At 41.1% G+C, this 72,089-nt stretch overlaps 2 protein-coding genes across 2 annotated transcripts; one reads left to right on the plus strand and one right to left on the minus strand.

The window, feature by feature from the left end:
* Nucleotides 1-23,499: 23,499 nt before the first annotated feature.
* LOC142660243 (solute carrier family 22 member 20-like) lies at nucleotides 23,500-32,278 on the plus strand. The gene is made up of 8 exons (XM_075836822.1): nucleotides 23,500-23,883; nucleotides 24,300-24,403; nucleotides 24,689-24,843; nucleotides 25,684-25,852; nucleotides 27,742-27,865; nucleotides 29,360-29,475; nucleotides 31,280-31,494; nucleotides 32,166-32,278. The coding sequence occupies exons 1-8, from the start codon at nucleotides 23,500-23,502 to the stop codon at nucleotides 32,276-32,278; spliced, it is 1,380 nt and encodes a 459-aa protein (XP_075692937.1).
* Nucleotides 32,279-36,278: 4,000 nt separating this feature from the next.
* Nucleotides 36,279-58,787, minus strand: LOC142660244 (solute carrier family 22 member 20-like). The gene is made up of 10 exons (XM_075836823.1): nucleotides 58,413-58,787; nucleotides 52,354-52,457; nucleotides 46,399-46,553; nucleotides 46,119-46,287; nucleotides 45,877-46,000; nucleotides 45,203-45,318; nucleotides 44,695-44,909; nucleotides 43,733-43,841; nucleotides 43,084-43,287; nucleotides 36,279-36,360 (listed from the first exon to the last, which is right to left on the minus strand). Exons 1-10 carry the CDS (start codon nucleotides 58,785-58,787, stop codon nucleotides 36,279-36,281), a joined length of 1,653 nt encoding a protein of 550 aa, XP_075692938.1.
* Between the last annotated feature and the right edge of the window lie 13,302 nt (nucleotides 58,788-72,089).

Consider the following 72,089-nt stretch of genomic DNA (forward strand, 5'->3'; position numbering starts at 1 on the left):
AAAAGCCATTGCTTGTTGCTTTTACATCCATGTATGGAAGAACCCCGGCAGGCATCTGCCAATCAAAAGGGTCAATTTTTGGAGGGCTTGTCAAAAGCCATTGCTTGTTGCTTTTACATCCATGTATGAAAGAACCCCGGCAGGCATCTGCCAATAAAAAGGGTAATTTTTTTGAGGGCTTATCAAAAGCCATTGCTTGTTGCTTTTACATCCATGTATGGAAGAACCCCGGCAGGCATCTGCCAATAAAAAGGGTCAATTTTTGGAGGGCTTGTGAAAAGCCATTGCTTGTTGGTTTTACATCCATGTATGGAAAAACCCCGGCAGGCATCTGCCAATAAAAAGGGTACATTTTTTGAGGGCTTGTCAAAAGGCTTTGCTTTTACATCGATGTATGGAAGAACCCCGGCAGGCATCTGCCAATAAAAAGGGTCAATTTTTGGAGGGCTTGTCAAAAGCCATTGCTTGTTGCTTTTACATCCATGTATGGATGAACCCCGGCAGGCATCTGCCAATAAAAAGGGTCAATTTTTGGAGGGCTTGTCAAAAGCCATTGCTTGTTGCTTTTACATCCATGTATGGATGAACCCCGGCAGGCATCTGCCAATAAAAAGGGTAAATTTTTTGAGGGCTTGTCAAAAGCCATTGCTTGTTGCTTTTACATCCATGTATGGAAGAACCCCGGCAGGCATCTGCCAATAAAAAGGGTAAATTTTTGGAGGGCTTGTCAAAAGCCATTGCTTGTTCCTTTTACATTACATCCATGTATGGATGAACCCCGGCAGGCATCTGCCAATAACAAGGGTCAATTTTTGGAGGGCTTGCACTCAAAAGCCATTGCTTGTTGCTTTTACATCCATGTATGGAAGAACCCCGGCAGGCATCTGCCACCATAAAGGGTACATTTTTTGAGGGTTTGTCAAAAGCCATTGCTTCTTCTTTTACCACCTTATATGTATGAACCCTGGCAGGCATCAGCCGCCTAAAATGGTTAATTTTTGTACCTTTTTTAACAATGCATTAAGCATACAACATGCACAAGTGCAGTGGTTTCTGTTAGTTATCACCGTGTCCCATCCGTTTTCCTATAGCCATACATGTTGGCGTAACTTTGACACTAAATTTGCCTTAAAGAGGCTCTGTCACCACATTATAAATGCCCTATCTCCTACATAAGGAGATGGGCGCTGTAATGTAGGTGACAGTAATGCTTTTTATTTAAAAAAACGATCTTTTTTCACAACGTTAGGAGCGATTTTGGTTTATGCTAATGAGCTTTCTTAATGCCCAAGTGGGCGTACTTTTTCTTTCGACCAAGTGGGCGTTGTACAGAGGAGTGCATGACGCTGACCAATCGGCATCATGCACTCCTCTCCATTCATTTACACTGCACTAGCGATATAGATATATCACTATGTGCAGCTACATACACAAGCCCTAACATTACTACCATGTCCTGATAATGAATACACATGAAATCCAGCCTGGACGTCATGTGTACTCAGAATCCTGACACTTCTGACTCTTTTCTGTGAGATTCCGGCAAGTGAAACCAAATCTCGTTTAGCTCCGTGATCTCGCGAGATTTGGCTTCACTTGCCGGAATCTCACAGAAAAGAGTCAGAAGTGTCAGGATTCTGAGTACACATGACGTCCAGGCTGGATTTCATGTGTATTCATTATCAGGGCACTGTAGTAATGTTAGGGTTTGTGTATAAGGCTGCACATAGCGATATATCTATATCGCTAGTGCAGTGTAAATGAATGGAGAGGAGTGCATGATGCCGATTGGTCAGTGTCATGCACTCCTCTGTACAACGCCCACTTGGTCGAAAGTAAAAGTACGCCCACTTGGGCATTAAGAAAGCTCATTAGTATAAACCAAAATCGCTCCTAACGTTGTGAAAAAAGATTGTTTTTTTAAATAAAAAGCATTACTGTCACCTACATTACAGCGCCAATCTCCTTATGTAGGAGACAGGGCACTTATAATGTGGTGACAGAGTCTCTTTAAAGACAGCTCAAAAGTACTTGGATACACTCATGGGTGACCTAAGAGTGTTATACAGGGCTTCTAGGGCTTTTAAACAGTGTTATACACGATTTAGGGGCTTTCTTGTATTACAGGTTCGGTCAGAACTAGTTCGGTCCGAATTGAACTTTTTCACGAAATTCGGCGAACCTGCCGAACCGAGCTTTTCATAAGTTCGCTCATCTCTAGTTCCAAAAAACATAAACTATTAAAAGTAAAAAAAAAACAGTTTTCAAATTTTTTCCCTAAATCAATGTTAAAAAAAATAAACGTTAACATAACTGGTATCGCCGCATCCGTAAAAGTCCAAACGATCACAATATAGCATTTTTTAACCCGCTCGGAGAATGCCGTAAAAAAAGATATATAGAAACACGCAAATTCCTGGTTTTTGGTCACCTTAGCACTCCAAAAAAATGAAATATAAAGTGTTCAAAAAGTCACATATACCTTAAAATGGTATCAGTGAAAACTACAGCTCGCCCCGCAAAATGTAAGCCCTTACTTTGCTAAATTGATGGAAAAATGAAAAAGTTATGGCTCTCAGAACATGGCGACACAAAAGATTTTTTTAATTTAGCAAATAGTTTTATCTTTTTAAAAGGGGTAAAACATAAGACAAAACATATAAATTTGGTATCGCCGTAATCGTATCACCCTGTAGAATAAGGTGAATATGTCGTTTTTACTGCCTGATGGATGCCGCAAAAACAAACCCCCCCCCCCCCACCCCAAATGGCGTAATCGCTTTTTTTTTGCCCATTTCACCCCACATATCTTTTTTTTCAGCTTCCCAGAACATTATGCGGTACAATAAATGGTTCCATGAAAAACTACAACTTGTCCCACAAAAAAAATCAAGCCCTCATGTGGCTATATAGACTGAAAAATAAAAATTATAGCTTTTGGAAGGTAGGGAGGAAAAAACAAAAGTAAAAATCCGAAAAATGGCGGGAAAGAGTTAAAGCGCCTATTTGATTAGGTAGGAGATATGGCAGTTATAAACTGGTGACAGAGCCTCTTTAAGGCAGGCACTTCTCTATAGATCACCTGAAAAGTGATGAACACCCTTCTTCCACTTTCCATGACAATTGTCTTCTACTGTATATACGTACCATTAGAGACTGAGTAGAATGACATATTCAACATTTATATGAGTTTAGTGATCACAGGCAATCATGATTTCTGCATGTGCCAGGGTTTTATAGTGTCAGGGATCATTACTATGTATATTGTCTGAAAAATATTATCCTCACATATATGTATATACATTTCAGTTCTTTGTGTAATATACTGATATATATAACAAGTTCTTTGTTCATGTCGGACACACCTATGGAAGACACCGCCCCCTGGAATGCAAAGAGGAGTGTGCAGAAGAATGTATAGGAAAAGTTACAACTGGGGAGCGAATAGAATTTAAGCAAGTCACACATCTATAGGGAGGGGCATGTGTCTTCTCTGTGTGTGTTTCTTTGTTCTGAATAAAGTTCAGTTCCTCCTAGCTGACATTGAAGCTGTACCTCAGACATTTGTGTGGTGTACTTCTTTCCAGGCATGCCCTCAGCTTTCAATTTACAGAGGTGGTTATTCGGTGTGGAATGCGGACCTGACATTTGGTGCCGAAGCCGGGACCTCACTCGAGGAAAAATCAAAATCCGGACAGTCGACAATCACAGGGTGAAACAGAGGACTCAAAGTTGCCCACTGAAGGAATTTGATCACCTCCGCAATAACACGGTAAGCGAATTGATTTTATAAATCTTCGTCTTATCTGTGTTAGTGGGCAGTCTTGTAGCGATCTGTAGAACCCTTTTGTTGATTTCCTGGATTATCTCAGGCGACAGAGGTGATATTTTCCGCTGTGAGGTCGAAAACCAGTGAGACCCTAGTCGCGCCCGACTAACCATCCTCTGGGTAATTAGGGACTAGATAAAGTTATATAACACGACCAGAGAGCTGCAGACTGTGGAATTTTTAATATTTCCAGCGAGGCCAGAGAGTCTAAATAGATAAAGTTATATAACACGACCAGAGAGCTGCAGACTGTGGAATTTTTAATATTTCCAGCGAGGCCAGAGAGTCTAAATAAATAAAGTTATATAACACGACCAGAGAGCTGCAGACTGTGGAATTTTTAATATTTCCAGCGAGGCCAGAGAGTCTAAATAAATAAAGTTATATAACACGACCAGAGAGCTGCAGACTGTGGAATTTTTAATATTTCCAGCGAGGCCAGAGAGTCTAAATAAATAAAGTTATATAACACGACCAGAGAGCTGCAGACTGTGGAATTTTTAATATTTCCAGCGAGGCCAGAGAGTCTAATTGAATATTTTTGAGAGTCTAATTAAAGATTTTTTATAATTCTAGCGAGATGTAATGATAAATACATTGCAGACTAGAGTTTATACTATTTCGGCGAGACTTAGCGTTGGAGACTGTGAAATTATATTATTTCCTGCCAGACCAAGAGTTGCAGATCGAAAATTGTTATATAAATTACGTGTATAATATAGACTGTTAGAATGGATGGTTTACGGTCCATATTCAAATCATCAGGATCACCCGATCCTATTCATGATTTGGTGAAGTGAATGGAAGTTAGGAATAAGAAAGGTATTGTATGTTGTAGGTATTAGAAAACAGGACCAGCCAACGCCCGGTAATGGCGTCCGTACCTCATGTTGAGTGTGTCCTCATTGTGGGTGGGAAACCACCCCCCCCTTCACAGCTGCGCACTGTGTTTCCAATGGGAGAGGCTGCCCCCCCCCCCCCCCCTGCCCCTGATGTGGCCACGCCCGGCCCAACCAAATCAGTATGAAATAATCACCTTGTTAATTTTGTCATTTGTAGTGTTTTTTTTCTATTTACAGAAGTTCCAGTCTAGTTCACTGATGAAGCAACACGTCATCATAATATAGAGATGGTGGCCGACAGATTGTATGGTTAAACATTAACGTAGATAATTCCTATACAATGGTGTGATGAATGATTGCAGATACGTATGTTGTTTTGCCGGCATTGAAAGTGTTAAGATTGTGAGAAGCTGTGAGTTTGTGACCCCCCCTCCCTCCCCTCTAAAGTGTGCTGTGTTTGGGAGGAGGAGGAGGAGGAGGAGGAGGAGGGGGGGCTGACTGGGTGCAGTCTGCAGTGCTGATGGGACAAAGGGATTTCAATATGCACTGCTGAGATATATATATCAGTAATGTGTACAAACCTAAATAAATTTCTTCTCTTTTGCGCATGCGCTGTTGTTGATAAAAGTTACGATATTTATGTGTTCTGATATGATCAGATTTCATGTGTTTTGATGTTAATTCAGATGTATTAAACTACAGATACTGTGAGACGGGGTTTTGAAAATGTATGTGCCCCCACCGTTCCCAATTTTTATATACAGTTTATTGGTTTGCAGTAATTAATGTTATCAGAGATAATATTTTCTGTTTTATTGAATAACAAACTACAATTGTTTTATTTTTGATTTCACACATAAATTATGTCATTGTAAAGATCAAATGTATTTTTGTCAGGAAAAAGTCATTTTTGTTTCAGGCTGTTGCACATTACAGGGGGTTAAACTAGTGCCGCACAGATAGAGTGCCAGACTTTGTTATGTTGAGATGTAGTTTTGAACTCTGCTACATTACTTTCGCAGAGTCCACAAAGGGGGGAAGGGTGAAGGAACTGATCAGGTACAATTTTGGTTTGTTTTGAGTTAATTAATTTGGTTTCAGAAGATCTAAAAATGTGTAAGAGACCCCAATGAGTAATCCAGATTAAATGTGTATGAGAGTAACCTACATTTTGAGGTTTGTGTAGATGGTTGTGTAAGAGACCATCCCCCTCCAGCAAATTTACACAGGAGGCAGAGGTGACGTCACTCACACGAGTCTTTATGGATTTAGATGAGGGAGAAGGCAAAACAAAAATTGTCTGGACATTGTTAATTTGATGTAAAGTTTTTAGGAATGTTTTCTTTTTATTTGTTTTTGTATTAATCAAGTATTTGCAGAACCTGATAAAAGTGAGATTCTCAAAGTGCTCGTGATTATCAGATAAGTGTGGAGAAGTGTATAACATTTGGTTTTATTTTAGAGAATGAAGACGCCACCCCTTTGAGATGTTCTATCTATATGTGACATGGGTTTTTAATGTAAATTTGTAATAAAGAGATATTTTATTATACAATATGTACAAGACAGTATACGAGGCACCAGGTAAATCATCCAGAAACCACTCTCACCTTCTTGTTCATCTCAAGGAGCGGAGCTGGAGGTGCTCGCTGAGGCTGTAACCTGGCAGAAGGTAAGACGGCCGACATTTACACTGACTCTAGGTACGCTTTTGGCATCGCCCACAATTATGGGCCCATTGGTAGTAGGAACTTTATTGGATCATCGGGTAAGCCAATTGAGAGAGCGAGAGACGACAGACCTGACAACAAGGATATGTGCAGCCAGGTGTCAGTAAATTGGCTTGTCCCTGGATACAATAATGCCACCACTAGGTTTGTAGCAGCCGGCATGATGTGCGCACGGCATGACATAGGTGAAACTGCAAAGGTACCTGTGAAAAGTGAAGCCCGGCCAGATTACCCGTCCCAGCGACTGCAGAACATACAACTACCCGAGGTAGAAGTGTATGACAAAGTGCTCATGTGTGTAGACCTGTTCTCAGGGGGGGCCTGAAGCCCGGCCTGTATTTTCCCCACTACAGACGTTGTGTGTAAGTGACAGGGAACAATGTTATCCCAAGTATTGAACTGGTGTTTGTACAATGATAAGATGTCAGCAGTTCTCTAGACATTGTCCCAAAGTTAGTTTGTTTAATAACTGTATTTAAGAAGGGTTGTGGGAATATTAAATACTGAGGTTGTTTTATGTAAAGTTCTGGACCAGCCTTAGCATTGGACTATTAGAGTCATGCGTCAGATAAAAGGTACAGAAGTGGAATATTCCCATTAGAAAACATTTTTATTTGTTTATTTTTATTTTTGTTGTGAAAGGGAAATTTTAGAGCAGAGAATTCTGTGCAGTGTATATGTGTAAGTATAGATTAGTTACTGACCAGTGTGAACGTTTGATGTAAAGATGCTATTTGTTAATGTTTTTCTTCAATTGAATTATCTGATTAAGATCAATTAATGTTTATGCAATGAAAAAGCTTGTTCTCCACAGGAAGTGTCCAACTGGGAGCGGAAGGCGGGAGAAGCAGATTCTAACAGAATGTGGACGGATAAAGGAAGGTGAACGGTGGCACCCAATTCACTCTTGATGGCACTTGTTTTGATGGTGTATGACCTCACATATGCCCCAAGACTGCAAGGATCGATTTGGTAAGATCTAATTGGTATGTCCCAGGTTTTACAGCTGTCGCTGCTAAATTCTGTTAGAGCTGTTTGATTTGCCTACAGAACAGTCCTGGCAGACCGGTGCCACCCTTATCATACCCGCCTCCCACGAAGAGAACCGACCTTGAGAGGCCTTCCCAGGTAGAACGAACCAGGTTAGAGTAAGAAAAATAGGTTTAAGACGCTTGTCAGATAAACATGTGGAATCTGTGTATCTTTCTGTGAGGTGGAGATGTTCCAGGCAATCAGCTGAGATCAAGGTACAAATCCTGCTGAAAGGGTATCACCAAGTGCAAATGAAATGTACCCAGTAAGTTACACATCTTCTAGGTGCCCTGTCCATTGTAACAGAGAAGTTTTTCCTTATATAAAGGTGTTTGATGTCATTTAGGGGCCTGACATTATTGTATGTACTTAGAACAACGTTTATAATGTATGCGGATGATGTTATCACCAGATTAGTATTTATTTTAACAATTGACAAGAGTTGGGGGTCCCCAGCAAGTGCCAGTAAACATGAACTAGAAGACTTTTAATATGATGAACTCCATCACTGAGATGCGGCAGGCACAGCCTGAGCCAGTACAACGCGTTTATCATGAACTGACGGCAGTGTCACAATTCTAAGCGGCCGCCCAGACGAGTAACTTGCCAGAGGAAGAGTACAGATGCGGAGGGTTTGATAGTCACAATACAACTCCACTAATCCGCCTACGTGGGATCTCACCCCAGGCTCACAACATGCGGTGCTATGTACAGCCTGATGACGTAAACTAAAGGAGACGGTGTCGGACAGATGAGAAGGACCAAACCAAGTCCTGATGACATCAGCAAAGTAAAGACCAAAGACCTGAGTGAATCCGTCAGCAGGATCAAGTGTTTTGATAAGTAAGTGACCAGGAGGGGGTAATAATAACTCCCCCACTGGACACCAACGTAGTCTGACTCCACAATTGTGTGGGTTACCCTGAGGGTGACAGTCAGTGAAGAGCAGAAGACAGGAGAAGAAGAAGACGATGGTGTACAGGACTGGCAATGAACTGATGGGACCCGAGACCTGAGGGTGATAGCATTATGATTATTAGTTGAGGCCCTATTGTTTATAATGTCTGAGGTTTATAATTATAATGTGTGTAAATATGCCACGGTGCTGCAAATTACAATCTGAGGAGTTTTATGTGAAGGTGTGAGGTGAAGGTCACTGTGCTGCCCATGACCTGTCATATCTGCAGGGGTAAAGTCCCATCAGGACAGTAAGTGACAGTGCGACAATTATTACTGTTAATAAAAATGTAGACCGGATTAATATATATATATATTACAACCAGCAGTGGTTTGTAGATTATAGCAAGACAACCATCCTGTATCCAGAGGAGAATAGGGAAAGTTAGGACCACTCCGACACCTTGGAAGTCCAGGTACAAAGGGGGGTTACTCATCAGGAGTAGCTCGTCTCAAGCTGGTGAAGAAATCCAAAACCCCTACCCGCCTGGTTCGAGTGGTCAGTGGTAGGTTGCTAGGCAAGACTCAGGGATAGAATAATAATATTTTTAGGGGGGACTGTCAGGGATCATTACTATGTATATTGTCTGAAAAATATTATCCTCACATATATGTATATACATTTCAGTTCTTTGTGTAATATACTGATATATATAACAAGTTCTTTGTTCATGTCGGACACACCTATGGAAGACACCGCCCCCTGGAATGCAAAGAGGAGTGTGCAGAAGAATGTATAGGAAAAGTTACAACTGGGGAGCGAATAGAATTTAAGCAAGTCACACATCTATAGGGAGGGGCATGTGTCTTCTCTGTGTGTGTTTCTTTGTTCTGAATAAAGTTCAGTTCCTCCTAGCTGACATTGAAGCTGTACCTCAGACATTTGTGTGGTGTACTTCTTTCCAGGCATGCCCTCAGCTTTCAATTTACAGAGGTGGTTATTCGGTGTGGAATGCGGACCTGACAATAGTATGACAGTGATAATGTGAAATAGCTTAGCTCACTCTGTTTCTTTGACATTTTGACATTTTATCACCGCCTCACAATATTATGAAAAAAATACTTAAAAAGGGGGGCTATTGTATTTTTAGTCGTTGTTTAGGGTATTCCAGCTTATTTCACATAAAGAGCAATTTTTCTTACTATTAGAGTACAGGTGATGGCATTGAGTTTGAGTGCTCCTTCCTATCCCTATGGATAAAGTGCATGTCATGTTTGCCCCATAATAAAAACAAATGACATTAGCCCCAAAATACAATATGGAGGAATAAAATGTATGTCACTAAGACTACGGTTTTATGGACCCTTGATGCACCAAACTTGGGTAAATAAAGTTCTTCTTACTTTTCACTGGAGCCTTGTAATTCTGCAGTTTCTTTTTGGAGATATCTTTAGTGGTTCTGGAATCATAGACTGCTGGCCCCATTAGAGAAGGATTTTTTTACACTGTGCTTTTAGAAGAAAAAAAAAAAATTGTGGTGAAATGAATCCCATTAAATTGAACTCAGCCAAGTTCTGCTCTTCATCCTCCTAACTGTCATCATTGCCACTGTCAGCGCTGGTGTCAGGGTCATCCCCACTCCCCCCATAAGTTCATCCTTGCAGTAATTCATTGAGGATGTGATATGTGAAGTCTGTTGGTCATAAAATGAAGTGTAAGGCTAAGTTCACACTAGCATTACTATAAGTTTACCTCTCTTCCATCAATACATTAAACGGAAAGCAACGGTTCCGTTAGAATTACCGTTGATTTCAATGGTAATCCTTTTGCATCAGTTGCTTTCCGTTTGTCTCCATTCGCTAGGTTTCTGGTTTTTTGAACGGAAACAAAAGTGCAGTCTGCAGAACTTTTGTTTCCGTTAAAAAAAAACGGAAACCTAGTGAACGGAGACAAACGGAAAGCAACTGATACAAATACAATTCTAACGGAACTGTTGATTTCCATTTAATGTATCGATCCTCTCTACCTCTGACGAAAGAGAGGTAAATGTATAGTAACACTAGTGTGAAAGAAGCCTAACACATTACAATAAATAAAGAAAATGCACAAAATGGATACCCACTTCCCTAAAAGTCTAAATGATTGTACCATCCTTATGTATATTTATTTATTAATGGTGCTGTTGTGGAGGTTTTTTGTTTTTTCTTGTAGGTTGCACATTTTTTTGTGTCCCCTGTAACGGAGGGTTTTTCTAATGTTTGTGTATATATACACCGCGTTCCAAATTTTATGCAAATGTTATTTTTCGCTGATTTTCCTAAATAGTCTATGCAAATGACAGTCAGTATAATCTTCAAGCCATCAACCGTTGGAGTATAATGCAAATTTTATTGAACAAATCTCCTAGAAGTAGAAGTAAAAAACTCAAAATGCACTGTTTCAAATTATTATGCACAACAGAGATCAAAACATTTTAAAGGTTGTAAAGAGAACTAAAATGGTAATTTGTTGAATTTGCAGCATCAGGAGGTCATAATTACAGAAATCAAAAGCTCTTTCAATCCAAAAAAACTTAGGCCAAGTTACATGTTTACATAGGACCCCTTCTTTGATATCACATTCACAATTCTTGCATCCATTGAATTTGTGAGTATTTGGACAGTTTCTGCTTGAATATCTTTGCAGGATGTAAGAATAACCTCCCAGAGCTTCTGTTTTGATGTGAACTGCCTCCCACCCTCATAGATATTTTACTTGAGGATGCTCCAAAGGTTCTCAATAGCGTTGAGGTGAGGGGAACATGGGGGCCACACCATGAGTTTCTCTCCTTTTATGCCCATAGCAGCCAATGACACAGAGGTATTCTTTGCAGCATGAGATGGTGCATTGTCATGCATGAAGATAATTTTGCTACGGACGGCACGGTTCTTCTTTTTGTACCATGGAAGAAAGTGGACAGTCATAAACTCTACGTACTTTGCAGACATCATTTTCACACCGTCAGGGACCCTAAAGGGGCCTACCAGCTCTCTCCCCATGATTCCAGCCCAAAACATGACTCCGCCACCTCCTTGCTGACGTCGTAGCCTTGTTGGGACATGGTGGCCATTCACCAACCATCCACTACTCCATCCATCTGGACCATCCAGGGTTGCACGGCACTCATCTGTAAACAACACGGTTTGAAAATTAGTCTTCATGTATTTCTGAGCCCACTGCAACCATTTCTGCTTGTGAGCATTGTTTAGGGGTGGCCGAATAATAGCTTTATGCACACTTGCAAACCTCTGGAGAATCCTACACCTTCAGGTTCGCGGGACTCCAGAGGCACCAGCGGCTTCAAATACCTGTTTGCTGCTTTGCAATGGCATTTTAGCAGCTGCTCTCCTAATCCTATTAATTTGTCTGGCAGAAACCTTCCTCATTATGCCTTTATCTGAATGAACCCGTCTGTGCTCTGAATCAGCCACAAATCTTTTCACAGTACGATGATCACGCTTAAGTTTTCTTGAAATATCCAATGTTTTCATACCTTGTCCAAGGTATTGCACTATTTCACGCTTTTCGGCAGCAGAGAGATCCTTTTTCTTTCCCATATTGCTTGAAACCTGTGGCCTGCTTAATAATGTGGAACGTCCTTCTTAAGTAGTTTTCCTTTGATTGGGCACACCTGGAAAACTAATTATCGCAGGTGTCTGAGATTGATTACAATGATCCAAAGAGCCCTAAGACACAATACCATCCATGAGTTTGATTGAGAAACGAATAATTAAATGTTTATGACACTTAAATCCAATGTGCATAATAATTTGGAACACGGTATGTATATATATATATATATATATATATATACATATATATATATACATATATATATATATATATATATATATATATATATATATATATATATATACGCATATATATATGTATGTATATATATATATATATATGTATATATATATATATATATATATATATATGTATATATATACCTTCTGACTTCTGACATTTGAATATATTTTGTTTAAGTATATCATTAAGTGTTACTTTTGCCATGTTATGTTACCTGCTAGTAGTGATAAGGTTACCATTGTTAACTAGTCACATGTGATATTCCCTCATGTGGTTTGAATCTGAACGCAGGGTATAGGGAAGTTAGCTATGACTACGAACCTCAAATTTGAAAAAACCTAAGCGTCTTTCCCAGGAAAATCTTTTTTACTTGTTTAAACCAGATGAAATAAACTTTTTTATTTTTCTATTGGATCGAGTGCTGGATGTTATCTTCTCTATTTTCTTCATTTGATTTGCCTGCTACCGACGCAGAGTATTTGTCCAAAGCACCATATTTGATCTCAAGCGTCGTGTCTAAAGAGTACCTGGTGCATGGTGAGCGGACCAATATTTTTCTAGTTTGGACATTTTAATGAATACCTACTTCTCAAAATGTTTGGACAGCAAGCTCTTGTGATGGTCACTTACTACATTTCCTGCGGCACTAAACACTCCTTCTGAACAAATGCTTGACAACACCAGCCAACATCTGGGGCCTTTTGCTGTGAAGACAACCGGACATCAATAGCGCTAACAACCCAAACAATTTATTTTCTTTCTTGAACCAGGTTGACAAAGACTTTGGTGTAGTTGTGATACAGAAGAAGCTGCTGCATCTGGAGGAGCCATGCTTTTTTCTGGTACTGCCAACTTTCTGACAAGAATCTACTTGCATTTTGTCACATCTCTGCCTACTGGCAAAAAAGAGAACAGATATGACTTAAAACTAGGGTTCAACATGTTAACTGCTAACCACTGCAATTGAATATGCTGAAAACCTAAGGATCATGCTCTAGTGACAAAGCAAGAAATCTATAAGCCCTAGATATCTGGCAGAGTCAGTCGTACTTAATAGCAGTAACTGAATATAAGGGATGACCTGACTTAGACTGGCATTGGCAGAGCTGAAATGGCCACTGAAGGTGGTCATTTTAAAGGGCTAGATGTACTTACAGAGAAGTGAAATAAGTCTCCAGTATGTCCCTGCGCTAATTTTGTGGCTTCCCATATCAGATTAACCTGAATCCAAATTGCTCTTCTCAATAAAAGACTGTTAATTTATTTAAGATTTACAGTATTGCATCATTTTCAATTGACGTACTGAGAAATTATCCATTTCTCTATATCGAAGGTCAAATAATTAAATTCTTACCTGTTTAAATATTCTACTTGAGTAATTAGTCACAGTTGAGGTAACAAGTATGGTACATTGCACTGAACATCATTATGGGTCACCGCAGACTGCTGGCACTTCATGTTGGCACAGATTTTTACATGCTGGACACTGACCGTTCGACATGGGTGCACATTCTATCCTATTGGTAGTGAACAAATCATTTATATTTCTTGTATCATAAATAACCAGATTGAACTATAAAACTACAAGCTTTGTTTTCAAAGCATATTTTCTATATTTTCTATATTTCTTTAGACAGAGTCTGGATTTTAACATGTATGAAGCACCGTAGTCGCCGTATGTTGCTCCCTCAGACACTGTATAAGGGCGTTAGTCTCTCCTAGCAGCAATGCTTCTATGGGAAGAATAGCTCTGTAATATGGCTTCCGATGGAACATACTGCATTATGCCACATTTGACCACTTGGTACTCTTGTTGGTCCTGTTAATGTGGGTAATAGACTTCACACTATAAATAGTGGCACTCTGGCTGGTGCTTTTGATGTGGACATTCTCGTACTGTTGATGTAGGCATTCTGCCACTGTTAACAGGGACACTCTGGCACTTTTAATGGGGATATTCTGGCTTGCCCTGTCCCAATGAGTGACCAGTACAGCTCTATGGCTATGTTCACACTTTTTATATATTTTTTCCATCGGGTTTCCTTATCTTTTTGAGAATAGTATAGCATGCTGCCCATTCTATCTGTAAAAATAAAAAAAACAACCGATAAAACTAATGGGGTTAAAAAATTAAAAATAAATTCAGCCTCAATGCTTCCCTGTCTGCTCTTCCAGCCTGTTGCTTCAGAATGGAGTTGGCAGGCAAGTGCTGGTCAGTGACAAGCTGTGCCTCCCCGCCCTTCATCACTTAGGGCACATTCAGACGTGGCGGAATTTCTGTTGAATTCCGCTACGGACAGTCCGCAGTGAAATTCTGCAGCAGCCATTTTTTCCATTTGTTTCTATACACTTTTAGGAAACTTAGTTCAGACGTTGCAGAAAATAACTGTACGGAATTTAGGCTGCGGTGCAGAATTTTCCCTCCGCAGCATGCTCATGACGTTGCGGAGAAGAAGCGGAATTTCACTGCGGATTTCAGCCTTTGCAATGCAAAAACTGAAATCTGTGGCAAGTCCGCTGTGATATCTGCAACGTCTGAATTACCTGTCAAATATGCAAATGTTGGTACGGATTCGTAGCGCAATTGCCCCATATCTGCACCTACATTTGCAGCGGAAAAATTCTGCCACGTATGAACATGGTCTTAGACTGCACTGACTTGTATAACAGCCATCAGCCTGTCCTAGACTACCGCTTCCCCATGTGTGTGTGTGTGTGTGTGTGTGTGTGTGTGTGTGTGTGTGTGTGTGTGTATATATATATATACATATACAGTATATACATGTATGTGTTTTTAGACAGACGGACAGACAGACAGACAGACAGACAGACAGACAGACAGACAGATAGATAGATAGATAGATAGATAGATAGATAGATAGATAGATAGATATGAGATAGATAGATAGATAGATAGATAGATAGATAGATAGATAGATAGATAGATAGATAGATAGATAGATAGATAGATAGATAGATAGATAGATAGATAGATAGATAGATAGATAGCTGTTCAGTCCTGGCATCATATCTAACATGACCGTCACTGGCACACCGGAGTGTGGTTTTAATTATATCCCTAGTCCCTGGGTAGTTATTCTAAATAGGACACGCTATACCATAATAAAATCAGACCACTCAGATCTAAAATATGAATTCTGTACTAAGGTTGTGTGGATTAAAAAAAACTAGCTATAAGTAGAAGATTTTCTGGGATTATGTCATATGAACATTATCTGCCCCAAACACGGCAGCCACAGTAGCTAATCTTCCCAGGGCAGTCTTCTTCATTACTTAATTGTATATATAACAATTTTTTATATACTGTGATTGTCAAAATTACTTACAAAAGCTTCAGAAGTGTTACTATAATATCTTTCATGATTCACTTTGTTTCCTGTTCAGCCCTGTCAACAGTATATAGGTGCAAATAAAAGAGCAGACAAAAGGACTGTAGACAAATGGACTGTAAACAAAAGGACTGTATACAAATGGACTGTAGACAAATGGACTGTAGACAAATGGACTGTAGACAAATGGACTGTATACAAATGGACTGTAGACAAATGGACTGTAGACAAATGGACTGTAGACAAAAGGACTGTAAATGGACTGTAGACAAATGGACTGTAGACAAATGGACTGTAGACAAATGGACTGTAGACAAAAGGACTGTAGACAAATGGACTGTAGACAAAAGGACTGTATACAAATGGACTGTAGACAAATGGACTGTAGACAAATGGACTGTAGACAAAAGGACTGTAGACAAATGGACTGTAGACAAATGCTGTCTAAAATGCACCAGCAGACATAGGCCGTTTTACAATAGTCCAATTACAGGATATAAATCAAGCTCCGTGTTTTTGGTCTATATCAGATTACCAACTAAATTATACAAAGTAATCTGGAACATCTATTGTGCAGTATTCCATAAGATTTTCCTTATGTCATACGTTTCATGGGTTTATATCTAAATAACTGTTTTTCATTGTAATGCATATTTCTCACGTGCCCTATATTCAGTGGGACTACCTAGTTGCCAAGATCAGTCCAGCTGTTCTGAATGTTCCCTGCCCGCTACTACTGAATGTGTACAGGTCCTGTAAAATGGAGTACCCTCAGGACGCTGTATACTGCAATAATGTCTCCATTGTTTTACATGAGCTTTAAACAGTGCTGCCAGCAGGTTGGCAGCTTCACTTGACTCTGAGAAGGTGAATATGGGGGGAGGGGGGCTTATGGGGAGCATGTGGTATTTGCTTTGTATGGGGGGCACGTGGGTAGCATGAGGTAGGCACTTATAGGAGAATGTGACACGGACTGTATATAGAGGGCTACAGCAAGCGCTTTGGAAGGTGGAGCACTTTGTATAGGAGGTCATGCAGCTGCCCCGTACATGGGGCATGTGGCTAGTACTTATTTGGGGAATGTGATAGACACCCTGTAAGGTATGGTATGTGGCTGGCACTGTATTTGGAAGTTTTTTGGCTATCTGTGTATATGAAAGAATGTGGCTATTACTGTATGACATCTTATTTGTCACCTCATGTTCACCCTGTGGCTGGCATTGCTAACCTGTTGGTGCACAGCTCTGTTACAGTATGTTGCCAGATGGAGTTCATTTCCACACAACAATATACTATTAGGTCAGTTAGGCTTCATTCACATCTGTGTCAGGGCTCCGTTCCGACTGAGCTTTCCGTCGGAACGGAGCCCTGACTGACACAAACTGAAACCAAAGGTCTCCGTTTCCATCACCATTGATTTCAATGGTGAAGGATCCGGTGCCAATGGTTTCAGTTTGTCTCCGTTTTGCAAGGGTTCCGTCGTTTTGACAGAATGAATGCCGTAGACAAACTGACACTGATAAACTGAAACCATTGGCACCGGATACGTCACCATTGAAATCAACAAAAAAGAAAAAAAAGGGAGGTAAATTTGCTTTTGTTTTTCTGCATTCTTCCATTATGCGTATTAGCAGAAATTGTTTGGTAATGTATACGTACCCAAAAATTGGGCCTGAAGAAAGTACAAGTTTTCTTGCAAAAGCAAGGCCTCCTACACCTATTATTATTGCTATGACTGTCAGAATGTAGGGAGGCAAAAACAAAAGAAAAGCTTTGGGTTCTGGAGGACAAAACTGTCTAGGTCTGTAAGGGATTGAGGTGTCCATACACATTAGACTGATGTCATTTGAACCCGCCAATTCCGCCAGGATTGGCGGACCATCTATTGTGCATTAGATGTTTAGCTGACCTTCAATTGGCAGATGTCATGGAAAACAATATAGGTCATATTGAATTTCAACATGCTCGATCCTTTGTTCTCAAAAGAGATAAGCAGCCGCCAGAGGTTACTGGCAGCTGCTTATTTCTCTCTCCCCATTCAGAATACATGCACGCTTGGCAGCACAGGGTGTGCATGGGGGTCGGGAGGAGTATCTGTCGGCTGACAGCTATTGAAAATATATGGCCACATTAAAGGACATGTGTTGCCAGCAAAACATGTTTGTTTTTTTTTAATGAAACAGTTAGTGTATAGGTGATTAAACATTGTTCTAATTTTATTTTTTTTTTTCACGAGTCAGGAAATATTATAAATTGGATTCAATTTATAATATTTCCCAGCACTGGTCACTAGATGGAGCCATTCCCAAAATTGCAGCATTGCATGTGGTAAAGCAACCACATTGCTTTATGCTGCAAAATTGGGTAAAAATCCCTCGCTCTCAGTGAGCTCTCAGAATCCCCCCCCCCCTCCTTTATCCTGGCTAGTGCCGGGAGAAACGAGGGGTTTGAACGGTCTAACCTCCTACACTGTGTGTCGCCATTTTTTGAGCTAACACACAGTGTAGAAGGTTAACATACAGTAGTAAACACACTGAAACACGAACATACATAGAAATAACTTACCTGCTCCAGTCGCCGCCGCTCCCTCCTGTCCATCCCTCCGTCTGCTGCCGCTGCTCCATGTGCACAAGTCCGGAAGTCGCGACCGGAAGTAGTAATCTTACTGTCCGGCCGCGACTTCCGGTCCACAGGAAAATGGCGCCGGACGGCGCGCATTTCAAATTGAACTGTGTGGGAGCGGCGCCGTTCCCACACAGCGGCGTACACGATAGTGGATGGAACGGGCCCCGTTCGCAGTCCCTATGGGACTGGAGCTGCCGTATTCCATGTCTGTATGTGTCGTTAATCGACACATACAGAAATGGAAAAAAAAATGGCAGCCCCCATAGGGAAGAAAAAGTGTAAAAATAAAAAAAAGTAACACACAAACACACAAATTAATCCAAACGTTTTTAATAAAGCACTAACATCTTTAACATATTAAAAAAAAAAATTGCGTGTTCCTTTAAGGGAGCTCTGAAAGTATCTAGAAATGTAGAACACAAAGGATTGCAGCAGCATGACTTCAGCCTAAAGCATGGAATAAGCGTCCATCTATCTATCTATCTATCTATCTATCTATCTATCTACAATCTATCTATCTATCTATCTATCTATCTATCTATCTATCTATCTCATCTATCTATCTATCTATCTATCTATCCATCTATCTATCTCATATCTATCTATCTATCTATCTATCTATCTATCTATCTATCTATCTATCTATCTATCTAAGTATCTATCTATCTATCTATCTATCTATCTATCTATCTATCTATCTAATCTATCTATCTCATATCTATCTATCTATCTATCCATCTATCTATCTCATATCTATCTATCTATCTATCTATCTCATATCTATCTATCTATCGATCTATCTATCATCTATCCAATAGTAATTAGAAAAAGTTGAAACAATATTGGGGAGGCACATCCCGCTGCACAATAATCGCAACAGAGATCCACCAAATAGACTGTTTTCTTTCTTTCTTTCTTTCTTTCTTTCTTTCTTTCTTTCTTTCTTTCTTTCTTTCTTTCTTTCTTTCTTTCTTTCTATCTATCTATCAATCTCATATCTATCTATCTATCTATCTATCTATCTATCTCATATCTATCTATCTATCTATCTATCTATCTATCTATCTATCTATCTATCTATCTGCTATCGTCTGTCTATCCTGATAATTGTAAATTCAATATTTATAGAGATGATGCTTTACTAAAGTGATAATGATGAACTTTCTATCTTGAATTTCATCTCCTAGTTTCTTAGAATTTGGTTGACTCATTAACCTGACTAACAGTGATTGTCCTTCAAGGTGTGAATTGTATAAAAGGGAACTAGCTACCATCAAGCTTTTTAGGATGCACAACACCCACCTGGGAACATAAGTGAAATTGAAGCCAAAGCCTTATAACATCTCCTTATTTACCAATCATTTGACAGAACAGCCAACAACCTGCCAGGTGAGCATAAAGGAATATATTTACATTGAATCCGAATCAGTGGTGGCCATCAATATCACTTGGTACAGTACACTCTCCACAAATGCTTTGTTTATTATTTTATTAACATAAATACATAAATGTACCATACAAAAAAATATTTATTTATTTATGTCTATTCCCTTAACCCCTCCCCCATCCCAAGCAGGGAGAAAAGTGGGGGGATGCATCCCTTCAAGTAAATATAGATGAGTTTAAAGAGGCTCTGTCACCACATTATAAGTGTCCTGTCTCCTACATAAGGAGATGGGCGCTGTAATGTAGGTGACAGTAATGCTTTTTATTTAAAAAAAACTATCTTTTTTCACAAAGTTAGGAGCGATTTTGGTTTATGCTAATGAGCTTTCTTAATGCCCAAGTGGGCGTACTTTTACTTTCGACCAAGTGGGCGTTGTACAGAGGAGTGCATGACGCTGACCAATCGGCATCATGCACTCCTCTCCGTTCATTTGCACTGACACGGATACGAAATCTCGCGAGATTACGAGGTAAACGAGATTTGGTTTCACTTGCCGGAATCTCACAGAAAAGAGTCAGAAGTGTCAGGATTCTGAGTACACATGACGTCCAGGCTGGATGGTCATGTGTATTCATTATCAGGACACTGTAGTAATGTTAGGGTTTGTGTATGTGGCTGCACATAGTGATATATCTATATCGCTAGTGCAGTGCAAATGAATGGAGAGGAGTGCATGATGCCGATTGGTCAGCGTCATGCACTCCTCTGTACAATGCCCACTTGGTCGAAAGTAAAAGTACGCCCACTTGGGCATTAAGAAAGCTCATTAGCATAAACTAAAATCGCTCCTAACGTTGTGAAAAAAGATCGTTTTTTTAAATAAAAAGCATTACTGTCACCTACATTACAGCGCCAATCTCCTTATGTAGGAGACAGGACACTTATAATGTGGTGACAGAGTCTCTTTAACATCTATGTGTTATTGTTCTTTTAAAATGTACCTGTAACCTTCTGAATTACATGTAAGGCAGAGATAATAAGGCACCATGTCACCTTTTATTTTATGTCTTCTATAGATGTCATTAGAGCCCCCAAAGCGTTAAAATATGTGGGTAAGGCGTTTTAAAAGCTGAGCAGTTAATGTAGTTACTGTACATATGTATATATATATGTGTGTGTGTGTGTGTGTGTGTGTGTGTGTGTGTGTGTCAGTTCTTGAAGTTCATGTGTTGGAAGTAGGCAAGTGTAAGGATCTGAGTGACTTTGACAAGGGCCAAATTGTGATGGCTAGAAGACTAGGTCTCGAAAACGTCAGGTCTTGCGGGGTGTTCCTGCTATACAGTGGTGAGCACCTAGTAAAAGTGGTCAAAGAAAGGACAACCGATGAAACGGCAATAGGGTCATGGGTGCCCAAGACTCATTGATGCATGTGGGAAGCAACGGCTAGCCCATCTGTTCAAATCCCACAGAAAATCTACTGTAGCAAATGTTGAAAAAACTAATACTGGCTATGATAGAAAGGTATCAGAACATACAGTGCATTGCAGGTTGCTGCATTAACCCCTTAGTGACCAGCCCATTTTAGGCCCTAATGACCAAGCTATTTTATTCGTTTTTCTATAGTCGCATTCAAAAAGCTATAACTTTTTATTTTTTCGTCTACATTGCTGTATGAGGACTTGTTTTTTGCGGGATTAGTTGTACTTTTTAATAGCATCATTTTTGGGTATATATAATTTTTTTATTAACTTTTATTAACTTTTTTGGGGGGGATTATAAAAAAAACCCTGAAATTCCACCATTGTTCTATGCGTTTTTAAATTGACGCCGTTCACTATGCGACGTAAATAACATGTTACCTTTATTCTATGGGTCGGTACGATTACGGCGATACCACATATGTAGAGGTTTTTTATGTTTTACGACTTTTGCACAATAAAAACACTTTTGAACTAAAATTATTTGTTTTTTCATCGTCGCTTTCCAAGAGCCGTAACTTTTTTATTTCTCCATCAATGTAGTGATTTTTTGGGCTTGTTTTCTGCGGGACGAGACGTAGTTTTGATTGGTACTGTTTTCGGGTGCATGGGACCTATTGATTCATTTTTATTATGACTTTTTTGGGGGCCAATGGAAAAAAATTGCAATTTCGCCATTGTTTTTTGCGTTTTTTTTTACGGTGTTCACCTTGCGGTTTAAATTACATAATAAGTTTATTATTGGAGTCATTACGGTCGAGGCGATACAATATATGTGTACTTTTATTTATTTTTTACACTTTTACTAAATAAAACCACTTTTTATGGAAAAAAATGGTTTTATTTATTTTTTTACTGTAATTTTTATTATTAATCTTCATTTCACATTTATTATTTATTTCACTAGTCCCACTAGGGGACTTTACTATGCGATCTTCAGATCACTACTTCGTATACCAGAGCATTATTGCCTGTCAGTGTAAATCTGACAGGCAACCTGTTAAGACTCGTCCTAACAGGCATATGTCCAGGGCAGACCTGGTGGCTTTTATCAAGCCCCCGGCTGCCATGACACCCCATCGGAGACCCGCGATTGCATTTGCGGGCCGCCGATGGGTGACAGAGGGAGCTCACTCCCTCTGTAAACAAAGTAAAATGGCGCGGTCGCTATTGACAGCGGCATTTAACGGGTTAAACGGCCGCGATCGAAGTAAACTTCGATCGCGGGCGTTGGAGCAGGAGCTCAGCTGTCATCAGACAGCTGAGCCCCGGCTCCAGCCTGCACGGGAGACCCGTGCAGGACTTAGACTAGGCTCACGTGAAAAGGTGTCAGCCTAGCCTAAGGCCCCTTAGTGACTCACGTGAAAAGGCGTATTGGTGGTCACTAAGGGGTTAATGCAGGCCGGTCAGAGTATCTGTGTTGACACAGTCCACCGCCGAAAGCGCCTTTAATGGCAAGTGAGTATCAGAACTGGACCATGGAGTAATGGAAGAAGGTGGCCTGGTCTGATGAATCACGTTTTCTTCTACATCATGTGGATGGCCAAGTGCGTGTCTACTTCACTTACCTGGGGAAGAGTTGGCATCAAGATGCACTAGGAAGAAAGTAAGCCGATGGAGGCACTGTGATGCTCTGGGCATCATGTTCGGGGAGGCCCTACCTCACAACATACAGGACTTAAAGGATCTGCTGCCAAAGTCTTAGTGCTAGGTACACAAGACACATTCAAAGGTCTTGTGGCGTCAATGCCTCGCAGGTCAGAGATGTTTTATTTGCACGAGGGGAGACGACCTACACAATATTAGGTAGGTCGTCTTAATGTCATGGCTGATCGTTGTGTATATATATATATATGTCACGTGTGACAAGTAAGTCTCTGACTGCTCTGTTTCTGGGGCTTGGTATGACAGATTATGCCAGGGGCGTAACTAAGACTTATTTGGACCCAATATCAAAATCAGGAATGTGCCCTTTACCTTGCTGGCAGTAAATTGAACTGTAGTGATACATTAACAGCACCAGAGGTGTAACTTGAAGCTCCTGGACCCCTATGCGAACTCTGTAACAGAGCCCCCCAACCATTACATGACCTGTATAGCATGACTGTCTCATGTTGTGGTAGAGGGCTATTTGGGCACCCTCGACACAGGGCCATGGTGCAACTGCACCCTTTACTTGTCATATGTAAGTCCTCATGCACAAAGGAGAACCCACAATCTAGATAACAGAAATCCACCACAATATTTTTCCCACTAAAACTAACACTTCTGTATAGGCCCCCGAGCCCCATAGTGGCTTCTAATGATGCTACAGCCACAGCCATGGATTTTGCATAGATAACACACAAGTTTTCATTATATTTCTTGTCTGCTTTAATATTTCATTTAGAATTTGAATCAATTTATTTAATATTCTCCTATCTCTTGATGATTTAGTACTTGCGTTCCTGTTTTGCAAGACTGGACTGGAAACATGGCATTTGCAGATCTGCTTGATCGAGTCGGAGGTGTTGGCACTTTTCAGATACTCCACAGTATACTATTAGCATTTCCCGTTTGTATGGTGGCCTGTCATAACTTCCTACAGAATTTCACTGCTGCTTTCCCAGGCCACCACTGTGAGCCAAACTCTGGTCTAAATGGAACTGAAAGGTTAGCCTACCAGGATCTTCTGAGGGTAACTGTGCCCACTGATGAGAGAGGTCAGTCAGCAAAATGCCAGAGATTTACAGAACCCCAGTGGAGCTTACTCGAATTCAATGGCACTCTGGCAAATATCACAGGGATGGAAACAGAACCATGTGTTGATGGATGGGTCTATGACAAAAGTATTATAAGATCCTCTATTATCACAGAGGTAAGTTTCCATGTTGTCAGTCAATGTGTATGTTTCATCTGTTTCAAATCCAGATGTAAAAATCTGTGGGTTTTATTATCATGTTTATTAGAAAATCTAAATGTATTTTACTTTATAAACACGATGGGGGAGCTTTAGTAATACTGCTGCACTGTGAGAGTGTTGTGCCAGTTTTTACTCCAATACACCCTGTTGATGAATATGGTGTGGGCCAAAAACAAAACCAAGGGTTTCAGAAAAATAGCATTCGGCCCTAAAAGCATGTTGTTCAATGTATTTACCCTAGAAAATTGGTACAAAGTTCAATCTGCCTCTTTGTGTCTCCTTTGGCTAATTACAATTGCCAAACCCAACAAAACCATGCGTAGGCAACTGTTCCAAAGAGCATCCCTGTTATTTTACCTTTTATTTTACAGTGGGATCTGGTATGTGACCTGCGCCCCATGAGGCAGATGGCACAGTCTGTGTATATGGTAGGGGTTCTGCTTGGAGGAGCCATTTTTGGGGGCCTTTCAGACAGGTACATTTAATTTTCCAAAATGTAAAAAATGTGTCCCTTCTACAAATTGAACTTAACATGCACAGTGAGTTTTCTATGGCTAATGATATTACAAATATAATTTATTGGCATTGATGAGTAAATAGCTACGCTGTACTTGATGTGAATTTAGATCTAATAGCCATATAATGAAAGATAACAGCCAAAATGTATATTGCCAACCCACCCAGCTTGCATATAATTCCCTTATTATAGTTTGTCCCTTTTTGTGGTACAGTTTTGATTCTGGCTTTTACCACCTTTTAGGTTCGGACGTAGAACAATCCTCATCTGGTCATATATGCAAATGTCAGTAGCAGGATCTCTTGTTGCCTTTCTACCCAATTTCCCTTGCTACGTGTTCTTCAGACTCATCAGTGGCATGACGTTCTCCAGTGTCTTACTCAACACTCTGTGCCTAAGTGAGTAATATCGTGTATGCATATTTATTGCTTTAATCCATGGTACCATCACATAGATCATATACCATTACTAAACCATCACTTTAGAGCAAATACCATCAAATAGACCATATACATACAGGGATCATATATTGTCACATGGATCATATAATATCACTATAACATTACTTAAGATCAGGACTTCTCAAAGTTTATTTTCCTGGGCCTCACCACTCAAACCACGGTGGTGCGTGACCTCACCAGCAGTCTGAATCTGTGCCAAAAGAGGGACATGTAAAATGCCGTTAGTGGCAGCCATAGTGACAGCAGTGACAGCCACTGTGTCCGTAGTCAGCACAACACTTACCTTATCCCCACTTCTGCGTCTTCTGCAGAAAGAAGGAAACGAACTTGTAACTTCCTGTTCCTGTGCCAATCTGCCCAGGAAAATGTCTTCTTGGGTAAAACAATCTGTGAAAGATGACTTCTGCCAGGACAAAATGGTCATATGTCATATCCCAAAAGAGTGGGCCTGTCACATTGGACATTTGGGAGGCATGCAGTGCCATATCTAGATCTGGGTGGTGGCTCCCCTCAAAGTTTAGAAAGCACTGCCACAGATCATTACGTAAAGAAGAAACAATGTAATTCATTCAAAAGGCGCAAACAAATGTTGTAGTGAATTGTCCAGTCATACATATTATATATCGTGATATAAATCATTAAATATCTGTATAAGCAGCAGCAATAAAAAAAATAAATAGAAAATGTCAGTAGGAAAGGGTAAAGACCATACAGAACAATCCAAACATGAATACATTCAGATAATATTCTCATTCCTGGTTCATTTTATTTTAACAGTGTTAGAATGGATGCCAGTTAAAGGGCGCACGCTGGCAGGCACTTTCATTGGTTATGTATTCACCTCTGGTCAGATGGTGCTCTCAGGACTGGCATATGCAATTCGTGACTGGCGCTGGCTGCAGTTCTCTGTCACTGCGCCTTTCTACCTTTTCTTTATATATTCATGGTGAGTACTACTTGCTTTCAACAGCATCCTTCCTTTTCACTACTGAAATATTTTGCTTACATTTTCTGTTATTGGTACCCTCCAGTTCTCATATATTGATTGATTAAGGATACACACAGTGATAGAACATATGATATAATCATTTATATGTAATAATCTAAGGCAAATCTTATGAGTTTTAATATAGATCGGATTAAACTAACATATCCTGGCAAACTTGATAATTTTTTTATTTTTATTTTTTTTACGAAAGCTACTTCATTTTTTTTTTTTCTATCTATTTATTGTTTATGTCTGTCTGTCTGTCTGTCTCTATCTATCTATCTATCTATCTATCTAATATCTATCTATCTATCTATCTATCTAGTTATATCTATCCATCTATCTCATATCTATCTAATATCAATCTATCTCATATCTAACTATCTATCTATCCATCTATCTAATATCTATCTATCTATCTATCTATCTAGTTATATCTATCCATCCATCTCATATCTATCTAATATCAATCTATCTCATATCTAACTATCTATCTATCTATCTATTATCTATCTATCTATCTATCTATCTATCTATCTATCTATCTATCTATCTCATATCAATCTATCTCATATCTATCTATCTCATATCTATCTATCTATCTATCTATCTATCTATCTATCTATCTATCTATCTATCTATCTATCTATCTATCTATCTATCATCATGTTATATCTATCCATCTATCTCATATCTATCTTTTATCAATCTATCTCATATCTATCTATCTATCTATCTATCTATCTAGTTATATCTATCCATCTATCTCATATCTATCTAATATCAATCTATCTCATATCTATCTATCTATCTATCTATCTATCTATCTATCTGGTTATATCTATCCATCCATCTCATATCTATCTAATATCAATCTATCTCATATCTAACTATCTATCTATCTATCTCATATCTATCTATCTCATATCTATCTATCTATCTATCTATTTATATCTATCCATTTATCTCATATCTATCTAATATCAATCTATCTCATATCTAACTATCTATCTATCTATCTATCTATCCATCCATCTCATATCTATCTAATATCAATCTATCTCATATCTAACTATCTATCTATCTATCTAATATCTATCTATCTATCTATCTATCTCATATCTATCTAATATCAATCTATCTCATATCTATCTATCTATCTATCTCATATCTATCTATCTATCTATCATCATGTTATATCTATCCATCTATCTCATATCTATCTTTTATCAATCTATCTCATATCTATCTATCTATCTATCTATCTAGTTATATCTATCCATCTATCTCATATCTATCTAATATCAATCTATCTCATATCTAACTATCTATCTATCTATCTAATATCTATCTATCTATCTATCTATCTATCTCATATCTATCTAATATCAATCTATCTCATATCTATCTATCTATCTATCTATCTCATATCTATCTATCTATCTATCTATCTATCATCATGTTATATCTATCCATCTATCTCATATCTATCTAATATCAATCTATCTCATATCTATCTATCTATCTATCTATCTATCTATCTATCTCATATCTATCTATCTATCTCATATCTATCTATCTATCTATCTATCTATCTCATATTTATCTATCTATCTATCTATCTATCTATCTATCTATCTATCTCATATCTATCTATCTATCTATCTATCTATCTATCTATCTATCTATCTATCTATCTATCTATCTATGTCATATCTATCTATCTATCTATCTATCTATCTATCTATCATTCATTAGAAAGAGTTTAAACAATATTGGGGAGGCACATCCCGCTGCACAATAATCGCAACAGAGATCCACCTAATAGACTGTTTTTGTGGACACAGGTTCTTGCAGGAGTCTGGCCGCTGGCTTATTTTAAATGGAAAGACAGACCAAGCCCTAACTAACCTGCGTCGTGTGGCAAGAATGAACGGAAAAATTGAAGAAGGACTTAAAATGACAAAAGAGGTGAGGAAAAAAAAATGCAAGGAGATAGTGAATGTTTCTTGGGTATAAGAAACAGACAGCCAGTAAAAAGATCCTATTATTGCTCCTTTTAGCAGTGAGAGCCTGGCAGCAAAATAGGGAAAAGGGTTGAAATTAAAACATGGCACCTTAAGGGTATGTGCACACGATAACGTCAATTACGTCTGAAATTACGGAGCTATTTTCAGGAGAAAACAGCTCCTGCATTTCAGACGTAATTGCTCGTACTTGCGTTTTGCGAGGCGTCCATTACGGACGTAATTTGGAGCCATTCTTCATTGGATTCAATGAAAAACGTCTCAAATTACGTCCCAAGAAGTGTCCTGCACTTCTTTGACGAGGCTGTTATTTTACGCACCGTCTTTTGACAGCGAAGAGTAAAATTACAGGTCGTCGGCACAGTACATCAGCAAACCCATTGAAATGAATGGGCAGATGTTTGCCGACGTATTGGAGCCTCGTTAACGCCTGAAAATAGGTAGTGTGAACCCAGCCTCACACGGGTTCGTGGAAAGTGTATAGTAATGTTATTGGGATAGTCTATAGTGTTATACTGTGGGTACTCTATGATGGTAGTATTCCACACTGTAGAGGACTGTTATTTTGACACTGTATGACTGCATTATTTAGGTATATGGCACTTTTTGGGCATGTCGGTTTTACAAAGATTCTTGCTGACACTATTATATGGACTTTCTATTGCAGAGTTATTTGGATAAAGCATAATACTATTATTTGTGCACTATTCAGTAGTTATTGAAGTGCCATTGATGAGATTGCGCCACTGTTTGCAAACTTTTAGGCCTCATGCACACGACCGTAGCCATGTGCACGGCCGTGATTTTTGGGTCGGCCGGCCGGCCACGGAGTGTCAGCCGCGAGCCACCCTCAAATCGCGGGCTGTGCACATGGCCGCGGCCATTATTTTCAATGAGCCTGGACCTAAGGCCCCATGCACACGGATGTGCTTGCACGGGAGAATTGTGGCCCCATTAATTCCTATGGGGCCATGCACACGACCGTGGTTTCCAGGCTCATTGAAAATAATGGCCGCGGCCTTGTGCACAGCCCGCGATTTGCGGGCGGCTTGCGGCTGACACTCCGTGGCTGGCCGACCCGAAAAACACAGCCGTGCACGGTCGTGTGCATGAGGCCTTATGAGATCATATGCTGAACTATATTTTATCTTTACAAGAATGGATAGGATAGGTGGGCTACACAATGTTTTGCCCAGCGGCCTCCACCAACTTTTATCTTACCACAATAGAAGCATTCCAGTAAAACAGCAAGGTAGCTGGGGAGTTCAAATTCCTCACAACTTTCATCCCATCTGCAGACTACAGTGCCTGCAGGCCGCCATAAACTTAAAAATTACCAAAAACGTTATTACCATAAAATGACCAAACAGTTCAAGTAAAAGCTATTTTTTTTTTGTAGCCCTAGGGTAATTTTCTTATTTTATGTTCATACTCACAGGAGGTGATTGCAGAGATGCAAAAAGAAATTTCTAACAGAAAATCCTCTCACACCATTCTGGATCTTATCCGGACACCAGGAATGAGACGTATAACAGGATGTTTGATGATGGTCTGGTGAGTTTGTTGTCTTCCTCTTTAATTGATTCCATTTCAGTCCTGGTCATGAATCCTAAGGGAATCACTGACTGGTCCAACATCCTGGCACAGACTTTCCATTTATTTAGCAGGGTATTTTCCCTTCATGATGCTTTCTTGACAGGGGCGTAGCTGGGGGGCAGGTGGGGCATGCGCCCTGAGCACAACTAGGAAGGAAGGTAGCGGCACAGGTGGCATGGATGTTAGAGGCTCCTCCGGGAGCGGAATGCCCGGCCAGAGCGTTGCTGACGCTCTGGCCGGGTATTCCACTCATTAAAAGTGCCCCTGACCGCTCTGTCCATATATGGACAGTGATATCAAAGGCTCCTCCTGGAGCGGAATCCCTGGTCAGAGCGTTGCCGATGCTCTGGCAAGGGAATCCGGTCCTCTAGAAGCCCCTGACCTCACTATCCATATGTGGACAGTGATGTCAGGGGCTCCTTCAGGGAGCCCCAATGGCTCTATGTACAGGAAGGGAGGGAGTGTAGCCCTATCTACAGGGGGGGTTGTGTTTCTTTATCTACAAGGGGGGTTGTGTGGCACTATCTCCTAGGGGGGAGTGTGTCAGTATCCACTAGGGGGTATGTGTGGCACTATCTACTAGGAGGGGTGTGGCAATATCTACAGGGGGTGCTGTGTGGCAATATCTACAAGGAGGTGTGTTTGGCACTATCTACAATGGTGGGTATGTGTCACTATCTCCAGGGGTGGTGTGACAGTATCTACAGGGGAGTACTGTGTGGCAGTATCTGTAAAGGGGTGCTGTGTGGCAGTATTTACAGGGGGCTGTGTGGCAGTATATACTGTTTGGCACTATCTACAATGGGGGGGGTATGTGTCACTATCTCCTAGGGGGGAGTGTGGCAGTATCTACAAGGGGTGTGTTTGGTACTATCTACAATGGGGGGAGTGTGGCACAATCTACAAGGAGGGGCTGTGTGGCACTATCTGCAAGAGGAAGCCGTTCATTATATCACCATATATTCACATAAGCCTCAGTAATACAATCTGTTTTAGTCAGGCACACTGACCTCATTTATTTATTTTCTTTTAACATATTGTTATGTTAACTACCGTATATAACTATATTGCTTGTAAAATGTACAAATGGTTTTATACTCGAGTTACATTAAAAAAAAGTGAAAAAAATAACACCTCATTGATTGGTAGAGAAAGCAAACATGACCAAGGAGATGTCGTGAAAGAAGTTGGGGGGGGGGGGGGCACCAAACTGAATCTTTGCCCTGGGTGCTGGAGAACCTATCTACACCTCTGTTCTTGAACACAGTCGTCTTCCTTTTCAGTACGCTGTAAATATGCTGATCCCTGCCGTTGATGCCACAACACTATACAGTACAATTATCTTCCAAAACACAATGACTGATCTTAGCATCTCTTCTAATGCTGCACAAACACACAGCAGAGCTGTTGTGGTCATATATGCTGATCTGGTAAAGTTATGCTAGGAGCACAACATCCAATAGTGCGTGATCCAATGATCCACAGAAATGGAAGGATTAAGAAGGTTGCAGCCCAGGTTCCAATCCGAGACCAAATACGGTCCCGATATGTAATAGAGGTAAAGAAAGAAAAAACTGAATATTCGAGGGCGCAGCAATGAAATATTCTGTTTTTTCTTTCCTTACCTCTTTATACTCCTTGGTCCAGCGCCAATTTACAAAGCTAGACATTTTTTATTCTAAACTAATATGACAGGCACAGTGATACAGACAATAAAGTAAATGAGAATGAGAAGTCATCTAACAATCTAAGTCTTTTTCAGGTTTTCAACAAGTTTTGCTTACTATGGGCTAGCTATGGACCTGCAGAAATTTGGAATCAGTATCTACCTCGTACAGTTCTGTTTTGGTGCCATTGATGTCCCAGCCAAGTTTGCGGCAGCTTTGACAATGAGTTATATAGGAAGACGGGTGACACAAGGCACATTTCTCATCCTTGCTGGTGCCATGATCATTGCAAACATTTTTGTACCTGTAGGTAAGTTAAACATGAGAATCATAGTTCCCAACCTCAATTCTGCTTAGGCCTCATCCGTATGCACGGCTGTGATTTTCGGGTCGGCCGGCCACGGAATGTCAGCCGCGAGCTGAAAATCCACGGGATAATTGCGGCCCCATTAATTCCTATGGGGCTATGCACACGACCGTGGTTTTCACGGTCCGTGCATGCCCCGGGAGCCCGGACTGCAGAAAGAACGGGCAAGTCCGGGCTCATTGAATATAATGGCCGCGGCGATTTGCAGGCGGTTCGCGGCTGACAGTCCGCTGCCGGCCTACCCGAAAATCACGGCCGTGCCTATGGCTACGGTCATGTGCATGAGGCCTTACAGTGTGCCAGTTAATACATTAGTCTATACACAGGACAGTCTTTTTGGAAGTGCTGTGTACATGTATGTAATGCGACCACATGGCTGCTGTATGGATGTGAGTAAAGAAGCAAACCCCACCCCCGAGGTAGCGAGAAATGCGCTTATAGACTGACATATGAACTTTTAGTGCTTTGTTATATGAACACAACTGCATAGAAAAACTCCACTAATTTCTGAGGTTTTTGGAATGAAAATGTAACATTTTACTTTATTTCCTACATTTATGTGGTATTAGACATCTGTACATTGGTCTGATGATTCCTCTGTGTTCTCTTTGCAGATATGCGTGTTCTGAGAACAGCACTGGCTGCTTTGGGGAAGGGATTTTGTGCCTCAGCATTTATGTGTGCATATCTGTATTCTGGAGAACTCTTCCCTACTGAGATAAGGTAAACTATGGCAATAATTTTATTAGAGAATATGGAGAGAGAAGCCTTTCAACATTTTGATCATGAAAACAGATGTTCCTACACAAGGGTATATGCAGCATAGACAGTCCCCTTACCCAGTTGCTATTATGGGACCCCTGTTTAGTATGGACCAGTTCCTTTGCCGATTGGATGGTGGGAAGCTGTGCAGGGCTGACTATCTCCACTGGAAGGGGAAACTGACCCGAGAGTCATTCTTCCATTAGTCTTGTGGGATTTATGGTGAGGTGAAGCGGCACAAGGTAAGAATAGCATGGTGCCCAGGTTTTCATGGCCTTTGGCTTGTTAATTTTTGGCTACCAGCTAAGACTAATAATAAATTGCCGGCCATATTTATTGATGGTGACTGTTCGATGCCATAGTTTTTGCAGCCATATCTCTGCATTCAACAGATGTTCTATCATGTTTCCTATTTGTTACAGGCAAACAGGTATGGGATTCTCAGATATGAACGCTAGAGTGGGCTCTGTAGTGGCACCAGTAATTCATTTAATTGGAGATCACATCCCAATTCTGCCAGCCGTCATCTTTGGCACAGCTCCTGTTTTATCTGGAATTGCTGCTATTTGTCTGCTGTCTGAGACCCGCAATCAACCTCTAAATGACACCATTCAAGAGGTTGAGGAAAGGTAAGTGGTCTATGGGGAGACCATTTTTTTGGGGATAACAGCTGCCTAAAAGTTGAGAAATCCTTTTCCGTTGATCACCACGGTCTCCTAATGCTCAATGTGATCAGCCTTATATCACTGAGGAAAGTTACAGCCGGCCACACACTTATTATGTAGTATTACATGACACCCATTAATAAAATATCTCACTGAAGGGTTAAAAAATATCTCACTGAAGGGTTAAGTGCAGAGCCCATCAGCAGCCACTTTATCTGAGTTTATTCCTTTTAAGGGGAAGAACATAAGCCAGTAAATGTTTTTTTATCTATAGAAAACTTTTCTGTATATTATAAAAAAAATCCTTGAAATAAGAGGCACACAGCCATATGGTTTAGTTTAGACATTCATAGCAGATCATTCATTACCTGGGCCCAACATATTTTAGATGTGTCTTTTGTTCTATCCTCAGGAGGCTAAAAAAGAATTGGATTAAAGAAGAAGCCCTGAATTTGGAGGTTGCACTACTAACCCTGAAACCAAACACCTACAAAGAGGCAATATGAGAGCCTTCAATAATCCATAGACACCAGGGCGTTCTAGATCTTATTTTATGAAGTCTCGGGATAACCTTATGCACAAATTCTTACATTAAGATAGTATCACGTGCCGTTATGATGAGCCTCAGCAACTGCCTCGTCTCTAATATGAGGCTATATATGTTAAAGACTATGATATACACACATAAATATTGTATATATAAGAACAATGAAACCAATGTAGAATTTTATATACTACTAGGTTATTCTAGAGAGATACAGCATCGCACAATAAACATAAATCTTGAGAAATTCCTATACAATTATTACTGACCTCATGTGGAACAAGCCATTAGATAATACATGTTTTATTGAATGAGTTTTGGTCCCAGTACAAATAATGTCTGTATACGTAGGACGTACTGAACTATACAGATCATATCAAGGTATTTTAGACCCAAGAAACATGACTTCATACAGAATGAAATGTTGTTAAAAATCACAAAAAAAAGTTCATACGTCTGATGGGATTAACCCTTGAGTTATGGTCTTCTGTGAAGTTTTGTCATATTCTATTCAGCCATGTCTACTTGACCTCGGTCCAACAAAGATGATAACTTCTAATGACAGCTATAGTTTTTCAGAGTTCATAGGGATTGACACTCAGCTTTTCACGGACCCAGTATGGAACATTCCCGCTAAATCTCCACCTGTGTCACAATAGTCCTAGCAGTTCTGTAGTTCTGGCATTCTATTCATGAACATGTTGGTGCAGGATGAGCGGTTTTATACGACCCTCCTAGAAAAGGGGAGCGCTGTAGTGCAGGGAATTGTGGTAGGACACAAAGAAAGTGAATTTAAATGGTAAGATGAATAGATCATAAAAAAACATGTCTACCATCCACGGGAAGGATCGCTGCATCTGTACAGCAAACGAATAAAGCCTCATTAATTTAATAAAAATAAAAAAAAGACGAGTAATATTTTTAAATGAGCAGTGATTGTACAATATGTGAGGGAGGTGTAGGGTGTAATATTTCCAACGTACAGTGTTTTAAATAAAGAGCTTATTTTTACATTTGAAGTCGTTGGTTTGTTTTCTTTGTGCAGTAAACCATCCGAAACATTAGGACTCACAGGTTATTTTTTTTGTGACTGTGATACATTCTTTACTTTATGTCTGGTTCTATACTGTAAGGGTATGTTCACACTCTGCAGATTTGTTGCAGAAATGTCTGCAACTGTTCCATACATTTGAATGGGGTTTGTAAAAATGTGTGCAACTGCTGCAGAAACAACTCCATTCAAATGTATGGAACGGATTTTAAGAAATTTATTCAACAAATCTGCCATTTCACAGATTCAAGTACATCAGGGTCCATGATGTACCAATAGGTTTATGTTGGCTAATTCTTACTGTGTTCCTCGCAGATTCAAGTACATCAGGGTCCATGATGTACCAATAGGTTTATACATGTGTGAATATAACCTAACTTAGTTGGTAAAAGTATGCGTGTGCTGGATAACCAATGACCACCCAAATTACTGAGCATTTGAAGAGGACCTGTCACTGGGTCACAGAAGTTGAACTGGTTTACAGATCTGAATAGGACTGTCTCCCTGATTCCAGGCTGTTTTTCTTTTTTTTTTTCCTGGACCTTCTCGTTCCAGAGATATGGACCACTGTTGTGTTGGCTGCCTATATGTTAATTTGCTATAGTTAGCCAACAGGGCGTGAACTACCCTCAAGCTGCCTCACACTGATTGGTCCGCATCAGAGGCAGGGAAGCTAGCTCCACCCTGTTGGATAACTACAGTGAATTAGCATATAAGAAGCCAACACTACAGTGGGCCACATCTCTGGAACGGGGGGGGGGTTGGTCCAGGAAAACTAGAAAAATAGCGCTGGAATCAGGGAGACAGCGCTATTCAGGTCAGTCAACCAGTTCAACTTATATGACCTAGTGACAGGTCTCCTTTAAGCCTCTCGCACATGGCCGTATTATGGCTTCATACGGCTTCCGAGTTATATAAAGCTCATAGATTTTGATAAGTGCCTCCAATTTTACATCTCAGACGGTACTAATCCTCCTCCCAAATTCAGCTGGTAATAAATCTTTAGGGCAAGGTTTCCACGGAAAGAGTATGCAACGTAGCTCTCCTCCAGAAGGAAAAGAACTGTCCCTTTAGTGCCACCCCCTATCGAGGCCTTGCAGGTTTTTTCTCCTTTTCCGTAAAAATTGGACAGAAAAAAAAAATTGTGAGATGCTATATAGTACTGCTTCTACGGAAGAATATTGCCAACATATGGCGATGCATGAATCATTCATGAACACTTTACTATTCAGAGGATGTATTTATAGTCCAAATACAATATTATTGGTGAAATACCAAACAAGAAAGGGGAACATATAGACTCCATGAAGATGTTGCCTTGGTCAGATTTGAACCAATGGCTACAAGGTAACCATGCTGATGGATGAACCATTCTGACACGCTTTCCAGCTGACTTCTTACCATTTTTGTAAAAAATAAATATTTAATTTCAATTCAACAAATCTTCTCAGACCATTGAATACATACAGTGTAAATCATGTAACCATGTAGAAACAGCTATAAGGTAATGATAATAATACTGGATAAATCTAGGTACTTTCTCCAAGCTCAGTTCAAAGTCTTCCATATTCAACAGTGGATAGCCCATTCACTTGGCGAGGCAATTGTATACTCAACATGACAACATCACAACTTCACAACTTTTTTTGTCAGTGTAGAATATAATATCCTCCGTGGATACTTTCTTCACCACATTATTTAGCTATTAGGAGACTTCCTTTAAATAGAGCTTGTGAATCCACTGTTCATTCTCTGTATCTTCAGTCTGCAATGAAATATCTTTATACCTGAGGATTGAACAGATCTAGTTAGCACATGTGGTTCAGAACAAAATATCCTGTGTCATTTGCTATAATCATGGGCCCATTCTTGTCATCATCTACTGATCAGTGGAGGTCTGACCAGTGGGACCCACAATCCCCATGACAAATGAGCTCCTGCTGAAGAGGTGCTCTACAGACCACTAGAACACAGCCTCATTTAAAGGGTTTGTCCGGCTTTAGCAAATTAATGTATTTTTTTTTTCATAATTAAAAATTATACAATTTCCCAAGATGCTTTCTGTATTAATTTATCGTGATTTTTAAGATCTCTGCTTTGACTTCCGGTTCCGGCGCGCACATGAGTAGACGTGAGTGAGGAGAGCTCCGTTAACCCGACTCAAAAATCGGGGTCCCGAGGCTTGGTTACCTAACCTGAGGCTGCTGGCCGATAACCCTACGTACAGGCTTCTCTCCGGCGTATGGAGAGATATCTGGTGAAAACCGGGACCCCAGGATTAAAATCACAGGCCCTGCAGACTGACGACATGATGCCGCTGGGGAAAATGGCGCCTGAGCCGGCCAGGAACACGAGGAGTACGAGTTCGCGCTCGGCATCACAACCTCCTATGGTGCAGCCAGAAGGGGAAGAAGGTGAGCCTGAGACTATGTTTCACAACATGGACATTTCATGTCGAGTTTTGGCCAGGGAAGTAGCGAAACTGATAGCCCCAGATATTACAGCTTCTCTGGAGGCGACGGTGTCGAAATTATTGCACCAAATTCAGACGGATGTTTCAGCTCAGGCGGAAAGGCTTAACGATTTGGAACAACGGTTCAGTTTATTGGAAGATGAGCTAGCGGGAACACAGGAGGAGGTGAAGAAGGTGATAGCTTGCAATCTACAACTGGTTGATAAAGTGGATGACCTGGAGAATCGCTCGAGGAGGAGCAATTTACGTATTATTGGGCTCCCAGAGTCTATACCAGCAGGACAGCTGCTAAAGTTGTGTGCGGTGGAGTTGCCTCAGGCGCTGGGATTGCCAGCCCCGCTGAGAGCGGAGAGAGCTCATAGAGTGGGACCGATGCGAAGTGTGACCCAAGATGGCGCCCCAGCACGACCGCGACCAGTCATTGTGAAGTACCTGGACTATGTGGATAAAACGAATGTATTACAGGCATACCGAAGGTCATCGGCACAAGTGAGAGTACGAGGCAGCAGAATTTTAATGTTTGGAGATTACTCGGCTGAGGTAACACGTAAGCGGCGGGCTTTTAGCACGGTGTGCTCTCTACTGGTCCAGAAACGCATTAGGTTCTCTCTGATGTTTCCCGCCATTCTCAGGATCTTTGAACCCGGCGGTGGGATGGAATCGTTTTCTTCTCCAGGGGAGGCGGCTAAATTTGTGGAAAGTTTGTCTAAAGACAATAATGGTGGTAGCCAGACGCACAGGGACGGATTGCCTCGCAGGGGACGTTCCAGAAACAGGAGTATCAGGAGGGGTCTCACCTCTTCTTCCCCGGATTGAAGGGAACTGTCCAGGCGGAGATGGAAGAAATCTCATGTTATTTTAAAGTTCCATATTGTTTGAGATAGAATTGTTATACCTATCGTTGCATCGGGGGTTGAGGTCTACTGATGTTAATGGCAGGGGAGGGTCCAGCTGAAGTGAGGCTTGAGGAAATTTTTCTTGCAAGGAGTCGGGTGGGAGTGTAAGGTGCTGTTGATATTTTAAGGGTATACAGGGAGTTCATGGTATACCAAAAAGTTTCTAGAGGTGGAATGCACAGAGATTCCACGCCAAAATGTGCGAAAAAAGAGAAGTCTGAAAGTAATAATGATCTGTTGTTGGGGTTTCAATGTTGTTTTATGTTTAGGGAGGGGGAAGGAGGGGGGGGAACTGTCTCGGTGAATGAGGTTTGCTTTGCCATTACTGTGAGATGCCTAAGGTAATTACATGGAATGTGAAGGGACTGCAGTCCCCACATAAACGCATGATGGTTCTTCGCCACCTGAAAAAGTTGAAAGCGGATATAGCGATTTTACAGGAAACCCACTTATTGGAACGTGATTTCCAGAGAATGAGTAAATTATGGGTGGGTACGGTAATGGGTTCTCCAGCAGTTAATGGCAAGGCGGGCGTCTTACTTCTCATACACAAAAGAATTGAAAGTTCGGTGGTTACTTTTGAGCGGGATGAAGGGGGTAGATATTTGCATGTAATCTTGGAGGGCGCCATGGGGAGAGTGAGTCTGTACTGTATATATGCACCAAATGACAACAATCGGGTCTTTTTTAAATTTCTGGAAGGAAAACTTTTAGCGGATAAAGAACCTCAGATTCTGCTGGGAGGGGATCTTAATTCGGTCTTATGTACAACAGAGGACAGGAGAAGGGGGGATGGTAGGATGTTGGTGGAAAGAACACATGATAAAGTCTTGGCCCCATTATTGTCTTCCACGGGCATGGTAGATGTATGGAGAACACAATTTCCATTAGGTAGAGAATTCACTCATTTTTCTCATGCGCATACCGCATGGTCACGTATTGACTATTTTATGGCTTCTCCGGTGCTCCTCTCTAGGATCCTCAGTGCTCGAATAGAGGACTTAGTGATATCAGATCATTCACCGGTTTCTTTGATCTTGGCAGATACGTTTAAAAGGGGGTCGGATATATTGTGGAAATTTCCGTCATTTCTGGCAACTGATGAATCCTTTCAATCCTGCTTGAAGGGCTGGTTAGGGGAGTATAGTCAGGAAAATCAAGCTCATAGAGAAAACAGCCACTTGTTTTGGGACACAGCCAAGGCAGTGCTGAGGGGGAGGATCATTTCCTATGTTGCTTCGCTTAAACGGAAAACCAACAAACATTATAACGAGTCTAGCAGAAACCTTCGCATGAAATACACAGCGTACTTGGCAAACTCGACATTAGCGCTTAGGGGGGACTGGCTCACGGCAAAGGCAGAGTTTGAAAGGTGGCTGGATAAAAAAGAAAGGTTCCAGAGAGAGCAAACAACTGCGCATTTTTTCAGATATGGGAACAAATCAGGTTCCCTACTGGCTAAAATGGCGAAAGGACAATTTCGCCCGACTCACATAGGGGGGTTGAGAGATGGAAATGGGGAAGTACAGAAAGATCCAAAAGTCGTCAATGATATACTGGGAGATTATTACACTGCGCTATATGCACAGGACATATCGGAGAGGAATGAGGGGAGGGAGTTCCTGGACTCCGTAGCGTTACCATCTCTCTCGGACTCTGATAGAGAAGCATTAAACGCATTGATCACGGAGCAAGAGATAATATCGACCATTAAATCATTGACGAATAACAAAGCGCCAGGGCCAGACGGATTTTCTAGTGATTTCTACAAACTTATGAGGGAGGAAGTTACGCCCATTTTATTGCCGGTGTATAATCGTATGCTGTTAAATAAGGAATTTTTGAAGTCGGGCAATGTAGCTTATATTAAAGTATTGTACAAGGATGGGAAAGACCCGGCTAACCCGGGGTCCTATCGACCAATCTCTTTGATAAATCAGGATGTTAAAATATTGTCGAAGATACTGGCAGATAGGTTGGCTATGTTTCTCCCTAATTTGATCGGGCCACACCAGGTGGGTTTTGTCAAGGGGAGGTCGGCGGTCAAAAACATACGCACGGTTTTGGCGGTTCAAGACGCAATGAGGAATTCTAATATGGAGGGTCATGATTCGCCAGCACTTTTAACGTTAGATGCCGAAAAGGCCTTCGATAATGTACACTGGGATTGGCTGAGGTTAGTTTTAGACAGATTTGGGATACAAGGATTGTTCAGGAATTACCTGGAAGCATTATATTCAGAACCTCTAGCTAGGGTGTTCACTGCAGGTTTTTTGTCAGCACCGATACATTTACAGAAGGGAACAAGGCAGGGATGCCCCCTGTCTCCGTTGCTGTTCGACTTGGCTTTGGAACCGCTAGCAAGACATCTCTTGTCATCCAGAGATTTTGAAGGGATTAAGGTTGGCAGACAGGAGGTCAAGCTAACATGTTTCGCTGATGATCTTTTGTTATTTATGAAATCGCCTGGGGATCATTTGGGGGGGGTGCTGGAGAAGCTAAAATACTTTGGGTCCTTCTCAGGATATAAAGTCAATGCGCAAAAGAGTCAATTACTTTACCTGAAGGAATCAGGGGGAAGACCACCCCTGCAGGGCACGGTGGAAATAGCTAGATCGTATATTACATACCTGGGAATTAAAATAGGCAAATTTCCCTCTTCTCTTTATAAACTGAATTATTCACCCTTGTTTGAAAAAATCCATAAGGAACTAAATCGATGGGCGTCATTGCCATTGTCGTTGTTTGGGAGGGCTGCTCTTTTAAAAATGATAAGCTTTGCTCGACTGTTATATCCAATGCAGACCATACCCATATTGATCAAGCACCTAGATAACCAGAAATTACAGACAGCATTTTTACAATTCTTGTGGCAAAGAAAGAGACCTAGGATTGCATATAAAAAATTGGCACTGCCCAAAGTGGATGGAGGTATTCAGCTGCCACTTATACGATACTACAATTTAGCGGCCATCTGCAGACACATAGGGGATTGGATACATAACACCAATATGTACTCCAATGTTCAGCTGGAACAGGAATTGGCGGGAGCGGTTCCGCTGCAGGCACTGCTACACATGTCATATGCTCAACTGCCTAATAACGTTAAGGCAAGTCTGTTGCTGAAAGATACAATCGGCACCTGGAAGGCGGTGCGGAAGCTTTTTGGTCTTCCGTATGGTCTTTCTAAATTCTGGCCGTTGTGGGATAACCCCATGTTTCCACAGGGGAGTCAGAATAAATTGTTTTCGCAGTGGAAAGATGAAGGGATCAAGGTCCTGGGCCAACTCATGAATGTTGAGGAGGGGAGATGGCTTACGTGGCAGGAGATCTCTAGCAAATACAATTTGAGGGAAAATCAATATTTGCAATATGTTCAAATAACGGGGTTATGTAAAAACAAAGTCCGCAATATTGATGGAGTAGAGATACGGGGAGCATTTGATGGGATGGTGCCGCAGGGTGGTGCGGGGAGAAGCCTTGCAAGTTTATATGGTAAACTTCGGAATGCTCATCTTGATTCCTTTAGTACTTCCTGCTTTAGAACGTGGGAGTTGGAGCTGGAGGATCCAGACATCTCCAGCAAGATACGAGATGGATGGGAGAGGGTGAGGAAGGTCATGGTGAATGAACAGTGGCGTGAGATGCACTTCAGGCTAATGCACAGAGCGACATACGCCTTTAATTTATCCTACAGGGACGCTCCAGCACATTATCTGCGTAATTGTCCAAAATGCGACTTGCACAAAGCCAATTTACTTCATGGGATGTGGTTGTGCCCACAAATTCGCACGTTTTGGGATCGGGCGTTACAATTTATTAAAGATACCTGGGGGGAGGAGGTGCACGCAAGCCCACAGGCAGTGCTGTTTCATTATATTCCTTTGGATCCAGGGGGGGAGGGACCACCTCTAGTGGCCCGGAAAGGAGTGCATATGGCTTTATTGGCTATCAAAAAGTGCATCTTGCGTCACTGGCTACAGGCATCGGTCCCGGAAATTGCGGAGGTCGTGATTACTCTCAAGACTTTATTGGGGTATGATAAGACGGACCTAGAAAAACACAAAGAAAGGTCTACAGAACAATTTTTTAAAACTTGGCGTAAATTCATAGAGCAACATTATCCCACAGCAGAGATAGGGATGTTCATGCGCACATTTCGACACACATCATGGTATAGTTCACAGAGTATCCAGGGCACGCTAGGCATGCTGGTGGCCAGTTAAGAAAATGTTCACCGAGATGGGGGAGAGTTGGGGGGAGGGAAGGGAATTGTTGGCTGTGTTTTGTTTTACTGCATACCTTGCAACTTAATGATGACAAGTAAAATGAAAAAGAATTTTGAAGCTGGAACACTTTGTTATTTGATGTATATATTATTGTATGTGTGATACACATTGCATACTTGTAACTGTTCTGGTTTTGAATAAAAACATATTTGAAAAAAAAGATCTCTGCTTTAGTTATTCAGTAGAAACAAAAATACAGAAAAAAAAATATAAACGATGACAGATTTTATATAGATATATAGACATGGAAAATGGAAAAACAAATCACAAAATGTTTTAAAATATGTTTAAACACTTGATTTTAACAATAGGTCATTTTTTGATGAAACATTACCTATGAAGCCTATTGGTCATTTACATAGCTTACTACTCAAAGGGACAACGTGGACTATATGGACTTTTCTCCAGCTAGAAAAACTGCAAGTTCTTGGTTTATATTCAATGCACTGATGAGATTGATTTTCATATATGTATATTTTAATTTCACCCCAAGAAAGTTTAAAAATGTTACTATCCATATTTACAATGCATGGTATAGAACGTGTATTTAAGGGATAGGGTGCCATTTATAAAGGGTTGTATGAGATTAGAAAAATAGCTCTGCTTTTTTTCCAAAATATCGTGCCACTATTGCCTACGAGCTGCGTCTGGTATTGCAGCTCAGCCCTGATCAGTTCAATGGGACAGAGGTGCAATACCAGACACAGTCCATTGACAAGACTGGCGTTATTTCTGAAAAAAAGCAAACCCATTTTTCTAATCTAATACAACCCCTAACCAGAAATTAAAATGACTGAGCAATGAAATATACTGAGTAAGGGGGGGGGGGGAGTAGAAAATAATACTTCTTACCTATGCTCCACTTCATTTATGGTATCTGGTAATGAAGAGTCTTTCGTTTCCAGCAGGAAGCAGGAGAAGAAGCCGGCTATTATTGGCGTGATTCCAAATAGCATGGGAAGGATTGTCGCTGAAAAATCCCCTGTTAAATGCAAAACAGAGGCGACAGCAGAGCCCAGGCGAGCATTCATAGCACTAAATCCCATCCCTGTTTGCCTGCGTGGAAGAAGGGGGAATAATACTTTCATTAGTATGTGTTCACTTAAACTGGGTGTACACTTGAATTCTTAAAAATGACATGTAAGTTAGTACATGTGATATAGCCGTTTTACTATTGCTTACTTTCTACAGCTTTGGCTGTTTTTTATTTCTGCTCTATTAGGGTAGGGCTATAATCACTGGTGTATAGATTTGCTGCATTTACTAATGCATGAGAAAATTAATCTCCTATTTTATCAGAGCCTGAAACTGCTGCTCTATCTCACCTCAATGCTTTAAGCTGCAGCTCTGCCTAATCAGATTGGCTGCTATGTATAAGCACAAGCTCACCACAAATTCTTAAATTTTCATTAGCCAATATCTGAAATTATGAATTAGTGCTGCAGTGAATGCTATAAATTGGAGTGAAATATTTATCATTAAAAATTCAGTGTAAACTCACCTTATCTCTGTCGGGTACAGCTCTCCGGTGTACAGGTACATGCATGTAATAGAACAAGCCAGGAAAGCCTTCCCAGTCACTGCTAAGACTGTACATAACATCTGCATTTCTGCAAAGGAACAGTATATACTTGATCAGTTGTAGAACCAGGACATGGCAAATAATTGCAATGTACACTTGGCAGCAGAGCTGTGACTTGATGCTCTTCAGCCCCAATACCAAATTTGTAAACCCCCACCACTACGACCTACCATGTCATTTATAATAGTGGCATCTTCTTATGTGGTAAGGGTGTCATTGGGCCCCCTTAGACTCCAGGGCCTGTGTGCAACTGCTACCTCTGTACCTTCTATCCTTCAATTGTTACGCCCATATTTAATAATGGAGTTTAGCTTGACTGATATAAATATGTCAGTATATTAAAGGCTATGTAAATGCTTGAAAGTGTTGTTTTTTGTTGTTGTTTTTTTAATAAAAATATGTATTAGTGTGTGTTAATAAACTTTGTAAATACATTTTATTAAAAATTATTTTTACTTTTTTAAATACATCTTCTCTATTCTCTGTACAGACCAGCTGTATCTAATGTTATTCACTGAATCTGTCAGTCCCGCGGACCTGACGGGTTCAGTGACAGCGGTTCCTGCATTAATCTATTACATCTAAGTTATGAACGTAGATGTGATAGTTTACAGGTGGATCCCGCGTGTCAGACCATTTGTCTAGAAGACACAAGCAGTTCTCCTTTGAGTTATACTGGGTTTTGTATTATTTGCATCCTGATTGACAAGTGCAATATATTGGCATTATACACTTGTCAATCTTAAAGGATTTCTATGAAAATAAAAACAAAAAAAAACTAATTCATAACTTAGAGGAGCAAGGAAATAGTGTAATGAATGCAAGGCAATGGTCTTTACACTCTTGTTGGAAGGGATTAACAGGTTACTGAGTTGTTATACCTTGAGGTATGAATCCATAAGATAGCACCATTACTCCAGCCAGAAACAAAGACACAAACTGCATGACTCGTCTTCCCACAAATGTCATCACCAGCATCACCATCAGTTTAGCTGTCATTTCTACCAATCCAAATAGCGCCTGAGCCATGAAAATGCTGAGCCCGAAATTCTGCAGGTCCATGCTGAGCCCATAATAGGCAAAGTTACTTGAAAACCTATCGATTGAAAAACCAAAATAAAATAAAAATGAACCTACAGTTATGTCCTATCTATGTCCCATATAACTTATGCTGGCGCACATCTATGGGATCAGTTTTTAGGTACCACTCAAAAAGGGGGAAAAAATGGGTATTTCTACCATAGCTGTTACATTTGGCAGATACAACATTTTATTATTAGTCTACACATTTGGCAATATTATAAAAGATGGGTACATTGTACATTGAATAGTAGAAGAATGAGCTTGTGAAAATTATTAACCTAACACTCCTGAGCAGCATCAACTTACCAAACTAGAACTAGACAGAGGGACATGCGTCTCATAGCCGGAGTACGGACAAGGTCAAACACTGAGTGTGCGGATCGGATTATAAGAACGTCTTTTTGCATCTCGGAGCAAAGCATCTGTGGATAGAGCATGTTGAAGGCCAAATGGTCAATGATGGAGAAATGAACACAAAATACATTTAATTTTAGAAAAACTGAAAATGATCTGATATCAATGTAACATGACACAAATAATGCAATTTCAGTCAATGCTTCTCATGAGGGTCAGGAAAAGATTTTTGTGGGAACATTAGGTTTGGGTTTCTTTGTGAAGTCTGTATAAACTGCATGGAATAATGTATACATGAACATCATATAGAGCCACAAACAAATGCATGCATCGAAAACAGCCTTGGTAAGACTGCCTTTCACCACTGATCTAGAAGACACACACAGTCCGCAACTATCAAAGGTGATTACATTGGGTTTCAACTGATACCTTCTTAGCAGACCAAATTATGCACTATGAAAAGGTACATGAACTAAAATAGCATATACATATTTCCCAGACATATCCGACATATTTTTCATACTTTTTGTGCATATTCCTCATGATAAACCGTTGATTATCTGAGTGTCCTAGTTTTCTGCTCGGCAGTGTTAATTGTATCACAGTTTGAACATTGAGTATTTTACCTCTGTAGTCAGTTTCTCTCCTTCTCTCCATTTTCCATTGATTCGAGCAGCCTTTCTTAGGTTTTTCAGAGCCTTATAAGGGTCACCCTGAATAATTAGCCAACGAGCAGATTCAGGCAGCCACCTAATTCAAAAGAAAGCAGACCGTAAGTGTAGAATGGGTACATACACTATTTCCACAGCTCCACATAGGGACAAATCTCTCATCCTTCCATACACACAAATAAAGGATAAGAGCTTACCAAGAATAGAAAAAGAAGATAAAGAATGGGGCAGAAACAGCAAACTGAAGCCATCGCCAATCTCGGATCACATATGCCATAGCAGCTAGGACTATTTGTCCCACGGAGTAGGAAAAGCCAAAAAAAATTCCAGCTAGTGTCCGGCCATGCTTGGGCATCCACTCTAAGACTACAAAATGCAACAATTGGTAAAAAGGATAATACAACACAATGTGTATTTTTTTCCATAGACATTTGAACCAAAACGCAAATGCTGTAATTCCTGGCCTTTGATACTAACTTAAGGAGATACTGTTGACAGAAATAGCAGAAGACGCCACACCACAAAGGAAGCGGAATGCACAATAGCCATCATACGTAGGTAGAAATGCTGCACAACTTCCAGCTATTCCCATCTGAAGGTAAGACCATGTGAGGATCTCCATTCTGCCTAATCTAGGAAAAAGAAAAATAGGTCATCATAATGGAAAGATATAATGTAAACCAAAGCATTGGCTACTTTGTACATTTGTCTGCTGTGCTTGCACCAAGACCATCATTATAACATATATGTTATGTTCAGTGTCTAACAGGCCCACCAAAGGATCATTCGGTGGGCCCAAACTGACATTATAATAGGCCCAAGCAGAAAACAACCTCCTTCGGAGCTAACATTGGAGAATAATCACTTGTCGCTAGACATTATTCATGATATGCTATGATAATATCATCATAATAAAAATAGAACATGCACATGTTCTGTATAGATGGAGGTGGGCCCTCTGAATTCCCCCCCCCCCCCCCGCAAACTTCTCATGGCCACTCCTAAGTGACCCAACAATGCAGCACTAGCAGCCAGGAGCGTCACTAAGGACTTAAAATGTCAGGGGAAATAGCCCCAATACATATGTGTCCGCCCAAAAAAAATGTGTGTGTGTGTATAGGAGACAGCATAGCATATCTATAGCACTACGACCCTATCAACTATGGATAGGATTAGACACAGTAGCTCAGCAGACAGTATCACACATGATAGGATTAGATATAATGCCCAGCAGACAGTATCACACATGATGGGATTAGATACACAGCTCAGCATACAGTATCACACATGATTGGATTAGATATAGGGCCCAGCAGACAGTATCACACATGATCGGATTAGATAGATATAGGGCCCAGCTCGCTGACATTGCGGCTCCAGCGCTGGACCCAGGAAAGGTAAGAATAATAATTTTGCTTCTTTGTGTTACTAATTATTTTTGTGTGTTTGCGTTTTTTTACAAGTTCGGTTGTTGGACTACTTTGGATACGAGGACTACTTCAATGACAGCGTTTTTTTATTCTCAATAAAATGGTTAATGGGGGTTGTGTTTTTTTATTTCAATAAAATATTTTTTCTATGTACTTGTATTTTTTTAAACTTTATAATTACCACCTTATTAATAGCTGCTGGCTGATTGACAACCTCCATTACTAAGGCCGGGCTTAATGTTAGCAGGTGCAGAAGCTAACACTAACCCCCATTATTACCCTGGTACCCACCTCCACCAGGGGTACTGGGAAGAGCCGGGTACGAACCAGTACCCGACCATCTGTAGTGACGGTCAGGCACAGGGGCGGCCGCAGGCTGGTAGTATTAGGCTGAAGAAGGCCAAAAACAGTGGCCCTTCCCACCATTGTAATGCTAGGCTGCTGCTGCTGCTGCTGCTGCTGCTGTGTTGTATCTGGCTGGTTATGAAAATTGGGGGGGACCCCACATTGTTCTTTCCAATTATTATTATTTTTTTCTTTTTAAATGACGTGGGGTCCCCCCCATTTTTCATAACCAGCCAGATACAATAAAGCAGCAGCAGCCTAGCATTACCAGGGTGGGAGGGCCACTGTTTCTGGCCTTTCCCTGCCTGATAATACCAGCCTGTGGCCGCCCCGATGCCAGTCCGTCACTACGGATGGCCAGGTACTGGATCATATCCGGCTCTTCCCAGCACCCCTGGTGGCGATGGGTACCGGGGTAATAATGGGGGTTAGTGTTAGCCTCTGCAACGGCTAACACTAAGCCCCGCCTTAGCAATGGATGCTGTCAATCAGCCGGCGGCCATTACTAGATAAAAAAAAAGCCATCATCGAAGTAGTCCTGGAATCCGACGTAGTCCAACGACCGAACCTGTAAGAAAACACATAAAAAACAATTAGTAACACGTGTTAGGCTTAGATACAGGGCCCATGTGTGATACTGTCTGTGGGACCCTGTATCTAAGCCTACCACAAGGTAGGCTTAGATACAGGGTCCAGCAGACAGTAATCTTATACAGTATAAGATTACTGTGTGCTGGGGCCCTGTATCTAGACCTACCGTGTGGTAGGCTTATATACAGGGCCCATTAGACAGGATCACACATGGGCCATGTATCTAAGCCTACCATGTGATTGGCTTAAATACAGGGCCCAGCAGACAGTATCACACAATCTGTTATCCTGTCTCATGGGCCCTCTAAGCCTGCTACAACGTAGGCTTAAAGGGGTTGTCCAGTCCCTAAACATTGATGGCCTATCCTCAGGATAGGCCATCAATAGCTGATGTGTCGGGGTCCGTCTCCCGGGAGCCGGCCAATCAGCTGTTTTGAAGGGGCCGCAGCACTCGTACGACAGCTGCTTCCCCTTCATTTCCCTTACTCGCTCACACTGTGAATCGCCGACACGGATTCACAGTGTGAGCAAGTGACCGGAATGAAGTGACCAGAATGAAGGGGAAGCAGCTCTCGTAGGAGTGCTGCGGTACCTTCAAAAAAGCAGATTGACAGGCTCCCAGGAGTCGGACCCCGCCAATCAGCTTCAGCAGACAGGGATATTAATCTTACCCTCCTCTTCAGCCCCGGCGGAAGTTCTGTCCTGACTCTATCCAGGATCACGATGTTGTGCGCGGCGCAAAGCGTTGTGACATCATGCGCTGCGCACAGCGCTGTGACGTCAGGATGTCAGGACCTCCGGAACCAGGATGGTAAGTACTGTCAGTTACTATAGTAACAGGGGCCCGCGGATCGAGTTACTATAGTAACTTCTTATTGATGTGGTGCGGCAGGCCCCCCAGGCTTTGGGGCCCGGTCGCAATTGCGACCACTGCGACCCCTATAGCTACGCCACTGATGTCCTCAATAAAAATTGTAACTAAATAACTAGATTTTAAGGCCCTATTCACACGACAGGGTTTACCGGCCATGTGACGACCGTTCAAAAAACGGCCATCGCACGGCCGCAGTAGGAACAATAGAGCCCAAATGGGGCTATTCACACAACCAATTTTTTGACAGCCCGGGAAACCCGGCCGTCAAAAAATGGGACATGCCCTATTTTCGGTCGTTCTCCTGGCCGCCCGGCTCCCATAGAAGTCTATGGGGCCGGGTAGTACAAGGCCATCACTCGAATGTGTTCCGAGGGATGGCCATGTCTTCCGTCGCTCGCTCTCTCCTCCTCCTCATAGTGCGAAGTGCATGTGAGGAGGAGGAGGGTATTTTTTTGCTCCCTGTAGGAGCGGAATCCCCAATCCACAAACCTACAGCTTCGGCAATGCTCTGGTCGAGGATTGGGGATTTCGCTCCAGGAGAAGTCCCTGACTTCACTGTCCATATATGGACACAGTGACGTCAGGGACTTCTGAAGTGGAATCCCCGACCCTGTGGCCGGTGTTTCCGCTCCAGGAGAAGTCCATGGCTTCATTGTTCATATATAGACACAGTGACATCAGGGACTTATGAAGCAGAATCCCCGACCCTGTGGCAGGTGTTTCCGCTCCAGGAGAAGTCCCTGACTTCACTGTCCATATATGGACAAAAGGGTTTTCCAATGAGACATATAGTATATGACACATCCACAGGATATGTCATCAATGTCAGTTAGATGCGTCAGATAAATGTCGCTGAGCTACTCTGTTACCGTAAGTCCCATAGAACTAAATTCACTGAGTGTTTGAAATACCTAGTTTGTTTTCCCTAGTAAGGTTTTGATTTGTCACTGGTTTATGTCTTTAGGGATATATACTGTAATGTGACGATATCACTGTATTTTATTCAAAATGCAACCTGCTTCTGATTGATACACAGTGCAGACTACAGTAATGTCATTGCCTAGTACAAGTGCGAATGCATTAACATTGCCACTATTAGCTCTGTGACCTGCTGGAGATCGGAGGTATATATATAAATGAACTCATAAATTTGTTACAACCGGATGTGGAGCTGGTTTCCAATAGTTTATTGCTATTGTGGATTTTTCTATTTTTCGTTACTTGGATCTTGTTATTTTTATATATATTTTGTTATTTTTATAATTATTTATAATATTTTTCGATATTTTATAATTTTATTTATCCAAATAGTGCTACCATAATCCGGTTAGATACCTTGGGGATTCCCCCGTTGGTATATTAATTTAGCCCAGTAGATGCCGATAGAGAGCTGTCTGCTGCATCTATGTATTATTCTGAGGCTGAATAGCTGTGCTGTATAAGCCCAGTAGATGCCGATAGAGAGCTCTCTGTTGGCTGCATCTATATGTTATTCTAAGGCTAAATAGCTGTACTGTATAAGCCCAGTAGATGCCGATAGAGAGCTGTCTGCTGCATCTATGTATTATTCTGAGGCTGAATAGCTGTGCTGTATAAGCCCAGTAGATGCCGATAGAGAGCTCTCTGTTGGCTGCATCTATGTATTATTCTAAGGCTAAATAACTGTGCTGTGTGAGGATACAAGCCAGTCTGTGTGAGTGATATGAGTCACCAGCCCTTATAAGGGCTTAGCAGCCAGCAGCTGAAACAACGAGCACAGACCTTAGAATAATACAGGGCTAGCTCTGAGACCGACTGGTATTAGTCACCAGCCCTTATAAGGGCATAGCAGCAAGCAGCTGAAACGACGAGCACAGACTGGCTTGTATCCTCACACAGCACAGTTATTTAGCCAGATGCAGCCAACAGAGAGCTCTCTATCGGCATCTACTGGGCTTATACAGTACAGCTATTTAGCCTTAGAATAACATATAGATGCAGCCAACAGAGAGCTCTCTATCGGCATCTACTGGGCTTATACAGCACAGCTATTCAGCCTCAGAATAATACATAGATGCAGCAGACAGCTCTCTATCGGCATCTACTGGGCTAAATTAATATACCAACGGGGGAATCCCCAAGGTATCTAACCGGATTATGGTAGCACTATTTGGATAAATAAAATTATAAAATATCGAAAAATATTATAAATAATAATAAAAATATATAAAAATAACAAAATATATTTAAAAATAACAAGATCCAAGTAACGAAAAATAGAAAAATCCACAATAGCAATAAACTATTGGAAACCAGCTCCACATCCGGTTGTAACAAATTTATGAGTTCATTTATATATATACCTCAGATCTCCAGCAGGTCACAGAGCTAATAGTGGCAATGTTAGTGCATTCGCACTTGTACTAGGCAATGACATTACTGCAGTCTGCACTGTGTATCAAACAGAAGCAGGTTGCATTTTGAATAAAATACAGTGATATCGTCACATTACAGTATATATCCCTAAAAGACATAAACCAGTGACAAGTCCCATAGAACTGAATGATAGTTACGGAAACAGCGTATCTCGCATGCTACGCTGCATCTGTAACTGCCATTCACTACTATGGGAGTTGTGGAAAGTGTAGCTCAGCGAGCTACGCTGTTTTTGTAACTACCGAACATATAACCAGTAAGTGGCCGGGGAGGCAGAGGGAGCAGAAAAAGTTATATGTCATAAATGTCTCTGATGGGAAAACCCCTTTAAACAAAAATACAGGCATGACTATGGACATCAGATTCCATAAGATTTCTATAAATCCAATTTTGTTTCTCAGCAGTAATATGACTTCAGTAATAAAAACCAAACTAAAAATATTTCCAGATTAGTGTTATTAGCTCCTATTCTGACTACTGATTTAGGACAGATTAACCTTCATGACACCATAATCTTAAAATGGAGATTGGAAATCAGTGTCCCAGGAATATTTCTACCACTGTATAATATATAAGATGGCATGGTTTTACTTATGTATTATTATCAGCCTATCTGAATGATGTATAGAACCTGTAATAAAAAAGCTCTTTATAGATATCCATACAAATGACTATACCTGGTTAAAAATGTTGTCAATTTAAATAGTGTCAATGTGTTCCATCGCTCGGTACAAAGTCCATTCAAAAACACAATAATGGGAGGGAACATGAACTTACTTGTCAGCGAGACTGCCAAAGACGAGTGCTCCTAAAAGTACACCAGTCATATAAATCGAACGAGCTACTTGCCTCCAAGAACGTTGGTTACAAACTAAATTCCACTGCAAGGTAAAGGGAAGCATTTATTATACACAATATTATTAATATAATCTTTTTTTCTAATGCTAATTGGTATGAATATATGAGAATAAGCCTTACAGACCCATGGTCTTGCAAGCCTTGTTGCCCGTGGTTATTGTGTTTATTTAGCAGACTTGAACAGAGCATAGATTTGCCCACGTACCAGTATATGTTCAATGGGAATATATCGGAAAAGTGATAAAAAAGTATTTGTGTATGGATGCATAACCTCTTTATTTCTCATAACCTATACTTCTTGGGTCTAACTGAACCATTATTGTACCTTACCCTCCCTATATTTGTAGTGCACTCTGTTCGCATCTATTCTCTCTCCAACCATCATGTGGCTTTCATCTATTGGCCACCAGGCCCTCCTATCATCTTTTTTGATTACTTCACCACCATCAACACTTCAACATCCCCATTGATACATCCCACAAATGACTCCAAACTGCAATTGCTTGCCTCCTCCTTTGGCAACTCACAATGGTCCTCTACAGCAACTCACAAAGAGGGACACACACTAGACCTTATATTCACCTGCCCCTGCTCTCTATCTAACCTCTAAAACTCATCTCTCTGACCACAATTTACTAACATTCTCTTCCATTTTCCCTTCAACTGCCCATCCAATCCAGATACTACCACAGATAAATCCAGATTTTCAAATCTACTTTGAGTTATTATAGTGCAAAATTTATTCCTACAGGTAATAAGTATAAACGACTCAAATTAAACCCCACATGGCTTACACCTTCTGTGAAAGGGGCAATACATGACAAAAAAAGGGCATTTAAAAAATACAAATCTGAGGGTACAACTGTAGCCTTTGTAAAATATAAAGAGCTTAATAAAATCTGTAAAAATGTAATAAAATTAGCAAAAATACAAAATGAAAGGCAGGTGGCCAAGGATAGTAAAACAAATCCTAAAAAATTCTTCAAGCATATAAATGCAAAAAAGCCAAGGTCTGAACATGTAGGACCCCTAGATAATGGTAATGGGGAGTTGATCACAGGGGATCAAGAGAAGGCAGAGTTACTAAATGGGTTCTTTAGCTCTGTATATACAACAGAAGAAGGAGCAGCTGATGTAGCCGGTGCCAGTGCTGTTAATATATCAGTTGATATACTGAATTGGATGAATGTAGAGATGGTCCAAGCTAAATTAAATAAAATAAATGTGCACAAGGCTCCGGGACCAGATGGGTTACACCCTAGAATTCTTAAAGAGCTTAGTTCAGTTATTTCTGTCCCCCTTTTCATAATATTCAGAGAATCTCTAGTGACAGGTATAGTGCCAAGGGACTGGCGCAGGGCAAATGTGGTGCCTATTTTCAAAAAGGGCTCTAGGTCTTCCCCGGGTAATTATAGACCAGTAAGCTTAACATCCATCGTGGGGAAAATGTTTGAGGGGCTATTGAGGGACTATATACAGGATTATGTGACAATAAATAGCATTATAAGTGACAGCCAGCACGGTTTTACTAAGGACAGAAGTTGTCAAACTAACCTAATCTGTTTTTATGAAGAGGTGAGCAGAAGTCTAGACAGAGGGGCCGCTGTGGATTTAGTGTTTTTGGACTTTGCAAAGGCATTTGACACTGTCCCCCATAGACGCCTAATGGGTAAATTAAGGACTATAGGTTTAGAAAATATAGTTTGTAATTGGATTGAGAATTGGCTCAAGGACCGTATCCAGAGGGTTGTGGTCAATGATTCCTTCTCTGAATGGTCCCCGGTTATAAGTGGTGTACCCCAGGGTTCAGTGCTGGGACCACTATTATTCAACTTATTTATTAATGATATAGAGGAAGGGATTAATAGCACTATTTCTATTTTTGCAGATGACACCAAGCTATGTAATATAGTTCAGACTATGGAAGATGTTCATGAATTACAGGCAGATTTAAACAAACTAAGTGTTTGGGCGTCCACTTGGCAAATGAAGTTTAATGTAGATAAATGTAAAGTTATGCATCTTGGTACCAACAACCTGCATGCATCATATGTCCTAGGGGGCGCTACACTGGCGGATTCACTTGTTGAGAAGGATCTGGGTGTACTTGTAAATCATAAACTCAATAACAGCATGCAGTGTCAATCAGCTGCTTCAAAGGCCAGCAGGATATTGTCGTGTATTAAAAGAGGCATGGACTCGCGGGACAGGGATGTAATAATGCCACTTTACAAAGCATTAGTGAGGCCTCATCTAGAATATGCAGTTCAGTTCTGGGCTCCAGTTCATAGAAAGGATGCCCTGGAGTTGGAAAAAATACAAAGAAGAGCAACGAAGCTAATAAGGGGCATGGAGAATTTAAGTTATGAGGAAAGATTGAAAGAATTAAACCTATTTAGCCTTGAAAAAAGACGACTAAGGGGGGACATGATTAACTTATATAAATATATTAATGGCACATACAAAAAATATGGTGAAATCCTGTTCCTTGTAAAACCCCCTCAAAAAACAAGGGGGCACTCCCTCCGTCTGGAGAAAAAAAGGTTCAAGCTGCAGAGGCGACAAGGCTTCTTTACAGTGAGAACTGTGAATTTATGGAATAGCCTACCGCAGGAGCTGGTCACAGCAGGGACAGTAGATGGCTTTAAAAAAGGGTTAGATAATTTCCTAGAACAAAAAAATATTAGCTCCTATGTGTAGAAATTTTTCCTTCCCTTTTCCCTTCGCTTGGTTGAACTTGATGGACATGTGTCTTTTTTCAGCCGTACTAACTATGTAACTATGTAACTATGTAACCCTGGTAGGAACCTTAAATGTCTTGATTTTCACAACCTACCACCGTATTCTTTATTCATGATGTAGAAGCCGCCTCTGTTTTAAACAACACGTTAATAATTGTAGTTCTCAACACAGTTTACACACACAAACTCGACAGCCCTGTCTCACCAATCAGCCAAACATACAGAGACGCACTTCTGAACTTCAAAGCCACAATCACTTCTGATAAACAAACCTATTTGACTAGTGTCCCCCTACATCCTATACTTGAACTCTGGACTCTCCAGTCATGTTTTTCTGCCTTGACCACTCTGCTACAGAGAGCCTTGCTTGATCTAGCTTTGTCCCCGCCATGTGTTTGCTGTTCTTGGTGATTAATTATGAATGGCCTGCCAGTAATCCAGCTTCCCTGTGCTTTACCACTATTGCCCTCCTGTGTGCTGAACTCTGCATATGTTTGACTATGGCTGATCTCTCAGCTCTGTATACTGAACTCTGCATTTGACTGACCAAGGCTGATCTTCCGCTCCTGTGTACCGAACTCTGCATACACCTGACCATGGCTTATCCCTCTCTCTGTTGTACTACTTCACCTGTAGTGCAGATGTCATTTGGGGACTATCCTGGGGATGCGACCTGGGAATCCCCTTGCAGTAAAATTGATGCTCCCTTGTGGGGGATCAGGGTGAAGACCAGGGGACTCCATAGATTGCGCACACCAGGTTTGCCTGCTCCAACCCAATTATGGCTAATCCTAATTCCAGCTTGCTGCACTACAACAATTTGAAGTACAACTCCTTGGAGCGCAACTCCTAAAGTGCTACGAACCCTGCATTGCTACGGACTATTATTGAGAACTGTGTCATTGCCTCGCCTATTGGATTCCAGACCATAGAAACCAGCATCGCTAAAACATCTTTCATATCAGCTGAGTGTTTTGCCATATAACAAACACAGGATTGACACCATTATAAATAGTTTAACCTACAGTCCCTGCAGCACCTCTATACAACTGCACGGTACCCTTCCTTTATAACCGGATTCTCTCCTTACTGATAAAAAAGCTTTCCACCCTACTCTCCAAATCACACTTCACCACCAGTGCACTTGATCCAATCCTATCCCACCTATCATTGGCATGTTTCCTTCTTCATTTTAACATGCAACTATCACAGCCATCCTCAATAAGCTGTCCCTTGACCCATCATTTCTGTCCAGCTATCACCCAATCTTGATACTCCCATTTGCCTCAAAACTCCATGAGCAATATGTCCATATTAAACTGTCCTCTGACCCCTCATCTAACTCTTTTTTCGACAACCTACAAACTACCTTCTGACCCCACAATTCTACTGAAATAGCCGTAACCAAAGACTCTAATGGTTTGTGAACAGCCAAAGCCTCACAAAACTACTTTGCCTTCTAGTCCTGTTCTCCACCTTTGACATGGCCGACCACTCCCTCTTGTTCCAAATTCTTTAGATCCTTGGCATTAGAGACTTGGCCATCTCCTGGATCTCCTCATGTCTCACCAACCTTTCATTTAGTGTCTCCCACTCGCACACCAGCACCCACACCTGCCCTCTGTCTGTTGATGTTCCTCAAGGCTCTGTCCTGGGACCATTGCTCCTATACCTTTTGGACAGCTCATAAAATCTAATGGTTTTCAATACCACGTTTATGCTGATAACACACAAATTTGCCTCTCTAGTCCTGATGCTATGTCTCTGCTATCCAGAGTCCCAGCGTCTATCAGCTATCTCTTCCTATCTCTCCTACTTGGAGAAAACAGAGTTCATCATTTTTCACCCATTTCACTCAACACCTTACCAGAACTAACAAACGTAGTTAATGGCTTCATCGTTTTCCCAGTCTCACAAGACCACTGCCTAAGAATAACCTTTAAAACTGCCTTATACTTCATTCCACACATCCAAACTCTTACCACCTTTTGCCGCCTCCACCTCAAATACATTTCTCAAATCTGCTCTTTTCTTAACTCTGAGCTACCAAAAATGCTTGTACATGCCCTCTTCATTTATTGCTCAGACTACTGCAACATCCTTCTCTGTAGCCTCCCATCTAACACTCTTGCAACTCTCCAATCTATCCTCAACTCCACTGCCAGGTTAACTACCTAATTACCTCTTCTGCCTCCTCCTTCTGCCAGTTTCTTCACTGGCTACCCATTGCCCAGCAAATAAATTAAAAAATATTAATTATGACATACAAGGAAGTCCACAATCTGTCCCCTCCATACATTTCTGCCCTAATCTCCCGATACCTTCGCAGACATAATCTCCAGTCCTTACAAGAGACCTTTTTCTCTGCTCTTCTCTTGCCTGCTCCTTGCCTCGTCGCCTTCAAGATAATCCCTGTGCATCACCCATACTCTGGAACTTGCTACACCAACACTTCAGGCTCTCTCCCATAATCCAAACCTTCAAAAGCTACCTGAAAGCCCACCTATGTAGCTTACAACCTACAGTACATATCCCTGCCACCACTACATTAGCGGATGAACAGTTTAGACTCTTACCTACTGTCTCCTTCCCTTGTAGTTCGTAAGCCCTTGCAGGCATGACCCTGTCTCCTTCTGTACCAGTCTGTCAATTAGCAACTCATGTTTATTGTACTTATTGTTTTTATTGTCTCATGTTATGTATTTAAACCCTTCTGTGTTACCTATGTACAGCTCTCTGGAATTAATGGCACTTTAAAATAAATAATAGTAATAATAATAATAATTTCGTTTTTGGCCCTCCAAGGGCTTTGTTTCCTTGCACTCTAACCTCATCACACATATGGTTGTCTGAACTTCTATCAAACACTGTGTTAAATACATGAAATGTAAAAATACTGTAAATTTATATTCATATGTTGGTACTTTAATGTGTCCATATACTACCACCCTACCACTTACCGTGAAGAACAGGTAAAGACTAAATGAATACAAATATTTTGTGATATAGGTTTTGTGCAGTCAGTTTGATCAGCAACCTTTAGACCATTACCGGAGTTTATCTAAAACATAACATCTCCAAACCTAATATGATCAGGGTCCTTTTACGGTACTGGCATTCATCCAGTTACATCAAAATATGTCATGTCAAAGATAACGAAATATTCTAAAACCTTAATTATTCTCTTCAGATTTTAACTTTAAATGCAGATGAAGTAAAAATATTTAGGGTTCATACCTCAGTAACAATGGTTGTGGAGAAGATGCTTCGATCATAGGTCCATCCTTCTTTGCAATATTCCATATTCTTTCCTTCCAATAATTTGCTTGTTTTGTTAAAGAACAATTCTCTGGCCTTTCGGTACTGGACACATCTCCAGGGTTTGTGGTCTTGATCCAATGAACTGAAATGTTTTATAAGATTGGTCCGATTTAGATTTTTCAAGTCAGTAATGGATGGAAGCTTGCAGTGATGTTCAGGCACTGCACCCGTAAAGTTCTGAAGAAGATTGTGACATGACAACATAGCTACTGGTATCAATAAGAGTATAGTATGTAGTATCTGGAAGCAGCCAACTCCCCCTAAGGCCTCAAGGACATCATTGAAAGCCATGTAAATGCAATACAGGTCTTATCACATTTATATGGTAAATAACTATGCTTTTCTCCAAAGTTGACTCTACAGGCAGGGGGACTTTAGAAAGAATTTATACCTCTAAAGCTAAAAGTCAAAGTAGATCTTTCTGGTCTTTCTTTTAGAATAGTCTTATGATGCAGCACATTTATGTTGCTTTCTTACTCTGAGATATATATATATACACACCCCTTTGAGTCTACCTATTAACCCCTCCCTTTTTTCTCATCATTCTTCTATGTCTCCATGAAATATCTTCATGCAGCTTAAACTTGTTCTAATAACTTCCTTTGTTCCATTCATGCTTTCATTCCGAGAATATCATTCCTTCTTTTTTTAATAACGCATTGTCCTAGAGCATTATGAAATAGCAAATTTTGGACCCCATAAACAAAGAGTTAAGTGAGAAACCCATTGGCTCATGAACAAAAGGAAGCAAGTATTTGCCACGAGACAACCAATCATGCCAAATTGGAGCTCTAGTTTTCTGGGATTAGAGTGGTAGCTCTTCATCATGTGCAGGGGTTAATATAGTAATAATATAAATCCTTGGTACTCACCTCATGTCATCCACATCTCCTGCTATTGATCATTCACAAATGCTGAAAACTCTGGAATATGGATACCATCCATACTTGAATACAAAGAAACGTGGGGCCCGTAGCAGCCGCTATGGCTGCTATGGTGGTAGTTACGCCACAAGAGTTGCCAGGCCCGGGTGCTCCAGAAATACAATCAGGGGAAGGGAGTCAGTGCAGCACCCCCTTCCACATGCTGGGGCAATGCGCCCTGTGTGATGGTATGTGTCGCACACCCCAAAGGCTGGCCCTGCGTGGATGGGGCAACATAAATAAAAGCATTGCACTGAAGCTGCTGCTTTTACACAGCAGAGTCACTCACCAAGTTGCAGTGCGGGCTGCTTCTTCTGGCTCCTGTAGACTCAACGATCTTCCACCGCCGAGGCACACCTTGACAAAGTCTTCTTCACCTCCTCCTCACACGTCACACACATGTCATTCACTACTATGGGAGCTACGGAAACAGTGTAGCTTAGCGAGCTACGCTGTTTTCATCTTACATGGTTGGAAATCCCACATCAGCGGGAACACAGAGCTGTAGAACGGGTTATAGGGGGCCCCGTTCTAGAGATAAGTGCGCATATCAGCGGTGGGACCTGCATCTTTCTGACATTTATGATATATCCTTTGGATATCTCATAAATGTCCCTGATAATAAAACCCCTTTATTTGGGAGAATGGCATGGGCCTCATTATATTTCTGGGCCCCTTCCCTTCTCCTAACTAACGCTGATCTCTTTTTTGCAGGAGTGACGCTGGATAGCGTCACGACATTATGTGCGACGGTGCATATAACCTCATGACGCCGTACATAACGTCATGACGCTGTCTGGCATCAGTCCTGTGACGAAGAACCCAGAGTTAGTTAGGAGAAGGGAATGGGTCCCGTTCCTTTCTGCAAATTAACTTTGGGCTGTGGCGGTGGACAGTGCCGGCGGGTTGGCAGGCTACGGGCCTCTATTCCTTCTTTTTTGGGCTGGGACCCTGACGGGAGTACCCGAGGTACTACCCTGATGCACAAATAGAAAAAGCAAAAATGTGCAAAAACTTCAAACTGTGCACAACAACTGGTAGGCACAAATGAAGCCTACCTATTATTGTACACATTTTTGCTTTTTCTATTTGTGCTTTTGCCTATCTGGGTCCCACCTCCACTATAAAGAATTAGCTAGGCCATTAATAGGGTATCTAGGGTACAGGTTGGAGTCATCCCTTGAGTTACTCCAACTTGGAAGGATGACCCGATAGGGTAACAGGGTCAGTTGCTTTTCTTATTCCCTCAACTCAAAGAGCAAAAGAAAAAAACACCCACCCCTCACCCTTATTATTATTTTTTGCATCATTATTTGGAGGGATAATAATTTTCTCTTTTTTATCCCACTATATTAATTAAAGGTTATGTTTTACTGTGTCATTTTTTTGATGAGCTGATTTTTCTGTGATTTCTTATATCCTGTGAATATGCCATAAATCTCTAAAATGGGAATATCCCTTTAATACATATCTGAAGTTACAGTATATTATATTTATCAGTCCATCAGAGTTCATGTCCCAGGAGAAGACGGTCTTGACGAAACCTGAGCTGTTTTTAACGTTGGATGCCACATGGATTTGTTAAAGCGTTAATCAATCTTTTAACATACGTTTGTGAGTATTAATTCTCTATAATTCGTATAATGCTCTATGATTGGTTGGAGGCTTTATTGCACTATGTCCGCTTGTATGTTTTTTGCTAATTAGTGGATATATCATCTGTGTGTTTTTCAGGTCTATACAAATCAGCTTTGATTAACAACTATGCATGGTATTGGAGAAGAAAAGATCTGCTATACCTCTTTTCACGTCTTCAACATTGATAAAGCGCAACAATTGCTTTATTGTACTTGTTACTTCAGTTTACTGAAATTTAGAATATCTGCTAAAGAGTACATAAGAGAATAAGAAACGATAAAAGGAATTCTCCTACTATCTAGTATAAAGTTTAACCAGATCTCGAAACGGTCATGATATATCTGACCAACAACCATATGAAATTACAACATATTGTTCTTTTAAACTGTTGTTGTGTTTGCACATAGAACATAAAATCTGTGTGGAAATTATTAAGAATGTGACCCGCAGAAATCTTTTTGAGTCGTTTATTTTTTTCTGAAGTGACATTGATATTACGTGGATGACACACCTTTTTACCAAGTGGCACATTCTTGGTTAACAGTTTTGTCTATGTGTGAATGAAGATTATTGGGTACTGTACATTGTTATTGTATACTATTCATATTTTTTTAAAGTTAATATTCGAAAGAAAATCAGTACTTTCTGTTGCATGGGTGGTCAGTGGCCAATGATGCTCATGACTGAGTGACACTGTCAGTTTAGCTGAAAGCTCTTTTGACTTTAATTAGGCCCCATGCACATGACTGTAAAAATCGTCCATAATTGCGGACCGCAATTACGGTCCACATTTACGGACCCATTCACTTCTATTGTCCATGGACAATGTTTATTCACAGGAAGGTGTCTGGGCTGTAGAAAGCCGCACATGATAGCACATGTCTTATCTTTTGCTTTTCATGGACCGCGCTCCCATACTTCATATGGGAGCTCGACCCGCAAATGCGGGTGACTGTCCGCAACCGTCAGCTGTACCCGCAATCGCGGGCCGTGATTGCGGGCACGGCCGTGTGCATGAGGCCTAAGGAAAGCAGCCACTGTGAATCGGCAAAATGGGACCCCTTTTAAACCAATAGGTTAGGTTCCTAGAAGTAGAAATGTATCAGGATATGCCATAAATGTGTAAGCTGGCAGTACCCCTAAAATCCTGTTCCAAATGCTCATGGAGATGCTGGACTAATTGACTTAGGCTAAATTCACACGACCGAGTGTAAACTTGGACGTAAAAAACAAGTGTTTTTTATGTCCGAGTTGCACCCGTGCAGTACCCATTTTCACGGATCCCTCACGGACTTCAATTTATTGAGGGATTCGTGAAAACGGAATAAAATAGAACATGTTCTATTTTTCAACTGACCCTTCATGCGGTCTGTTAAAACAACGGCCGTGTGAACGGCCCTATTGAAATACATGCGTCCGTTTGACAGCCGTTGTTTTAACGACCGTCACACGGACGTATACAACGTTCGTGTGAATAAGCCCTTAATGTAAGTATATGGAAAAGTTACTCTATAGATAGTACATGTTAGGAACATGTAGGACTAGGAATAGCTGTTATCCAATCTAGGCACTCCTCTGTAAGCTTAACCCCTTCAGGACACAGCCTGTTTTGGCCTTCAGGACGCAGCCAATTTTTTAAAATCTGACATGTTTCACTTTATGTGGTAATAACTTCGGAATGCTTTTACCTATCCAAGCGATTCTGAGATTGTTTTCTCGTGAGACATTGGACTTTATGTTACTGGCAAAATTTGCTCGATACATTAAGTATTTAGTTGTGAAAAACACCAAAATTTAGCGAAAAATTGCAAAAATTAGCATTTTTCTAAATTTATATGTATCTGCTTGTAAGACAGATGGTAATACCACACAAAATTGTTGCTAATTAACATCCCCCACATGTCTACTTTAGATTGGCATTGTTTTTTGAACATCCTTTTATTTTTCTATGACATCACAAGGCATAGAACTTTAGCAGCAATTTCTCATATTTTCAAGAAAATTTCAAAAGGCTATTTTTACAGGGGCCAGTTCAGTTGTGAAGTGGATTTCAGGGCCTTATATATTAGAAACCCTCGATAAGTCACCCCATTTTAAAAACTTTACCCCTCAAAGTATTCAAAACAGCATTTAGAAAGTTTCTTAACCCTTTAGATGTTTCACAGGAATTAAGGCAAAGTAGATGTGAAATTTTCACATTTCTTTTTTTTTTTGCAGAAATTAAATTTTCATCTATTTTTTTTTGTAACACAGAAAGTTTTACCAGAGAAACGCAACTCAATATCTATTGTCCAGATTCTGCAGTTTTTAGAAATACCCCACATGTGGCCCTAGTGCACTTATTGACTGCAGCACCAGTCTCAGAAGCAAAGGAGCACCTTATAGGATTTTGGGGCATCCTTTTTTATTAGAAAATATTTTAGGCACCATGTCGGGTCTGAAAGGCTCTTGCGGCGCCAAAACAGTGGAAATCCCCCAAAATGACCCCATTTCGGAAACTATACCCCTTGAGGAAATTATCTAGGGGTACAGTGAGCATTTTGACCCAGCAGGTTTTTTGGAGAAATTATTGGAAGTAGGCCGTGAAAATGAAAATCTACATTCTTTCAAAGAAAATGTAGGTTTAGCTAATTTTTTCTAATTTCCACAAGGGCTAAAAGGAGAAAATGCACCACTACATTTGTAAAGCAATTTCTCCCGAGTAAAACAGTACCCCACATGTGGTAATAAACGGTTGTTTGGACACACAGCAGGGCTTAGAAGGGAAAGAGCGACATTTGGTTTTTGCAGCTCAAATTTAGCAGGAATGCTTTGCGGAGACCACGTCGCATTTGCAAAGCCCCTAAGGGACCAAAACAGTGAAAACACCAAAAAAGTTACTCCATTTAGGAAACTACACCCATTGAAGAATCCATCTAGGGGTGTAGTGAGCATTTTGAACCCACAGGGGTTTCATAGATTTTATTAGAATTGGGCAGTGAAGATAAAAAAAATACTTTTTTTCCAATAAGACGTAGCTTTAGCTCAAAATTTTTCATTTTCTCAACAAATAAAGGAATTAAAAAAAAACAACATTTGTAAAGCAACTTCTCTGGAGTACGGCAATACCCCATTTGTGGTCATAAACTGCTGTTTGGGCACACGGCAAGGATCTGAAGAGAAGGAGCGCCATTTGGCTTTTGGAGCACAGATTTTGCTGGATTGGTTTCTTGACACCCTGTCACTATTGCAAAGCTCCTAAGGTGTCAGTACAGTGGAAACTCACCAAAAGTGATTCCATTCACAAAACTACACCCCTTGAGGAATTCATCTAGGGGTGTAGTGAGCATTTTGACCCCACAGGTGTTTCATAGATTTTATTAGAATTGGGCAGTGAAAATTAAAAAAAATCCTTTTTCTTCAATAAGACGTAGTTTTAGCTGAAAATGTTTCATTTTCTCAACAAATAAATGAAAAAAAGCACCACAACACTTGTAAAGCAACTTCTCCTGAGTACGGCAATACCACATATGTGGTCATAAACTGCTGTTTGGGCACACAGTAGGGCTCAGAAGGGAAGGAGCGCCATTTGGCTTTTGGAGTACAGATTTTGCTGGATTGGTTTCTGGGCGCTATGTCGCATTTGCAAAGTCCCTGTGGGACCAAAACAGTGGATCCCCCCAGAAGTGACCCCATTTTGGAAACTACACCCCTCAAGGTATTCACTTAGGGGTGTAGTGAGCATATTAACACCACAGGTGATTGGCAGAAATTGGTGTGCACTCGATGTTGCAGAGTGAAAATGGGATTTTTTTCTATAGATATGCCAATATGTGGCGCCCAGCCTGTGCCACTGGAGACACACACCCCAAAAATTGTTAAAAGGGTTCTCCCGGGTATGGCGATGCCATATATGTGGAAGTAAACTGCTGTTTGGGCACACTGTAGGGTTCAGAAGGGAGGTAGCGCCATTTGGCTTTTGGAGTGTGGATTTTGCTTGTAGTAGTCTTGTATTGAGTCTTACTGGTGTTTCCGTTTATAATGTGGGGGTACATGTAAGCCGGGCGGAGTATATAAGGGGCATAGTCAGGTGGTATAATAATGGGGTAAACAAAAACAATAAAATAATCCATAGATGTGTGTTACGCTGTGACACAATCCTTTCTGCACAGGCTGGTGTCCCACTGATAAACTGTGTCCTCTCTTATCCCCCTTTTGGTCCACACTCCGCACCTTTGCAGTTTGAGGAATTTTGCTGAGAAGTGTTGTCCTGGTATAATACGGGCACCCTCGCTTTCAGCAGATATGTTTGGACCCTCCCCTTCCTGGTTCCCTAATTTTAGGGGCCTTGATAATTCGCCACTTGAAACAGAAGAAATGTTTCCCTCGGGCCGGCACAACTGCATATTTTTATTTCCTGGCTTATTGGAGCCTTAAAGGGAATGTGTTGCCAGCAAAACATGTTTTTTTTTTTTAAATTAAACAGTTAGTGTATAGGTGATTAAACATTGTTCTAATTTTTTTTTTTTTTTTCACGAGTCAGGAAATATTATAAATTGGATTCAATTTATAATATTTCCCAGCACTGGTCACTAGATGGAGCCATTCCCAAAATTGCAGCATTGCATGTGGTAAAGCAACCACATTGCTTTATGCTGCAAAATTGGGTAAAAATCCCTCGCTCTAGTGAGCTCTCAGAATCCCCCCCTCCTTTATCCTGGCTAGTGCCGGGATAAACGAGGGGTTTGAACGGTCTAACCTCCTACACTGTGTGTCGCCATTTTTTGAGCTAACATACAGTGTAGAAGGTTAACATACAGTAGTAAACACACTGAAACACGAACATACATAGAAATAACTTACCTGCTCCAGTCGCCGCCGCTCCCTCCGGTCCATCCGCTCCGTCTGCTGCCGCTGCTCCATGTGCACAAGTCCGGAAGCCGCGACCGGAAGTAGTAAGTCTGGCCGCGACTTCCGGTCCACAGGAAAATGGCGCCGGACGGCGCGCATTTCAAACTGAACTGTGTGGGAGCGGCGCATGCGCCGTTCCCACACAGCGGCGTACACGAAAGTGGATGGAACGGGCCCCGTTCGCAGTCCCTATGGGACTGGAGCTGCCGTATTCCATGTCTGTATGTGTCGTTAATCGACACATACAGAAATGGAAAAAAAAATGGCAGCCCCCCATTGGGAAGAAAAAGTGTAAAAATAAAAAAAAGTAACACACAAACACACAAATTAATCCAAACGTTTTTAATAAAGCACTAACATCTTTAACACCATCTTTAACACCTTTAACTAATTTTATTTTTTCATAGACGTAGTGGTATGAGGGCTGTTTTTTTTTGCGGGACGAGCTGTAGCTTTTATTGGTACCATTTTCGGGTACATGCAACTTTTTGATCACGTTATCCTTTTTTTTTTGCGAGGCAAGGTGACCAAAAAAACAGCAATTCTGACATTATTTTTTTAATTCTTTTTATACAGCGTTCACCACGCGTTATAAATTACACATTACCTTTATTCTGCGGGTCAGTCAGATTCCGGTGATACCTAATTTATAGAACTTTTTTTATGTTTTACAACTTTTTGCACAATAAAATAACCTTTGTAAAGAGAATGGATTTTTTCTGTCGCCATGTTGTGAGAGCCATAACGGTTTTAATTTTTTAGTTGACGGAGCTGTATGAGGGCTTATTTTTAGCGAGACGAGTTATAGTTTTTATAGGTACCATTTTTGGGTACATGCGACTTTTTGATCACTTTTTATTTCAATTTTTGGAAGACAAAGTGACCAAAAAAATAGCAATTATGTCAGTATTTTTTAGTTTTTTTTTTACGGCGTTCACTGTGCGGAATAAATAACATAATATTTTTATAGTTACGGTCGTTACGGTCGCAGCGATACCAAATATGTATGGCTTTATTATTTTTTTCAATAATAAATGACTTGATAAAGGAAAAAGGGTGATTGTGTTTTGTGTTATTATTTGAAACTTTTATTGTATTTTTACAACTTTTATTTTTACTTTTTTTTTACACTTTTCTTTAGTCCCACTAGGGGACTTGAAGGCCCAACTGTTTGTTTGATGTTCTAATACATTGCACTACCCATGTAGTGCAATGTATTAGAACTGTCAGTTGTTCACTGACAGCAAGCCGATCAGGCTCCGCCTCCGGGCCGGGCCTAATCGGCTAACGTAATGGCAGATAGGAAGCCTTTGTTAGGCTTCGATTTGCCATAGCAATCGCCCCCCCCCCCCCCCGCAACAATCGGCCCCCGCAATCGCGTAGCGGGGTGCCGATGTTGCTATAAGAACTTAAATGCGGCGGTCACTATTGACTGCCGCAATTAAGGGGTTAATCGGTTCGGATCACCGCTGTGATCCGACCCGATGTTTTCCCCCAGTACTAAGGCTGCTAGTAGCAGCCTGTACTGGGAGATGCCGGGCTGCGGGGAGCGTCTGTGTGCTCTGTTAGGAGCACACGTGGATTAACGGGCTGCAGGCACAACGACCAGCTTTGCAACCCGTTAATCTACGTGGGGTGGTAGTGAAGGGGTTAAAAAAGCTGGACTACATTTTATTGTAGCAAACCCTACGGACAGGATAAAGATTTATGCTGCTGCTGTATTTAGCTTAGGGCCTGTTCACATCAGCATTGGCTTTCCATTGATGGGTTCTGTCTGAGGTTTCCGACTGTGCTATTGATTCCGTCCAAAAAACGGAAACCTGATGGAATGGTGACAAACGGAAACCATTAGCAATGTTCCCGTCACCATTGATATCAATGGAGCTGTAAATGTAAGCAAAGGTTTCCGTTTGCCTTTCTCTTGAGGGCTTCTCCTGACGGAAATCTCAGACGGAACGCCTCAGCGGAAAGCCAACGCTGATGTGAACAGGCCCTTACATAGGATTGCCTAGGCTGAAACAAATGTAACAACTTTCCGATGTGACACGTTTTAGGTCACTGGATCTAAAGAATGTAAGGTCTAGTTCACCAGAGGCGTAGCTAGGTTCTCCAGCACCCAGTCAAAGAGTTAGTTTGGTGCCCCCCAAACCTCTTTCCCGACATTTCCTTCCCCCTCACCATGTTTGCTTTCTCTACCCTCTACCATAGCTGCCCCCATAGCTGCTCCATACAGTATAATGCCCCTATATCTGCCCCATACAGTATTATGCCCCATACAGTATAATGCCCCTATAGCTGCCACCATACAGTATAATGTCCGCACAGCTGTCCCATATAGCATAATGCCCCTATAGCATCCCCATACAGTATAATGCCGCCAGTAGCGTAGCTAGTGGTGGGGCCGTGGCCCCCGGGCTGATTGAGATGTTGAAGCCTGCGGCGACCGCCCCCGACATGACCGCTGCCCCCGCCATGGCCACGCAACAAAGTGCGGCCTAATAATTACGCTGATTGGAAGGGCAATATGACTTTCCCCGCCAATCAGCACCTTTCAACGACGCTAGCGCTTCCATTGTTGTAAGGCGCTGATTGGCGGGGCAAGTCGTTCTGCCCTGACAATCAGCGCCCTTCGATGACGCAAGCGTTGTTCAGCCCCAGCAGACCTGCTCAGAAGAGAGCAGGCCTGCATTGACACAGAATGGCGCGGGGACGGGATCAAGGCGAGTATCTAAAGTTGCTTTTTTTGTTTTTTTTACTTAAAAGTGTGAGTGGCATTATCTACGGGAGTAGCTATATGTGGGACACAATCTATAGGGAGGGCTATATATAGGTCACGATCTACAGGGGACTATAATGTGGGCACTATATACAGGGAGTGCTATATGTGGGGCACTATCAACTGGGTGGCTATATGTAGAGTGCTATCTACAGGGGGGCCTATATGTAGAGTGCTATCTACAGGGGGCTATATGTGGGGCACTATCTACAGGGGGCTATATGTGGGGCACTATCTACAGGGGGTTGTATGTGGGTACTATCTACAGTCGGATCTTTGGGGGCACTATCTACAGGGAGCACTGTGTGTGTATGGGACACAGTGTATGTTGCTATTATAATCAGGGACACAGTGTCTGGTGCTATTATAATCAGGGACACAGTGTATGGTGCTATTATAATCAAGGACACAGTGTACGGTGCTATTATAATCAGGGACACAGTGTATGGTGCTATTATAATTAGAGGTGCAGGGCATGGCGCTATTATATTTAGGTGCGTAGTGTGTGGCACCATGAGAATTTTGTCTTCATTTATAAGTGCAGAAATGTTTGAAATGTGAGAAGCTGAAGACATCTCAGCGGCATAATGTAGAAATGGGCTGCGGCCGGGAGAAGTCATCATAGAGGTCTGGACCGGATGGAGCTGAAAAGAGAAAAAGAACAACAGAGAATCTGAAAAGACGTCACCGGTGAGTCACTTAATGTAAATGTTCTGTATGATCTGCCGCGAGATGATGGGTGGTATGATTATTTTTTTTGTGAAACAGCAACTCCCAGCATATCCTTACCATTGTTCGGGCCATGCTGGGAGCAGTAGTTTTACACTGTACAAACCTATATGGCAGGGGTAGCCTGGCTGGTATATACTGTGAATATGGGGTTTATATACAGGAATGATGGTTGCTATATACAGGGATGATGGTTGTTATATACAGGGATGATGGGTAGTCCAGCCATCATTCCTGCATTAACCCCATCATCCCCGTGTATACCAGCCATCATACCCTTATATAACCCCCATCATCCCAGTATATACCAGTCATCATCCCGGTTTATAACCTGTATATACTAGCCAGGCTGGTATATACAGAGATGATAGGGGTTATATACACCGTGTTCCAAATTATTATGCACATTCGATTTAATTGTCATAAACATTTAATTATTAGTTTTTCAATTAAACTCATGGATGGTATTGTGTCTTAGGGCTCTTTGGATCATTGTAATCAATCTCAGACACCTGTGATAATTAGTTTGCCAGGTGTGCCCAAATCAAAGGAAAACTACTTAAGAAGGACGTTCCACATGATTAAGCAGGCCACAGGTTTCAAGCAATATGGGAAAGAAAAAGGATCTCTCTGCTGCCGAAAAGCGTGACATAGTGCAATACCTTGGACAAGGTATGAAAACATTGGATATTTCAAGAAAACTTAAGCGTGATCATCGTACTGTGAAAAGATTTGTGGCTGATTCAGAGCACAGACGGGTTCGTTCAGATAAAAGCATAATGAGGAAGGTTTCTGCCAGACAAATTAATAGGATTAGGAGAGCAGCTGCTAAAATGCCATTGCAAAGCAGCAAACAGGTATTTGAAGCCGCTGGTGCCTCTGGAGTCCCACGAACCTCAAGGTGTAGGATCCTCCAGAGGTTTTCAAGTGTGCATAAAGCTATTATTCGCCCACCCCTAAACAATGCTCACAAGCAGAAACAGTTGCAGTGGGCTCAGAAATACATGAAGACTAATTTTCAAACCGTGTTGTTTACAGATGAGTGCCGTGCAACCCTGGATGGTCCAGATGGATGGAGTAGTGGATGGTTGGTGAATGGCCACCATGTCCCAACAAGGCGGCGACGTCAGCAAGGAGGTGGCGGAGTCATGTTTTGGGCTGGAATCATGGGGAGAGTGCTGGTAGGCCTCTTTAGGGTCCCTGACGGTGTGAAAATGACCTCTGCAGAGTACGTAGAGTTTATGACTGACCACTTTCTTCCGTGGTACAAAAAGAAGAACCGTGCCTTCTGTAGCAAAATTATCTTCATGCATGACAATGCACCATCTCATGCTGCAAAGAATACCTCTGTGTCATTGGCTGCTATGGGCATAAAAGGAGAGAAACTCATGTTGTGGCCCCCATGTTCTCCTGACCTCAACCCTATAGAGAACCTTTGGAGCATCAATCAAAATATCTATGAGGGTGGGAGGCAGTTCACATCAAAACAGAAGCTCTGGGAGGCTATTCTGACATCCTGCAAAGATATTCAAGCAGAAACTGTCCAAATACTCACAAATTCAATGGATGCAAGAATTGTGAAGGTGATATCAAAGAAGGGGTCCTATGTTAACATGTAACTTGGCCTGTTAAGTTTTTTTTTGATTGAAAGAGATTTTGATTTCTGAAAATATGACCACCTGATGCAGCAAATTCAACAAATTACCATTTTAGTTCTCGTTACAACCTTTTAAATATTTTGATCTCTGTTGTGCATAATAATTTGTAACAGTGCATTTTGAGTTTTTTACTTCTAAAAAAAAATCTGTTATCATTAGGAGATTTGTTCAATAAAATTTGCATTATACTCCAACGGTTGATGGCCTGAAGATTATACGGACTGTCATTTGCATCGACTATTTAGGAAAATCAGCGAAAAATAACATTTGCATAATAATTTGGAACGCGGTGTACAGGGATGATGGATGGTATATTCAGGGATGATAGGGGTTATATAAGAGATGATGGCAGTTATTTAAAGGGATAATGGCTGGTACATAATTAGAATGCTCCACTTCAGTTGTAAACATGCATTAGGAGGGGGCCATTTGGTTGGGTCCCACTCAGACATGTTTTGCCCCCCCCTGTGCTAAATCCCTAGCTACGTGTCTGAACGCGTCTTAGATGCACCCATACAGTATAATGCCCCCTTAGATGCCTCTAGTGCCAGTGCCCATGTAGATAGTGCCACAGTGCCCATGTAGATAGTGCCCACAGTACCCATGTTGATAGTGCCAGTGTCCCCTGTAGATAGTGCCCCTATATAGTGCCACAGTGCCCATGTAGATAGTGCCATGCCCCCCTTGAAGATAGCACCACCGTCCCTTTAAATAGCGCCATTGGGACTCCCTCTAGGAGCAGAATCCCCAGCCAGATCATAGGCCAGGGATTCTTCTCCTAGATGATACTGTTTATATATGGACAGTGATGTCACTGTCCATATATGGACAGTGACATCAGGAGCTACTCCTGGAGCGGAATCCCCTGCCAGAGCGTCAGTAACGGGGATTCTGCTTTAGAGGATACTTAGATTCTGCACAGGTTGATACATAGACATAAATAAATGTAAGTACAATCAAAGGAATAACGTCTAAACGG

Source organism: Rhinoderma darwinii, chromosome 9, assembly GCF_050947455.1.
Source record: "Rhinoderma darwinii isolate aRhiDar2 chromosome 9, aRhiDar2.hap1, whole genome shotgun sequence".
NCBI lineage: Eukaryota > Metazoa > Chordata > Amphibia > Anura > Rhinodermatidae > Rhinoderma > Rhinoderma darwinii.

Coding starts and splice junctions, on each gene's coding strand:
- LOC142660243 (XM_075836822.1), top strand. CDS start 23,500: ATGGCATTTGCAGATCTGCTTGATCGAGTCGGAGGTGTTGGCACTTTT. Junction 24,844..25,683: donor ACTCAACACTCTGTGCCTAA/GTGAGTAATATC, acceptor TTATTTTAACAG/TGTTAGAATGGATGCCAGTT. Junction 29,476..31,279: donor GGATGTTTGATGATGGTCTG/GTGAGTTTGTTG, acceptor AGTCTTTTTCAG/GTTTTCAACAAGTTTTGCTT.
- LOC142660244 (XM_075836823.1), bottom strand. CDS start 58,787: ATGGCTTTCAATGATGTCCTTGAGGCCTTAGGGGGAGTTGGCTGCTTC. Junction 46,554..52,353: donor TTTGGCAGTCTCGCTGACAA/GTAAGTTCATGT, acceptor TCTTTTTCCTAG/ATTAGGCAGAATGGAGATCC. Junction 46,288..46,398: donor TGTCAACAGTATCTCCTTAA/GTTAGTATCAAA, acceptor TGCATTTTGTAG/TCTTAGAGTGGATGCCCAAG.